Raw genomic sequence first — 61,292 nt, forward strand, 5'->3', positions numbered from 1 at the left:
CTGGATCGGACAAAAGTCCCACCTAGTCCAGCATCCTGTTCTCAGAGTGGTCAACTGGATGCCCATAGGAAGCCCTGCAAGCAGTACTCTCCCTGCCTGCAGTTTCTAGCAACTGGTGTTGCTAGAACATAGGCATTATGTTATGCTAGAACATAGGCATTATGGTTAAAAACATAAGACGAGCCAAAGGCCTCTGAAACAGTCCTGAAATTTGAAATACTCTTTGGTTGTGATAGGGTACAAAGAGACAGGGGGCAGAAGAAGGAGGCCTGACGCTCAGTCATAAGAGCATTTGCTTTGCATGCAGAAGGCCCCAGATTCAATCCCCAGCACCTTTAGCTAGAGCTTGGCAAGAGCCCTGTCTGAAACCCTGGAGACCTGCTGCCAGCAGATTTCGTTGGAGATGACCTATTATTAACATGAATAATACATGAACTGCCTTTTATACAAGTCTCAAGGCAATTTACAAGCATACAATAAAAACAACTAAAGATGGGTTTAAAAACACCCAAGACTTTTAAAGAAAACACTAGCCAGTTTGTCAAAACAAAAATGTTCCTGGAAAGTACAGGTAATTGGGCTTCTGTCACATCTCAGTAGGGATGCTGTTCCGCAGAGCAGAAGCAGAGACAGTGAAGGCCCTGCTTCCGATTTACTGTGAGACAGGCTTCTGATATGTTAAGACATTTGAAGGAGAAACTTTCCTGCAGAATGCAGTGATCTACTGGGCCTCCTGGTCCCATGTTGCATGGGTCTTTATATGTTAGTACCCTTGAACCTGGCCCAGTAGGAGATTGGCAGCCATTATAGATCTTAGTAGCCACAAAATACGTAGTCTACCTCTATTGATTTCACTGGTGGCTGGATGAGGCTGTGGGAGTTGTAGTCCAAAACATCCGGAGGGCACCCTAGATTGGTGGAGGCTGCTCTAAGCGCTTGGTTGGGTCTCTCTTAAGTTGTCTTGTCCCAGCTGAGGTCAAGTCTGGGCAGGAAGACAGCTCAGCTCCAGCCGATGCAATAATTTCCCTCCCTTGCTGGCGACATGGAGGAGAATTGCTTTGGCATGTGTCAGCTGAGGAAAGGAGGCTGGGCTGTGTGTGTGTTATTGTAATGAATTTTATGAATTATCCAGGTTACACCTGGCAGGAGGAAAGGGACTGCTATCCAGCTCCGAACAATAGTCTGGGATACTGCTGTTATACTCCCTGTCTGAACTTTAACCTTCCTTGTTCTGTCATCCTGGAAGAGACTTCCTTGTCTGTCTCCTAGTCCTGTTTAGAGGATCCCCCCCCCGCCATTCAATTTTGCTTCATTGTGTGTTTGAGATTCTATGAATTTGCCCCTAAGGGATTTATCCAATCTTAGGTCTACTGAAGAGTAGACCTGCTGAAATTAATTGCTAACCCACTCATTTCAGTGGGTCTATTCTGAGTGGAACTTAGTTGGATACAACCCATTTTCTTCCTCTAACACTAGAACTTGTGATCAGCCAATGAACCTGAAAATTGGAAGATTCAGGATAGTTAAAAGAAAGTACTTCTTTGTGCAGTGTATGGTTAAACGATGAAACTCATTCTCACAGGAGGCAGTCATGGCCACTAGCTTGGATGGCTTTAATAGAGGGTTAGGCAACTCTATGGAGGAGATGGCTGAGGGCTACCACACACGAGGGTTATGCTCTGCCTCCACAGCAGGAGGCAGCAATGCTTCTGAGTACCAGTTTCTGGAAACCAGAGGAGGAGAGCATGCTATTGTGATCAGATCCTCCTCAAGAATTTCTAACAGGTATCTGGTTGGATGTGTCATTGGCCTGATCTGAAGGAAAGGAGAAGGTGGTCTCTGGACCAGATTTAGAGGCAGATGATCCAGGTGAATGCAGGGGTCTCAAGAAAGCTTTTTCACTGTACCCACACTGAAGCTCTGGGAATTCTGGAATGACAGGTGCCCAGTGTGCATTGACAGGCAGGTGTGCCAGGGAAAGGAAGCCCATATGGTAGAAGAAAGAGAGAATCTGCCCAGGTGGCACCGAGCCATCATAATCACCCAGACCAAATGGTGACGGAGTTTGGAACGAACGGTGAGTAATCCCTTCCCATTCTCATTTAGATGCGGAAGCTTTTGCTGGAGCAAAGCCTCCTCTGTGCCAACCTGGCTGCTTCACCAGACAAGCAATTTATTGAAAAATCATCCTGATTTGCTTGCACAAAGTGTACACAGGGGTTAGGTTATTTCTGGCCTGTACGGAGCATTTGTTCTGAATTGTTGGTGAGGTTATGCCACAGTGAGCATGCATCTTGCATTCATCTTGGTCTGCAGTAAATGGTTAAACTATGGAACTCGCTTCCACAAGAAGCAGTGACGGCCAGTCAGCTGGCAACTGGTCATTGGCAGTTTGTGGACTTTGCTTTTGGCCACATGGTTTGCTTTCAAACTGTGCAGGCAAACTGATATAACTGTGATGCTTAGTGATTGACAGGTCCTGCCAACCTGCTGAAGGGTTAGAAGAAATTCCAATCTGACCCACTGACCAGATAGAGTTTCCCACCCCTGGAATATTATAGAGTTTGAATCGAGCTGTCACCTTAGACTATCCTGGGACAAGCTGCGATACTGCTTGCCTTAAATATGCCTTGGTGAGGACAAAAAGGACCAAAATAAAATGAAAAGCGGTTCGTGAAAATAAAAAACCGCTTTTCCCTTTGTAGGAAAAACAGGCAGGGTCAGCAAGATCAATGGCAAAACCATTTTGAATAGATTTTTCTCCTCACATTCCCTCTTGGGGGCTGGCTGCTCTCACCAGTTATGAAGCCAAGGAAAATGGACCCACACCTGCTTCCTTTGAGCAGTGTGAGGAAATGACTTGGCCTTCCAAATCGTGGATGTTGGTGTTTTTGTGTGAGGTGAGTGGAAATCACCTGTGATGCTTCTGATAGGACGCTACCTTCATGTTAAGGAAAACCCTCAGTCATCTCTTCCCCTTTCCCTACCCCACACCAAATCTTGCTGCTATTTAAAATTATAACCAGCATTAGCGGAAGAGTTTGGGAGAAGAGATCTTTCTAAACTTTTGCTTTAGCGAACCAAACTCCATTCTAATTAGGTGATACAATTTCTTCAGATGAAACCCAGCTCTGAGGGGGATATAAGGTTTTACAGTGCCCCTTGTGAGATGGTGTGTTTTGTATATCTCGTTGCCTAGCGACGCCAAAACCACACTGATGTGAGAGACTGTTTTATGAGCGGGCCTCGCTGTTCTTGGACGGCCGACAGTAAGCAGAGTTATTTCAACCACGCTGGAGCCTCTTTTCCTTCTTTTTTTAAAAAAACAAAAAATAAAACAAAAAAACACACACGTACCACCGAGCAAGTGTGAAAGAGATTAGATTCCTATTCCTCACAGGGCTTGGCCAAGTCCCATGTTGTCAGAGGCCTACTAGCCCTTGGGCAGACCCTAGATTGTTCTACAGCCAGGTGTCCCAAAATGGCATGTGAAAGTACATTGACATTACTTCAGTTTAGCAAGCACCACCTTTTAACATTTCAAAACCTCTGTTTGACTCCTGGGTGTAGGAAGGTCACCATTTAAATTTCTTACAGTAGTTGAATTTTCTAATGTTGTGTCATTCTGGGGTGGGAATGCGGGGCCTCAAGTCTGGGGAGCCAGAGGCAACCCTCCAAGCCCTCCCTATCTGGCCCTCAGGACTCTCCCAGGCCACACATCTCATTGTCCCTGTTCTACACCATCTTTTAGACCTCATCTGCAGTATCATACAACTTTAAAGAGCCATAGAATCATTGAACGGTAGAGTTGGAAGGGAACCTGAGGGGTCATCTACTCCAAACCCCTCATGCCTTTCCCCCCAAAATTATAGAAACTGTAATTTGTCAAGGGCGCCGACCATTGTTAGATCCCTATTCCCCTCATAGAGCAACAATTGTCAGAGTTATTGAAATATACTCGGAGTCAAGAGTGGATTTCAAGCTCTTTATTCAGCTCATAGTGGTGAGGAGGAATGGAAGTTCCCCCAGAATGTCTGCCTTATATACATTATTTACACAATGGGCCCCACGTGATTGGCTAATTCTGGGATTCTCCTGTAGGCCAATCAGGTTGCGGATTCTCTTCCACCTGGAGCTGGATTGGGTGGCTCCTGTGGACCAATCAAACTGCTGCATTCTGGATCCTATTGTTCTAGGACCAATCAGACTGCTGCATTCTGAATCCTATTCAACTCAGTACATAACAGTTATTTAACAGTCAATCTCTCTTCCTAGGGAACTCTGGAAATTGCAGCTCTGAGAGGGGAATTGCAGTCTCCTAACAAATCATCATTCCCATGATTCTTTGGGGAAAGCCATGACTTTTTAAAGTGGCATGATATTGCTTTAAATATATAGTGAAGTTTAAGCCTCAATGTTTTTGCCTGGTTGGGAATGTGTTCTTGAAAGCCAGTAATGCCTCTCACATGCCTGGATGGAGGATTGAGAAGGGTGGCTGAGTGTCTGTCAAAACTAATCTGCAAAGATTAAAATTTGTATTCATTATTTCACCCACTTTTGCTTTTCCGGCTCCATCCAGATATGGCAACTCCAAGTGAGCACCTCAGGGTGCCATTTTAATTTCCCACAATGCCTCGGGCTGATGTTACATCGAGTATGGGACTGGCCCAATACATTTTGTTGCCTGAGGCTCAGTGGCCCAATAAATGGTATGTCAGTTTCCAAAGCCAGCAGAGTTATTTTAGGCAAAAAAGAACATAAAAAGATGTTCCTCTCTCTGGTGATAAAAATGCAACCATAATAAATTAAATAACACAGCCTCCCTGGCCATGTCAGTGCTGGGCAGCTGGAACCTGACAAGCTTCCATTTTAATTTCCCACAATGCACCAGGCAAGTGCCTCAAGCAGCTGATTTTGTTCTACAGCTCACCAGAGGGCATATTACCAAAGGACCTCTCAAGGGAAAGGTTGTAGCTCAGTGGTAGAGCATCTGCTTTGCATGCAGAAGGTCCCAGGTTCAATCCTCAGCATCTCCAAGTAGGGCTAGGAATGTATACTATCTGAAATCCTGGAGAGCTGTAGCAAGTCAGGGTCAATTGAGCTAGATGGACCAAGAAGATGCTGTGAAGAAAGCAATACCCACCTCTGTGCCTAGAAGAACTTGAAATTGTTTGAACAGGCCCAGCTTTTTCGTTCTGGCGTAATGGCTGCAGAATCGCTCCAGGTATGTGATTTCTTTTACTGAGATGAAACCTGTTTGGGGAATCTGGGAGAATTCCAGGAGGTTTTCAGTTAAGCTACCAAGAGAGGAGTTAGGCCAGACCTCTGCATTGGGAGCCTGGTTTCTGGTACTGCCCACCCCATGCGGTCACCAAAGTCCATCCAAGCTAAAAAGTGGAGGGTTATGTGTGTGTTTGTGTGTGTAGTGTTAGAGGAAGAGGTGGAGGGAATTCCCACTTTCTTAAAAGCAAAGGAATGCAGGCATGGAAAATCCCTCTAACGGCAACAAATTGGAGCTGAAACCACATGAAAAGAAAACAGTTTGTGCTGTTTTAGTAGGCTGCACAGGTTGGAAAATATACATTAAAAAGTTATTCTTAGAGAACTGGTTCCCAGCGGTTGTTCAGCTAGTAGCAAGTCCAGACCCGAGGGCCCCAGGACTCAGGAGGGGCCCCTCACTAGTTCAACCTGCCGCCCACTCTCATACCCTCCAACATTTCTCCAATGAAAATAGGGGCATCCCATTCTATAATGATAATTTTACTGGCCAGCTTCCAACCTAATAAAAACATAAAACATTTTTTTTAAACTTCCCTATACAGGATTGCCTTCAGACGGCTTGGGGGGGTGAGATAACTCCATACCCTCCAACATTTCTCCAATGAAAATAGGGACATCCTAAGGAAAAGTGGAACATTGCAGGATCAAATCAGAAATTGGGAAAATCAAATCCCTGGAAACTAGGGACACTTGGAGGGTCTGTACTCTCCACTGGGCCATTCTGAAGCAAGGGTGGGAAGCATGTGGCCCTCCAGATGTCAGTGATCTACAAGCCCCCATAATCTCTGCCAAACATGGCGTATGGTCATTGATGATGGGAGAAGTATTTCAGTAACATCTGGAGGCAGTGGCGTAGCGTGGGGGTGCAGGGGGGGCCGGCCGCAACATCTGGGGGTTAGGGTTAGGGGGCGCAAATCCACGGGTTAGGGGGCGCAAATTACTTGCCTTGCCCCGGGTGCTGACAACCCACGCTACGCCACTGTCTGGAGGGCAGGAGCTTCCGTACTCCTTCTGGTCCCCATATAAGAACTTAAGAAAAATAAGCAGAGCTTGCAGGATCAGGCCAATGGCCCACCTAGACCAGCATCCTTTTCCTCACAGATGCCTGTGGCAGACCCGCAAGCAGGACCCAAGCACAAGAGCACTCTCTCGTCCTGTGGCTTCCAGCAACTGGTATTCAGAAGCACGGAAGGAGAGCAGAGCCATCATTGATAGCCTTATCTTTCATGAGTTTGTCCAAGCCATCTAAGTTGGTGGCCATATAATCCTATCAGCCAACGGTCCCTAGCAGAGAGAGAGGTTTTCTGCCTCCCCTACTTCCTGCCTCCACCTTCTCTGCTTCTTTGCTTTCCTGGCCTCTTCTTCCTTTCCTCCAACCTATCCAACTTCCTCCATTTTGCAGATCTCTGCCTCCTCCAACAGCCTCCCCGTGTTGAGAGACCACGGAGGCGTCATTTCGCAGACACCTCGGAGCAAGCTTTGCAGGCTTCCTGTCAGAGGCACGGACAGACGTCTTTGTGGCCCATTGTCACAAAGCCGAGGCAGACGGTGGTTTTGCCGGCAGTGTTGCCCAGATGGTTTTGTGGAGACAGCACAGCTGGCCGCAGTTAATCAGGACCACACTGCAGGTAGATGAAAACCAGAGGAAGCTTTGTCAGGCTTGGCTCTGTCACGAGTCCTGCAGAGACATTGTGGAGAGCCTGTTTGGAGGAGGAGTTGGAAGAAACACGGGAGCTGGAGAATTCTGACACAGGGGAAAGTCCTAGTGGGCTGAAGTATGAAGATCCGGGAGGAGTCTGGCAAAAACACTTAAGGGGCAAAGGATGGCGGGGAGGGGTTTGGCTAATGGAGAGGGTGTGACCTAAGGAGAGTAGTGAAAGCCACATAGAGAGGCCTACGTCTGGCCCTCAGACTTGACATTCCCCATCCCTGGAGTGGACAATACTGGCCTAGGTGGGCAAACTGACTGACTCACTCAATATAGGATAACTGCATATGTTCCTAAGGAGGGAAAGCTTTTCCTCACTTCCCTTCTATTACCCCACACTAAAACACACACACAATTTCTCAAGAGGAAAAAAGTTCCCCATCTCCTATAATGTTCCACTTTGCCTCCCTTCCTTCCACCCCTCTAAAATTGCCGCTGGTCTCTTCCCACTTGACTTAGAAGCCGCTAGGCCCAATGTGCCTAGGAGTTGCTATGCAACCCCCATGTGCTCTGGGTTCTTGGCACAGGACAAGGCCCTGACCTGTGTTGTTGAAGCAAGGCTCTCTGTGCATGGGAATGGGAGCTGCCCGAGCCAGCCAGAGTCGTTTGCCAGATTTATGACACCTTTGCAAAGAGCTTGTACAATCCTGGCATGAAGCGGGGTGGGGAGCAGGCTCGGTGCTGAGGGGCTGGTGTCCATTCCTGGCACTTCCCTCAGGCGTCTCTGGATTTGCTGCTTCCCGACAAGGGCAAAGGGACTTGTTAATTGCTACAGGCACTGATAGCGATCACACTGTACTCATTGCAGCCTACTGGTCTGGCGCTTTCCCCGGTGGCTGATCTCACGGCCTGGTTTGTAGGACAAGGAAGGAGCGCTTCAGAGAAGGAAGGAATTTTCTGGAGCCTGAAGTGTCTGAGTGCTTTCCTCCCCCTTCCTTTGAACTCTGCCAGTGGCTTGCTGTAAGACCTTGGGCAGGGTGCTATATTTCTATCTAAAGATTCTAATCTAAGCTGTCCTATAACAAAAATTATATTTGGTGGAATGTAGAGATGAGCAAATTGGTCCACTTTTTCATGCCTAAGTTCCGTTCCCCACATTTCCATATCAGTTTGCAATTGTTCGATTTATTAGATTGTTTTCAAGGATAATGTGCATTTTTATGCACACTTTACCATAGTATGTACATTTTTGTGCTGCAGAACTGCACTGCAGAATTTGGAGAAGCACGCATTTCTAAGGATGGCTGTGTTTCAGTTCCGTCTCTGGTTTGAAGGTTGCCGGATCAATCTGTGGCATCTCCAGGCAGAGCTAGGAAACACTCGCTATCTCTGAAAGTCTGACAAGCTGCTGCCAGTCAGTGTAGATAGTACTGAACAATTGTGGCAACAGGAAAAGAAAAGAAAATAGTGTGTGGTCATGACTGTAAGGAATGTGTGTGTGTGCTCAGCCTCCACAACTGGTGGCAGTAATGCTTCTGAATACCAGGTGCAGAAAACATGGGAGGGGAGAGTGCTATTGTGTTTGGATTCTACATAAAGGCTTCCCACTGAGGCATCTGATTGTCCACTGTGAGAACAGGATGCTGGACTAGGTGAGTCATTGTTATGTTCTTATGCTCTTGCCGATCAGAAGGTCGGCGGTTCGAATCCCCGTGACGGGGTGAGCTCCCGTTGCTCAGTCCCTGCTCCTACCAACCTAGCAGTTCGAAAGCACGTCATGTGCAAGTAGATAAATAGGGACCGCTCCGGCGGGAAGGTAAACAGCATTTCCGTGTGCTGCTCTGGTTCGCCAGAAGTGGCTTAGTCATGCTGGCCACATGACCCGGAAGCTGTCTGCGGACAAACGACGGCTCCCTTGGCCTATAGAGTGACATGAGTGCGCAACCCCAGAGTCGGTCATGACTGGACCTAATGGTCAGGGTTCCCTTTACCTTTACCTTAATAATAATAAATAATAAATTTTATTTATACCCTGCCCTCCCCAGCTAAGGCCGGGCTGAGGGCAGCTAACAACCAATAATAAAAACAAGTTGAATGAATACAACTTAAAAACAAGATTAAAATACAACATTAAAACCTTAAAACATTAAAATGCAGCTTCATCACAGGAGGAGAAAGGAAACTGAGCCTTTTAACTGTGCAAACTTTAATTTCCAGTATGTGCTTTAAACCCTCCCACAAAATAGTTGTAGTATGGATGCACCCTGCTCTATGAGGAGCTGGCTTCAGGCACCAGGCCCATTGGCAGACCAACTCTGCGATACAAAGATGTCTGCAAATGTGACATGAAAGCTGACAACATTAACCCCCACTCTGTGGGAATCCCTTGCCTGGAGACAGACAGACAGGACGTTTAACCATAACAATGATCAGAGGAAGAAGGACCACAGAAATAAGAAACGGCATAGTACACCTGCATCAGCACAACAGGGACACCTTCATCTGCCCTGCCTGCAACAAAACATATCTCCCCTGTATCAGTGTCTACAGCCACAGCAGGCGCTGTAACTCTCCAATGGTTTGACTTCACCCCCTCTAGGTCTACTCCTCCATTGTCTCCCGAGACAGATGGATGCCAACCAGGATGCACCCCAAAATCCTTTAAAAAACCCAGACCCAGGAAATGCTGGGGATCAAACCTAGGACACTTCCTGTACACAAAGGATATTCTCTGCCGTTGAGTTGTGAATCCTTCCTGCAAAACACTTAAGTATCAGCCGAGTCAATCAGCCACAAATTGGCCATCATTTCCAGTAAATGCAACCTCAGCGTCTCACACGTTGACTCCGAGACAGACAGACTGACTAACCCACCCCAACCACAAGCTGCAGCAGCTGTGTGGCAGGCTCTGAAAGGGAAGAAAGAACATCTGCCCTTGGTTTTCTTTGGGGTGGTTGTGTGTGTGTGTGTGTGTGCTTCTCCTGGCTTTTTTTCGCATGTGTGTGCATGTGGTTTCAGCAGAATGGTGCAGGCAGATGGGGCTGGAAGCCGCCTGCCCACAAAGTGATGAGGAAGATGGCTGGCTGCCAAGGTCAACACAACCCTCAATCTGACTCTGACAATGTCATCCTTTAGACTGACTGATGACATTACAAGCACATGATCTTGGGTCAGATTACCAGAGATCTATCTCAGCTTCTCTCCCATAACCTGGTGCCCTCCAGATGTTTTGGACTACAATTCCCCTCATGCAGTAGTGGTTGGTGCGTGTTGGGAATGGTAGGGCGGAAGGCAGAGAGCCCAAAGACAGTGACAGGCAGAGGCAAGTGAGGGTGGATTCAAATATGGGGAATATAGCATCAGTTTTCCTGATTATAATGCTGTTGGTTCAGTTAACATCAGTGCACACCGTGGCAAATCTTGGCCAGTGAACCAGCATTCATTGAACCTCAGCAAAATTGAACCTTGACTGCGGTCCAATGAATTGGCCAGAATTTGCCACAGTTTGCGCTGACCATGTTGATTGGAGCAATGGATTAACAAATGCTAGCCCTTCTGTTCCTTTCACTGTGGAATTAAGGAACTGTGGCTTTTTGACCAATATGTTGGCATGTCACCCTAAATTTCATTCACACCAGTGGTTTTGGTGTGGCACAACAATGACCATCACTGGGCAATGTCGCTACCTCCTCCCCCTGCTTTACATGTAGAAGGTTCCAGGTTCCATTTCCGGCATCTCCAGGTTGGGCTGGCTGTGGCCCCTGTCTGATTACCCAGGGAGCTGCTTCCAGTCAGTGTAGACAATATTGAGCTAGATGGACCAATGCCATTTCCTATGTAGCAGTAAGGGAGGACTGTTGCCTTCATGCCCTGCCTGTGGGACACCTGACTGACCACTGTGGGAAACAGGATGCTTGATTAGACAGACTGTTGGCTTGATCCTGCAGGACTCTTCATGATGTTCTGTCTCTCCTTCTTCTCAGGGTTGTCCCTTCAGTCACAAGCACCAGCTAATCTCCTCCTGTGCTTCCTATGGAATCCTGCCAGCCCACTGCAAGAGAAGAAGGGGTCTGGCCTAGGCCATCACCTGGCAGATGTTTGCATTTCTGGACTCAAGGTACAGAGGAAAAGGGTTGCTGAGGAAGGAGGCGGGAAGGGGAAGAGGGCCGCGGAAGAGACAAGAGCCGGGAGGGACTTTCGTTTCCTGACTGGAGAACTTTGGCTGACACACCAGCTGTGAGTAACACACACAGACTCAGTGACACCGGCCTGGTGGCCTATTTATAGCTTGCCGGCAAATGATCCCCCTGTTTAATCGCCTAGCGAGCAAGGCTATGGTCAATGTCGCTGGAACAGACAGGAAAAGAAGGCCCTCCAAGAAGCTGTCCTTTGTTCACTTAAGGCAAGGCCATCTGAACAGGATCCTTGTTAGAGTGGGGGTGGCCCCCAGCGGGTGAAGAGCACCTGATTTGTAAAATGAGACATGCCAGATGCCCTTGAAAGATCAACCTTGTCTCTTATCCCCACCCCTCAATGAACGAAAGCTTGGTGGGACGCGAAATGTTATTTGCACGTGCTCAGAGGTACCAGTGGCACCTTTGTAGAATGAGAGGGGTTGAATTGCTCTCCAAGCTAGGATGCCCTTGAAAGTTCATCTCTTACTTCTATCCCCCCAATGCACAAGAGCAGCTCACAGGTACCTTGGTGATATGGGAAATGTTTTTTGCACATGACACAAGGTCTTCATTTGTAAAATAACAGACCTTGGGTTGTTCTCCAATTGAGACATACTGAGATGCTGTTGAAGGATCATTTCTCATTCCTATTTCTCCCACAGTGTACAGGAATTATTAGAAGAGAGTTAGTAATATGGGGAAATGTCCTTTGCACATGCTCAGAGGCACTAGCAGTGCCCCATTTGTAAAATAGGAGGTGTTGTGTCGTTCTCCGGCTTGCCATTTAGGCTGGGGTTGATCTACGGTATGAAGGAAAGGCTCTCTGCACATCTCAGAGGTATTCCCCAGCGCATTCCTCCTGCTGAGATGCTGAGATGGACTCAGACATCTGTTGGGAAGGTTATGCCTCAGAACAAGTAAATTAATTCTGCACCCAGGGAATCAAAATTCTGCAACCTAAAGGTGGAGAAAAAAAATTCTGCAACCTGTATACATTTTTGCAAAACTGAACTGAGGTAGTATACATTAGTTATTCTGCAGAGTTTTACTATTCTGCACCCTGGTTCCAGTAATGAAGGATATGGTGGTAGACTCCCTATGACTCACCTGATTTCACAATGCCACCCTTTCTTTAAAAAAAAACCCCACAGTACTGTGCACGAAACCCTGACAATCAGCAGGTCATGGTGACTTGCAAAGTGAGTTACAGGCAACATGAAAAGAGGTGCATAAAATTATGCATGGCCTAGAGAAAGTGGAAAGATAAAAGTTTTCCCCCACTCCCTCTCTCATATAACACTAAAACTTGGGGCTGATGAATGAACCTCCCTTTTGGGAGTTTCAGGACAGACGAAAGGAAGGAGTTTTTCACACAGCTGCCTAGCTGAACTTCACTTCCACAAGAGGTAGTGATGGCCACCAACAGGGATGGCTTTAAAAGAGGATTAGACAAATTCTTGAAGGCTAAGGCTGTCCATAGCTGCTAACTCAGATCGGGGTGCTTTTCCTCCACAATCAGAGGCGGTATTCTCCTGAATACCAGTTGCTAGAAACTTCAAGAGCAGAGAGTGCTCTTGTGCTCAGGTCCTGCTTGCTGATTCCCCATTGGGGGATCTGGTTGGCCCCTGTGAGAACAGGCCGCTGGACTGGATCTGGTCCAGCAGACTCTTCTTATGTCCTCATGCTTAGGAAGTGAATCCAGAGAGTCAGATTTTCTACAATGCCCAATCCCTTCCTGAGGACTTGCTCAGCTGGCAAGGATGTCAGAGAGTGGCAACTGAGCAGCCTTCCCCAACCTGGAGCCCTCCATTTGTTTTGGACTACGGCTCCCATCCGCCCTTCCCCTAACTATGCTGGCTGGGACTGGTGGGAATTGTGGTCCAAAACATCTGGAGGGCACCAGGTTGACTAAGGATGGAAAATGAAGCATCCAAGCAGGTGTCTGTTACTCAGGGTTTCCGGAGAAAAGCTTGCGGACTTGAATGCCCAAGTCATAGGGGAAAGAGGATAGACTGGAGCCAACTGTCTGGATGGAAATTTTTGAATAATCAGCACCTGGAGTTTGGCTAGTTCAGCTTTTCCCATCCTCTTCTGTCTGTGTTCCTTAACCCTGTGCAGGCCAACTCCTTCTTTCAGATGTCTGCCTCCTATAATACAAAGGTCAGGCTATGCCACAATAGAAGAATCTGATTTTTTATTAAAAAAAAACACCAAACTCACAAGCAACAGGAGGGCAGTGATGGCCACCAACTTGGATGGCTTTCAAAGAGGACTGGACAAATTCATGGAGGATAAAGCTATCAATGGCTACCAGCTATAATGACACTGCTCTGCCTCCACAGGCAGAGGCAGTAGTGCTTCTGAATACAGTGGTACCTCAGGTTAATAACTTAATTCGTTCTGGAGGTCTGTTCTTAATCTGAAACTGTTCTTAACCTGAAGCACCACTTTAGCTAATGGGGCCTGCTGCTGCTGCTGCTGTGCTGCCGCCGCCGCACAATTTCTGTTCTTATCCTGAAGCAAAGTACTTAACCCGAGGTAATATTTCTGGTTTAGCAGAGTCTGTAACCTGAAGCGTATGTAACCCGAGGTACCACTGTACCAGTTTCTTTAAGCCACAGGAGAGGAGAGTGCTCTTGTGCTTGGGTCCTGCTTATGGGTTTTCCTCAGGCATCTGGTTAGCCACTATGAGAACAGGATGCTGGATCAGATGGGCCATTGGCCTGATCCAGCAGGCTCTTCATACGTTCACATGAGAGCAGCTGCCAGTCAGTGGATAGTGTACTGAACTAGGCAGACCAATTGTCTGATTTAGAGTACAGTGGTACCTCGATTTAAGAACAGTCCGGTTTAAGAACGGCTTGGTTCACAAACTCCGCAAAACTCGAAATAGTGTCCCGGTTTGAGAACTTTACCTTGGTCTAAGAACAGAATCCGAACGGTTGAAGGGCACCGGCGGCGGGAGGCCTCATTAGGGAAAGCGCGCCTTGGTTTAGGAACAGTTTTGGTTTAAGAATGGACTTCCGGAACGGATTAAGTTCGTAAACCGAGGTGCCACTGTATAGGAAGCTGCTATATTCAATGTTCCTGTTTAGTTAACTTTAGATGTCTAACGATATCTAAAAGATCCTTTCATCCCTTATGTCAGAGCTTGCCAAAGTGTGTGTCGCGACATGTTAGTGTGTCGGCTGCAGTGCATAGGACTCCCTGCTCTCCTCCCGGGGCTGGAAAGGGGTTAGTTTAAACTCTGGTTTGCTAGTAAAACTGAATTACTGTGCCGCAAAATGATGCATGTCTAAAAAGTGTGTCACCAACATGAAAAGTCTGGAAAGCTGTGCCTTATATATTCAACCGAGGAGGAAGAAGGAAAAGCACACACACAGAATTTGGGTGGAGTAGGCTGGTGAAAGTTTTGTGTCAAAACCAGGTGTGCATGAAGGAAATGGGTGTGTACCCCTCTTCAAACAGACCTACCTAAAATGTTATTAATTCTTTACATTAATATCCCATCTTCCCACCAAGTTGTTCAAAGTGTTGCACATGTTTCTTCTTCCTTCCCAACCCTGTGAGGGCAGCTTCAGCTGAGAGTGAGCAACTGGCCCAATGTCACCCAGTAAGCTTCTCTTGACTGAATGGGGATTTGAACCCTGGTCTCCCAGGTCTTAGTCAACACTCTAACCACTGCACCAAACAGGCTTTGTTTTATGCATGGTCTTATCATTGACATTTCTATTGTTAAATTGCTTGGAGATGGTTCCTAGGAAGCATCAAGAATTCCTAGGAATTCATCAACAAAAGAAACAAATAGACTTTTTTTTGCCGGCAAGGGGAGTCAAAGTTATTTGCTTTCCGTTCTTTCTTTGAGTTGTCATGTATTTGGGAATCAGTGAAAGCAAGATCAAGTAATATAGGGCAATATAGGGAATGGTGAATCTGTCAATATTAGTCATTTTTCCAACTTTAAGTTCAGTTCTCCACATTATCACATCAGGTGTTTTGTTTTTTTTAAAAAATTAAAACATCCTCATCAGCATACTCATTTCTGTATGCAATATATTCCCCTAATAATAATGCATTATTGTAGGATATTTTCACAAGTATATTCGGATTTATGCACACCTTAATATAATGCATTTTTATACACATCTCTTGGTTGGAGAACCAAAATGCAAAATGAAGAGAAGCATGTATTTCAAATGAGGGACGCAGGTGGCACTGTGGTCTAAACCACATAGCCTTGGGCTTGCCGATCAGAAGGTCGGCAGTTCGAATCCCTGCGACGGGGTGAGCTCCCGTTGCTCGGTCCCTGCTCCTGCCAACCTTGCAGTTCGAAAGCACTTCAAAGTGTAAGTAGATAAATAGGTACCGCTCTGGTGGGAAGGTAAACGGCGTTTCCGTGCGCTGCTCTGGTTCGCCAGAAGCGGCTGAGTCATGCTGGCCACATGACCCGGAAGCTGTACGCCGGCTCGCTTGGCCAATAAAGCGAGATGAGCCAGAGTCAGTCACGACTGGACCTAACGGTTAGGTCCTTTATGTATTAGGTCCTTTACCTTTATGTATTTCAAATGATGGCTGCGTTTCACTTTGTATATTTTTTAAAAAGGTAAAAATTAGGGAGGTTTGCCTTTCAATGCAAACTGAATCAAATTTTGTCCGCATCCCTAGCTCTCTCTGCCCACTGCTCCTTTTGCTGGTTGGCCCCTGTGAGAACAGGATGCTGGATAAGATGGGCCATGGGCCTGATCCAGCAGGCTCTTCTTATGTTCTTACACACACTGACCAGGATCAAGTGGGATGATTTGCAGAGATACCAGCCCAATCCAGGGTGCAAAGGGAGGCTGAACTGAAAGCAGCACTTCTGTGTCGAAGACACAGGCGAGCAAGGGAGAAATTCCAGAGATTTTTCACGTGCAAACGGATACTTCCTTTGAGAGTCTCTAGACTAAATAACGCTTCTTGTGTCTGGAACTGACGGCTTCTCCTCTCACTAATAAACTCCTACAGCTGTGTGAAGAAGGCAGTAAAAAGAAAAAAGAAAGACAGAGGAGGGTGCCTGGAAATGTTGCAGTATCTTCTGTCTCGTCCCAGGCCCATGACTATGAGGGAAGGGTCCGAGCTCAGCGGCAGAACATCTGCGCTTTGCATGCAGAAGATTGTGGAATCTCCAAGTAGGGCTGGGAGAAACCACTTTCTGAAACTCTGGAGAACTGCTGCCAGTTAGTGTAGACAATACTGAGCTAGATGGACCAATGGTCTATGTCTTAAAGGAAAGGCTGTAGCTCAGTGGTAAAGCACCTGGTTGGCATGCAGAAGGCCCCAGGTTCCACCCTCAGCATCTCCAGGTAGGACTGTGAGAGATTCATTTCTGAAACTCTGGAGAGCTGCTGCCAGTCATTGTAGACAATACTGAGCTAAATGGCCAATGGTTTGACTTACTATAAGGCGACTTCCTATGCCTCTCTGAACTTTAACATTTATTGAATATTAGTATTAGGTGCTGGACACAGTAAGTTGTATTCAACTTACTTGGAGGACAGATCTTGAAATGAACAGATCCAAGTTAGTCATGTCCATTCATTTTAGTTGGTCTACTCTGATTACAACCAATGCTGGATGCAACCTAGTCTCATGCTTTGTATTTAACAGCCCATCAAAGCAAAGTGAGGTGCAGATGCAGGGTTCTATTAAGAGTGGCAAAGTTGGGCCACAATCCCCTGGGAATGTTTCCAGCCTTGCTGTTTTCCAGCATCTGTGTTTTGAAGCTAGACTGCTTTTGCACATGCAGGCTCCACTGATAGATTGTGGCACCCAGTAGCCATTGATTTACACATATATACAACCTGATATATGGGTGAGAGTGGAAGTGCTCTGGAACAAATCCCAAATGGGCAGCAGAGCCATGAAACCTGGTGTCCAATTTCCCTCCCATGACACTTGTCCCTATCATTTAAAAAAATGCACCGAGAGTTGCTTCCTGTGTCTGATCTCTAAGGTAAAGTTAAAGGGACCCTTGACCAGTAGGTCCAGTCATGGCTGACTCTGGGGTTGCGGCGCTCATCTTGCTTTATTGGCCAAGGGAGCCGGCGGACAGCTTCCAGGTCATGTGGCCAGCATGACTAAGCCGCTTCTGGCGAACCAGAGCAGCGCACGGAAATGCCGTTTACCTTCCCGCCGGAGTGGTACCTATTAATCTACTTGCACTTTGAGGTGCTTTCGGACTGCTAGGTTGGCAGGAGATCTCTACCAGGCACCTAAAAGCAGTGGTGACTGGTGCCCATTGAGACTGTTAGGGCAGAAGGCAGAGATCCCAAAGCCAATGAGTGGCTGAGCCACAGCCAATATTAGCCAAAGCCAACTACCGTATTTTTCGCTCTATAAGACGCACCAGACCACAAGACTTTGAACCACAAAGTTTTTGGAGGAGGAAAACAAGAAAAAAAATATTCTGAATCTCAGAAGCCAGAACAGCAAGAGGGATCGCTGCACAGTGAAAGCAGCAATCCCTCTTGCTGTTCTGGCTTCTGGGATAGCTGCGCAGCCTGCATTCGCTCCATAAGACGCACACACATTTCCCCTTACTTTTTAGGAGGGAAAAAGTGAATCTTATAGAGCAAAAAATACGGTAGTTCTAGTTTTGTCCTCATCCTCCTCTCTGCTGAGTTCTTTAGTGCAGCAACACTGAGACTAAGGAGGAGTCGGAGTCTGATATGGCCACTCTCTGGACTGGTTATCGATGAGATGGCAGGGCAGCTGGAGGGCTGGCTGAGGGCACTAACTAAGGTTGGTGGGGCAGTGGCGCTTTTGCCCTAACTGGACCAGCCTCCCTTGCCTAAAAGGTTGCTTATCAGCACATTGTGAAGCACATTGTAAACTCTTGTCTCATGAAGAGTTTTCCGCAAGTCATTGATCAGAGTGCCATTCTAGTAGCTGCCAACAGAGGGCAATGGTGTGCACATGATACTGAGCACCCAAATCTGTCATATGCCGAGTCAGGCCATTGGTCCTTCTGAGCCGACTCAGCGCTATCTCCTCTTCCCAGCAGCATCTCTCTTGACTCTCAGGCTCCCATCAGCCCCAGCCAGCATTGCGAATGATCTGGCACAATGGGAGTTGTAGTTCAGCTGTATCTGGAGGGCCACAGTTGTCTTCCATGGGGAATGTGCCCTTTCTGATGATGTTGGACTCTTATCAACCCGACCCAACATGGCCAGTGGTCAAGGAATATGCGAGTTGTTATTACCACAACACCTGGGGATGGGCACAGGTTTGCCACGTGAAATCTACATCCGAAACATGTGCTTTACCACTGAGCTGCAACACTTCCTTGAAATGGGTTGAAGGGGGGCTGGAGTTGTGGAACCGGGAGAGAGACATTTTAGGATTCAGATTTTGTGGCTCTGGGCTGATGCTGCTAGGAACATGGTGCTTGCTTCAGCATCCCCTGCCATATCTGCTTGACCTGGATCAGGGATAGAGGGGAGCTCAGTTGCAGAGCACCAGCTTTTCAGGCAGAAGGTCCCAGGTTCAGTCCCGGCATTAGGTAGTCTTCTTGTCTCTGAAGCACTGGAGAGCTTCCACCAGTCAGTGTAGGCAACACTGAGCCAGGTGGACCAGTGGTCTTATTCAGTATAAGTCATGTTCCTATGTACCTGTGAAAAGCCATCGTGCATCTCAAAAGAAAGCTCGCCCTGGAGACCGCAGAGCAGCTGGTGGCAAGGATCCTCTGATGTGCAAAGCAAAACTGGAGACCACTAACCAGAGAGCGAGCATGAACAGGGTCTCTCCTTCAATGGAGCATTGAACACGCTACAGGAAGGGATTTGGGGTAAGGCATTTCCTCCTGGGCAAGGCGCCTGGCTGCCTTTTGAGGGGCAGAGGATCTCCAGGGTCCCCTTAGCAAAGGATGCCAGTCTCTGTTTTGAAGGGAAAAGAGACATGGAGGGGGCAGAACAGGGGCTAGGTCAATTCTCTCTCTCGATCTCACACGTGTCCATAAAGACCCCCCTCCTTTTTTAGCTTCCTAGTATCAAAAGGTGTGACCATGGCCAAGTTTAGATGCAGTCTAGACACATTCAGTGTATTTATAACCTCGGTGCAAGGAGGGGGTGTGATACGGGAGGTGAATGGCCAGCATTCAGAAAAGGAGCTTTTTTTAGCTTTGGGGTGGTGAACTTAAAGGGTCTCGCTCAGAGTCTGCTGACTCCACTGGGAATCTCGGGAGCCAGCGGGAAGTGAAAGGAGTCCGCTGTTGTCCAGGAATGGCCTGTTATCACAAAAACAGAGGTTGTCTTAGTGCAGAACGTACGCATCTAGGGGAAGTCTGGCTAGCAGTTATCGATGTTGTCTAATGGCTTCCTAGTTGGGCTACTGCAGGGCATTATCCATGGGGCTGCCTTTGAAGGTGGACTCAAATTACATCCAGGACAAAATTTATTTATTCCATTTCTATCCCACCTTTTCCTGCAATTTGCTCAATGTGGCATACATGGTTCTCCCCCTCCTCAGTCCTTACAACAACCCTGTGAGGTAGCTTAGCCTGAGAGGCAGTGACTGGCCTCTATATCACCCAGTGAGATTCACTGCTGAGTAGAGATTATATAACCTTGGCCTCCCGGGTCTTAGTCCATAGACATACCCATAAAACCCAATTTATAACTGCAATCCTGTACATTGCTTCCTGGCAGTAAGCTCTATCAAACTTGCTGCTCATACTTCCCGCTGCAATGGTTCAGCTTATAGAAACATGCAGAGCTTTTTACAAAAGGCCTCAAGGCAACTGCAATGCAACCTGAAAGCTTTTTATTTAGAAATGTAAGTCACCTTGCAAAGGTTTAAACTGCTAGCAGGGACCCCTTCAAAGGACAGAGGATTAAAAGAGGATTACTCACATTCATGGAGGAGAGGGCTATTAGCCATTAGTGTGATGACTGTTCTCTGCCTCCGCAGTTGGAGGCAGCAGTGCTTATGAATACTGGTAGCTGGAAACCACAGGAGAGGAGAGGGCTCTTGTGCTCGGGTCCTGCTTGTGGACTTCCCACAGGCATCTGCTTGGCCACCGTGAGAAGCGGATGCTGGACTAGAGGGGCCAACAGCTTGATTCAAGAGGCTCATTATGGTCCTACGTTCAGATGCATCCAACCTTTGCTTGATTATTTTCAAACGTAGGACAAGCATTGGTTACAGCTCATGGCTTTTCTGGACAGAGCTGAACTTTTCTGCAGCACAGGATTGGACAGCATGCTATGCCAAACCAAGTTGGACTCTACACACATATAAAAACATTTTGAAAAATATATTTAATTTGCCATAGCTCACCATCGCCATCTAGTGACACATTTGTATATTGCACTTTACAACACACTTAAAACGTTCTATTTGCAGCTGTATAGCTGAGCCCCTTGGCTCAGCCAAATGACTGAGAAGGAACAAAGTGGCCTCAATCTCCTCTCTGGGAGCCTGTACCTTTGATCTTTCACACTAAGCCAGCATGGTTTGGGTTAGTAGTACCAGTGGCTGGCCCAAAGTCATCTAGAGAGCTTTATGACTTATTGGGGATTTGAACCCTGGTCCCAGGCCTCTGCACCACACCAGCTCTCACTGTGAGTGTGATGTAAACTGTGCCCCACTGGCGAGTCTTTTGTGTATTCCTCTGGTCTTTTAAGACAACACAAGCTAGCAAGGAGTTTTAAGAATCCACCCTTTGCTCCAGTTGTTCAAAGCCAAACGCATAACCAACTTGGCCACTGAACAATCTGCCCTTACTCTCTATCTCCTGTTGACATTCTCTTGGACTCTGGAGTATTAGTCATAGCCTGATGAAAAAGCAAAATCAAACCACCACCTTTGTTTCCCCGACTTAAGGCTTGCATTTTGCAATTTTGGACATCCTTGCAAAGGGAGTCAGGTTGATAAATAGAGCTGTTGCAAGGCTGTCGGTAACTATGACGCCCACCTTTTGTAAAATGGCACATTGACTTGGGAGGTTGTAACTAAGTTGAGAATGCGGGACGACCCGCCCCATGCATTTTCTCGCTGCCAGGATCAGGCTCCTTGTGTACAGAACATTTGAGTTTCTAGGAAAATATTTATGTGGTGTGTTTTTTTTTTTGGGTACACAAAGCAACAGCAACAACCCTACTCCATCTCATAATAAATCCAAGACAGAGAAAGGCTACATGCACACCATTCATTTAAAACCATGGCTTTCCCAAAGAATCCAGGGAACTGTAGTTTGTTAAGTGTGCTAGAAATTGTTGCTCTGGGAGGGGTAACCTGCAGTTTCCAAGATTCATTGGGTGAAGCTACACAGTGATTGGGGGGCGGGGTAGGCCCTGGCTGAGAAAAAGCATTTTAAGTTGAGAAGGGACCTTGATGATCATCTAGTCAACCACTGCTCATTGCAGGGACCTGCAGCTATGGCACCCCTGATCAAGGGCTGACTTTGGTAATATTCCACCCTGTCCGAGGCCAACATTTGATGCCCTCTTTCCAGCCCCTTGTGATGCCGGCTTAAGCACAGGATAAGCATTTCCAGGGTTTGGGAAGGCGCCATCCTTGGCACCATGCCTAGTGCCCCCATATCCGCTGCCCTATATCTGCCTCTGCCCTGACAGATGACTGCCCAGGCTCTGCTTCCAAACGCCCTTGGTGGAGGAGAGCACAGCCCCTCTAGAGGCAGACAGTTCCACTGTCAAATTGCCTGCAAATTGCCACCCTTTGGTCCTGCCCTCTGGAGCAGCAGCGACCGCCTCTGTGCCAGCTTCTGTGCAGGAGCTCTTTAGATATTTTGCTGCCTGCCATGAACAGGGCTTGCCTGCCCACAAGGCGGACTGAAACGGCCACCACAGGTACGGAAGCCCAAGAGGCAAAACAACTTCAGACATCCCATCTGCCCCGCTGCCTCCATTACTAGTGGAGAAGCAGCAGTGGTTTCTGGCGACACTCTATAAGACCTCACTGGAACCCGCCATAATTGCTGCCACTTCACAGGCACCGCCACACAACCCGGGTAAAAGAGGTTTCTGTCGGTGGGGCAGTGCGGTGGCAGCAGAGAGGGGTGAGACCTTCCCATTTTGCCTCAGGTGGCAAAATGGGATGCGCTGCCCCTGGTCACGAGCCCCGTGGATACATTTTGGAGGAGCTGGTTGAATTCAGATGAGGGGAGGGAGGAGCTGGCGTCTGATGACTCCATTGACGGACCAGCAGGCTGTGTCAAGTGGTGTCTGGGCTTAAGGAACATATGACTAGTCCTGCTGGATCAGGTCAATGGCACTTCTTGTCCAGCATCCTGTTCTCGTAGTGGCCAACCAGATGCCCCAATGGGAAACCTGCAAGCAAGACCTGAGCATAAGAGCAAACTCCCCTCCTGCAGTTTCTAGCAACTCGCATTCAGAAGCATTACTGCCTCCAGCTGTGGAGGCAGAGCAACATGACTAGTAGCCAGTGATAGCCCATGAAGCTGCCCCATTCTCATTTAAAGCCATCCAGGTTGGTGGGAGTCATTGCTTCCTGTGGGAGTGAGTTCCATAGTTTAACAATGCACTGCACGAAGAAGGACTTTCTTTTATCGGACATGAATCTTACAACATTCAGCTTCATTGGATGGCTACAAGCTCTAGTGTTACCAGAAAGGAGAGACAGAGAGGTCTCTGAGTTGTCTGGCGATGATGCCACAGGTGCTGAGTGAGGTCCAGGGAAAGGGCCCAGCAGGTTGTATACTGGGGAGGGGCACAGTGGGCTGTTAGAGAAGGAGCCCATCCTCCTGATGCCTGACACTCACATTCTGCCTCTTACACTCCAGCTGTCTCCATCGCCACTCACCTCTGTTGGCGAATCCCCAAACACACCCAGCCTCCACAAGGAGAACACATGAAACGAAAGTTTAGTTCTTTATTGGCAAAGCACTCAGATGCATTGGCTCCTAGGGTGCAAGAATCACTTGCACCACTCCTGCTAAATAGCTAGCTGAGCATCTCCTCCTTCAGACTTGCACTCTGTCCCAAATGTTGGAGCAACAGTGTGCCAAACCTCCTCCGGCGCATTTGAGCCACCTCTTGCAACATGGTGCTCACAAGCAACTGGCAACTTCTCCTGAACTGCATCTCCAGCTGCTCCTGTCGCTTTAAGCCATTCTTTGTCCTTGGAGACAGTGGAGGAGGGCCAGTCTCTCTCTCTGGGACTGTCTCTTCCGCCTCTGCACCTTCTTGAACCTCTTCCCCCACCTCTGACTGCCCAGACTCTTGCTCTTCCCCCTCTCTCATGGGTGGCACAGAATCCCACAAATCACGGCCCCCTTCCCCTGAATCATCCTCCTGCCCCCTTGCCTCCTCTGCCCCCCCTTTGGAGTCTTGCCAGTCCCTAACATCAGAGGCGCCTGAGGGTAACTCAACCCTGGAGTCTCCTCCATACACCCTAGAGGTGGCAGGTGCCAATTGGGACTGGTAGGGCAGAAGGCAGGGAGATCACCAGTAGGTGGCAGCAGCTGGTTCTGGTTTCATTTCCATCTTCCTCCTCCCAGCTGACTTCTATAAGGCGCAACACTGAGACGGAGGAAGCTGACAGGCTGTGGCACCCCCTAGACTGCTTGTAAATAAGAAGGCAGGCAAGCGGAGGCTGGCCGAGGCTGGTGGGGCAGTGGCATGGTAGCAGGGTGGCCCATGGCTCCTTTGTGCACTTCAAACCCTCTGATGCCTCACGCCAAGCCTAAGGCCCAAACACAACTCTCCCTTTTTTGCAGGCCATGAGTTAAACATGCCACCCTGCTTCCCCGCAGCCCGCAGCCCCTTCCACGGCCCCTGCTCAGGCATCTCGGGGTGTTAGCGGCAAGCTGACAGGAATCTGTTTCCTCAGCGCTTGGGCCTCCCCGGCCTGGTCCCAGCAGTCGCGTGAAGACTTCATGAGGCCCAGGAGGCAAGGTGTGTTTGAGTGGTTGCCTGGGCAACAGCCAAACACTCCCTGCATAGCATAAATGGTGGGATAACTTTGCGCTGAGAGCAGGGGGGAGTGATCGTCGACAGTTGCCCATCGAGCCTCAAAGTCCTGGGTTTAAAGCATCTTTTATCCCTTCAATCTATCCAGGGGCCGGCCTTTAAACTATGCCTGAAACCTTGGGCCTTCAGCTGCTGCCAGTCAGTGTAGAGACTACTGAGCTGTTGTGGCAGCAGAAAAAGAGGGGAAATGCTGTAAGGTCCTGGCTGTTGGGCATGTGTGTTGCGGACACACTAAAGTCTGGTGCTGGCCCTGCATTGTGGCTGCGGAAACTGTTTCAGAATGCAAGGTTTTGTAAATATAGGCTGCCTTTAAACAATCAGTCAAGGAGGGGGCCAAGCTGTACAGTGGTACCTCTGGTTAAGAACTTAATTTGTTCCGGAGGTCTGTTCTTAACCTGAAACTGTTCTTAACCTGAGGTACCACTTTACCACTGCTGCTGCGCAGCCGGCACAGGATTTCTGTTCTCATCCTGAAGTAAAGTTCTTAACCCAAGGTACTATTTCTGGGTTAGCGGAGTCTGTAACCTGAAGCGTCTGTAACCTGAGGTACCACTGTATCTGGAAGGAACCTCCTCTGTCACTTCTATCACCCACCATATGTCTGCATCAGTATGAATTTTGGAATAAGCAGGCTCAAACTCTCAATGTGTGATGCTGCCTCAATGTGTGATGCTGCCTCTGAGGCGGAGGCTTTTCCTCATCATCTTGCTACCTAGCTGCTGCCCCAGACACCCTGTTTGTTGAGCATTCATCCTGATTTGCTTGCACAAAGCTGATGTGGGCATTTGACTATGCCTTGTCTTTATCGATTGTTAATCAGAATATTTTACAGGGTAGTTATGCAACTATGAGCATTCACCCTGGTTTACTTGTAAGGTGTTTGTACGTATTCCCGTTCATTCACCCCACACTTTTCAATGTATTTCTGCATCCTCTAACCCCCAGATATATGACAACCCTGCAAGCAAATCAGGATGAATGCTCAATGAAGACTGGATAGTAATTACAGTGGTACAGTGGTACAGAGGGCCTTCTCGGTAGTGGCGCCCGCCCTGCGGAACGCCCTCCCATCAGATGTCAAAGAGATAAACAATTACCTGACATTCAGAAGACATCTTAAGGCAGCCCTGTTCAGGGAAGTTTTTAATATGTAACGCTGTACTGTTTTTAACACTTGATTGGGAGCCGCCCAGAGTGGCTGGGGAAACTCAGCCAGATGGGCGGGGTATAAATTATTATTATTATTATTATTATTATTATTATTATTATTATTTATTACCTCGGGTTAAGAACTTAATTTGTTCCAGAGGTCTGTTCTTAACCTGAAACTTCTTAACCTGAAGCACCACTTTAGCTAATGGGGCCTCCCGCTGCTGCCGCGCCGCCGGAGCACGATTTCTGTTCTCATCCTGAAGCAAAGTTCTTAACCCGAGGTACTATTTCTGGTTAGCGGAGTCTGTAACCTGAAGCGTATGTAACCCGAGGTACCAGTGTATTTCCAAATCTGAGCCTATGCATATAAATTAGCATATGCCAATTTTATGCAAATCTGTGTCCTTTTTTGTGTGTGGTGCATTTTCCTCCCCCATTTTCCCCCCAGAAGCAGGCAGGCTAATCCCAATAACTGCCCAAACAGTTTTGATTGCTGACGCCAGTCCAGGGCACCATATACAGGAGGTGAAAAAGTAAGAGCTAGGTACTGTTTTTTTGCTCCGTGGGGCAGGCAGTGAGAATAATAGCTGCAGATCTCTGAATATCCCCACCGTCTATCTGCAAAATTCTGGAGTTTATTGCTGTTAAAATGGATTTCAGAAAACCGTCCCTCCCAATCTGGGCCAGCTCAACAGTCCTGCTGCCCCAGAAGGGTGTACTCCAGCCTTCTCGGCCCCTTGACATGCACACCCCATCTCCTCCCTTTTTCGCTCCCCACTTGCAAAATACTTCATCCAGAGCAGCACATTCCTGAATGAGTGCCATATCGCTGGCTCGTGGAGTAACTCTACATCACACCATGTTGCAGAGGGGAAAAAACGCATCAGCCCCACAGATGGGTGTGCGTGCATGGGTGGGACCAGCAGGCCGAACTTTCCAAAAGCCTGCCTCCCCACTCCACCCTTGACCACCAAGCCCCTCTTTGGCCCTGAAAAGTTTGTGTTGTGGACAGCAACAGTAGATCCTGTACTATCTCTCCAAGGATGCGAAATCGGGGCGGCAGACTGTAGGCTTTGGCTGCCCCCTGGTGGCTGCTGAAGTGTGAGCAATTTTTTGCCAACCTTTCAACCTCTACTTCCTGACCGACTGCCGCTCTTGTTTCGCTGAACAGCAAAACATGCACATTTGCCGCATATAAATCCAGCCTGCATTCTCCAAACATACGTGCGTTCCAGGCAGCTGCTATAAATTGTTCCCAATCTGAAGCTGGTCTGCTCATGTGAAGGGAGAATCTTCCCATTCCTTGGTTTATAAGAGTGCCGCAGCTGTTATAACCAGTCAGGCCTGTGCGGAGCTTGTCTCAGGCCTGGGGCAGGATAGAATAAAGTCTTGTTAGAATAAAGTTATAAACTCAAACAATAAAGCAGGCAGTGAGTCCCTGGCAGCCCACACCCTGTGATCAGCTTAGCTCTCTGAGATGCCCAGGGCAAGTGTACCCCGCTGCCTCCACACCTGCACAGGTCTGTTGTGGTTAACATGTGGAACTCACTGCCACAAGATGGCGACCAACACAGATATCTTTTAAAAGGGATAAGTTAGATTCTTGGAGAATATCAGAGGCGGCTAGTCCTGATAAGACATGGAACTGTTTTATTGCACTTTTTAATTATGTATGGTTTTTGTAATGGATTTTATAGCTGTGACCTCTTAGAAGCCATTTGGACATGTAAGTGGTAAATAATAATAATAATAATAATAATAATAATAATAATAATAATAATAATATTCTACTGATTTATATCCTTCCTTTCCCCCCGACCAGGGCTAAATAGATACTCTCTGTGGCACAAATGGGTCAGGATTCCAGGGGGTTGAACTAGATGACCCTTGAGGGTCTCTTCTAACTCTACAATTCTATAATTCAATGTGGCTTACACAAATTAAAACACCGATAACATGATGATGAGCCTAGCTGTTGGATCATTTTCTCTAGATCCCCAAACTCCACAAACTTCGTCAAGTGGAATCATTCCTTGCATACATTTTGGAAGGGCCAGGGTCCTCCGGGTGTTTTGGACTGGACCTCCTGTAGCTGCAGGTCAGTGCCAGGGCGTCTGCTTTGCATGCGAAGGTCCAAGGCTCAGTCCCACAACACATGCACACACTTTAGCTGTCCTCTGCAATGCAGCCTCTGAAAGAGGAAGGGGAATGATTAAATGCACCTCAGGGCTTTCCCCCTTCTTTACAGGAAGGGTCGTAGCTCATTGGTAGAGCATCTGCTTTGCAGGTAGAAGCCAGGTTCGATCCGCAGTGGCATCCTGGAAAAGGTGGGGAATGTACCCTGCTTGAAAGCCTGGAGGGCACCTGCCAGTCCGTGTAAACAATACTGAGCTAGAGGGGCCAACGGTCTGACTCAGTATAAGGCAGCAATCTGTTTCCGTTATATATAATGTATTGAACAGGGTGCATTGGCTGCAGATGCAGCTGGAGGCGATCTGGTTTCGTGGTCACTTGGAGCCACTTGCTGCCTGCCCTGGCTCCCGTTTCCCCCTCCCCTCCAGCAGCCTGAGATGGGTCATCATCCATTTGTCCTCATTCTTCTTTGGTCCGCTGGCTGCTTGCCTGCACGGTAGGATGAGTGTTGCCTGGTTACTGTGCGCCAGACCATGTCAAGAAGATTCTCACATTCAGACCATCGTGACTGCAATACCAAATCAGAAGCAGGCTTTAAAGTGGGTCAAGGAGATCCATTTGGGGGTTCCAAATAATTGGCCTCGCACAGGGTGTCATATTATGAAAGATTACAAAAGTCCACCCCTGTCATGTGCTAGATGCATCAATGGTCTGACTCAATATGCAGCACCCTCCTATATTCCTGTGCCTTAAGAGAATATGCAGGAGTTCCCAGGTTCAATCCTAAACAGGGGAAAGGCTTCCTGTCTGAGATCCTGGACAGCTGCTGCCAGTCAGTATTGACAATGCTGAGCTAGGAGGATCAGTTATTTGACTCGGTGTAAGGCACTTCCTGCGTTCCTAATCAATTCCTGACAATGCACAAACATGCAAAATTATCCTCCTGGGGTTCCTCCCCTTCTCTCCCCCCCCACATCCCCTTTTCTCCATTACATGCCTTTTGTGAATTCTAAGACCGCCCATCAATACGATGTTCCCTGGGGCATCTTACAGGCCCCCCACTTGGCCTCCTCCACCAAGTCACCTTCTCAGACTGAGCTGCAGCAGATCCAATTTCCCTTCTCCAACTTGTTAAAAGGTTATTTGGCAGGCCTGCGGGCTGAGCAAACCAGTTCTGTCCCCAGAGCTGCACGTCGGCTATAAATAATCCTTTGGCAATGCGACGTGCCAGTTGCTTAAGGCTTAGCATTTGCTCCTGATAGGACGTCCCCGTCCCCTGAGCTGATGTGGGAGGCCTGTAGGTGAAAGGAGGGAGACACAGAAAGCACTCTTGAACCACTTTGGACCATTCTACCCCCGAGGGATCCTGGAAACTCTATTTCATCAAGGGTGCTGGGAATTATAGCCCTGTGAGGGGGGGTCTCCAAGCAACTTTCAGCACCTGAATCAAACTACAGTTCCCAGCAGTCTCTGGGGGAAGCCGTGACTGTTAACATGGCATGTGTTGTAACATGGTTTTTAGCCCATCATCAATTTTAATTGTTTTCGGAATGATTAATATAAACGTTTTGTTTATTGATAATGCCATTGTTCCCCCTCCCTCTCCAAATCAAGTCTCTCTGGCTTCTGAAATTTCAGCAGGCACTACAAATCTGCTTTCAAGAAATCTTTTTCAGTTGTAAAGACTAGAAATTTGTTTAGTTTTGTTTTCAATGGGGATTCTCAGGTAGTGGAATTCTGGGCTTTTTAATTTGCTCCAGGACAGAGATCTGTGGCAATTCAATAATTCAAAAGGATTGTTGCTGGAGTATAACATCTGATTGTACAAATCAAGTTCCACAGTTGGAGTTGTTGACTGTCACTTCACAGACCTGTTGGTACTTTTCGTTTTTGGGTTTTTTTGCCTTCAGTTCAGTATTAGATAATTTCCCGCTCTATTCATCCCACAATCTGATCTTTTTAACTTACTTATATCCTGCTATTCTAAGCATAAAAACACCACTCAGAATGTCTTGTGATGAAGAACATTACAGTTTCATACAATGATCTGTACAGTTTTAATTTATACAGTTAAACAGGTATTACAGGCTGTAATGTCATTGAGTTCCCCATTTCACTTCATTGGGCTGCTTCTTACGTGGGTGCGTAAAGCTTAGCGAGCAAAATGACATCATAGCATGTGAGTGGTATTTCTAGATCAGGGAAAATAGAACCTTTTGTTGGACACCCGTCAGCTCCAGCCAGCATGCCCAATGGTCAGGGATGATGGCAGTTGTGGCCAAGTGATGCCTGGAGAGTCACAGGTGCCCTGGCCCTGACCTAAACGAACCAGGTCCCACACCTCTTACTTGCCCTAGACACAACAAGAACTCACTGTCCAGGGAAATTTCTAAATTTGCAAATTTGGAATGCAAAAATGTTGGGCTTGCATTGCCTTGCGGGTAGAGTGCGAAGGCCTGGTATTGTAATAGTTTTAAACTCAAGGTTTGGGGGAAATGTGCTTGTTGGAACAGGGTTATTGACTTGTCTTTGTGTTTTGTGCATTTTGTGTTCTCATTTTGTATTTTTGTGTTGTGAACTGTTCTGTGATCTCTGGATGAAGGGCAGTGGTATACGAATTTAATAAATAAAATGATCAAGGAAAGATGTTGCAACAGGGAGAAAGGTAAAGGTTGATCACCAGGACAGAGGATTGTTTACCTTCTGCTGGGCGCTCAAAACCCATATAAATCACATGGTTGTTGGGCCACTATGTCTTCAAACAAGACGGGGAATGTCTTATCAAGTGTAAACTCTGATGAACTTCCCAGGAGCAAAAGGTCAATACTGCAATTGCATGAAGCAACCGGTTTACACACAAACACACATGGAATAATTAACAGAAGCTATTATTTTAAGCGATATATACAGCAAACTGCTTTCTACCAACTCAGACCACTGACCGATCTCAGTCAGTATTCCCTACACTGACTGGCAGTAACTCTCCAAGGTTTCAGAGACAGGGTGTCTTTCTCAGCCCTACCTGGAGATGCCATCAGGGACTGAATCAGGGACCCTCTGCATGCCAGACACGTGCTTTTTCTTGGAGAGCTGCTACCGCTTGGCCATTGACAACAGCTAGATGGATCAATAATGCAGCCTCGTCCCAGTTCTGAGAGATGCCTATTGTTTTTTTATAAGCAGGCTTCTGGCTGCTGCTGTTTTCTTATCGACCAATTTCCTAGTGCATCGCCTCACGGCTTTTTCTTTGGATTGCAAAAGGTTGCAGGTCTTGTTTGTCTATGATCTGTCTCTTTCCATCTGCTGCTTTGAGGGTAAAGTTGAGCGGAAGGCTGGAGGGATGCGGAAAATGAAATAAAACAAAGCAAATCAGGAAGGAAAGTCACGCGGCATGCAGGGGTCACCCACCCCCTCCTGCAGGCAGAAGAAGAAGGCTGTGTTATGATGGGTGTTATGGGGTGGGGTTAGATTCAGACAGTTCTCATTGCCTCCCCTAGGCTTGAAAAAGCATCTTATTCTTCTTTGAATCAATCATTTCTATTGATTCCCCCCCATACCACTGTCGAATAGGAACATAGGAAGCTGCCTTATAACAGAGTCAGGCCATTGGTCTATCTAGGTCAATACTATCTACTACCCTGACCAGCAGCAGCTCTCCAGGGTTTCAGAAAGGGGTCTCTCTCTCTCTCTCTCCCCCAGAGATGCCAAGGAATTATGGGAAGAGCACAGCTCACTTGTAGAGCATCTGCTTTGCATGCAGAAGGTCTCAGGTTCAATCCCCAATTGCATCTCCAGGTAGGTTTGGGAAGAAACCCCAGCCTGAAATCCTGTAGAGCTGCTGCCAGTCAGTGCCGGCCCATCTAGCTCAGTATTGTCTACACTGGCCGGCAGCAGCTCTCCAGGGTCTCAAGCAGGGGTTGTCTCTCCAAGCCCTCCCTGGACAGTCCACTGGGGATTGAACCTAGGACCTTCTGCATGCAAAGCATCTAATGCATCCAATCCCTTAGACCACAGGCTTCTTTCTCCCTCAGCCTCTCCCTTTTCAAATGTAACCCCTTCCAAAATTATCCCAGCATGTCCTGGGACTGACAGCTGCCTCTTCTGCAAGGCTCCTATGAGAAGGAGGGGGGCATGTTTGCTCAGCTTCTCACAAAACAGATCCAACTTCAGAAGGCCGCCCTCTGGAATCAGAGTCCATGCGCTTGTCGCTTTTGGGAAATACACAGAGGGAGGTTTTGAAGGAGAGTTTCCCAGACAGCAGCAACAATTAAAAAAGTAGGGCTTTGTTCAGCACTGGGGTGGGGAAACTCTTCCAGCCAGAGCATTAACACTCCAGCAGACCTTGCTCTCCCATTAGATTTTTTTTTGGGGGGTATCACAGAAACATAGGAAGCTACCATATCCCAAGTCTTGGCTCAGTCTTGTCAACACTGGCTGGCAGCAGCGCTCGCTCTGCTTATAGGCAGGATCTTTTCCAAGCCTTACCTGGAGTTGCCAGAGACTGAAACTGGGAGCTTCTGCATGTGAAAGAGGTGCTCTACCACTGAGCTATGGCACTTCCCCCAAGTAAAGCTCTCTCCAGTTGGCCATGAGCCAAGATAAAACTGACCCCTGGGCTATTGCTTTCCTATACCCACCAATCCTCGCCCCCAGTCTGGGGAGGGGGGCATTTCTATGGCAACGCACCTCTACTAAAGACTAACTCTTTAGTCATGCAGAGAGATGCTTAACAGACTTGGCTAGGGTCATGAACTGAACAAGGAGACTGGCTCCACCACAGGCTTGGAGGAGGCCCAGAATAGCATCCAAAGCAATCTCTGCCCCAATTGTTATTGTTGCTGTTTGTTTTACAGAATTCTATCCCACCCATTTCTCCTGAGAGACTCAAAGTGGCTAACAAACAACAATAAAATGAAAGAAAACAGCTGCAATGTCCTTAACTCTCCCTAGATGTACATTCAAATTTATCACTGCCTATTTTTGTCTAGTTCTCTCTTAAAGCCATCTAGGTTGGTAGCCAGCACTGCATCTTGTGGGAGCGAGTGCCGTAGTGTTGTATATTTTCTTCTCCTCTTGTGCTCTTAAATTACATTGTTTTGATTCAGTGCTGTTTTTCAATACGGTAACTTATTAATGTGATTTATAAATATGATTATAACTGATTGTTGTGCTTTTTAACTGTATCAGTTTCTAATTTATGTTGTGAGGTGCCTTTGGAGAAGGGTGGAAAATAAATAATACTTTTTTAAAAACCGGTAATGCCTCAAGTCCTGCTTAGAGTACATCCATTGAAGAGAATGAACCCTAAGTGAGTTATGACCATTAACTTCAGTGGGTCTAAATCGAACTAGCAATTGGCAATTGGATATCACTCAATGGGCCTGCATTTGAATCAAACTTAGTTAGTTACAACCCTTTGTTGTGTTTTTCCTCCATCGGACTCTGCAGAGTCGCAGACAGATCCTGTGCTAAACCATGAGAGATAGAGGGTGCTTCTTACCCGCCTAGGACCGCAACCTTCAAATCTCTTACAAACCCCGTCATCGCCCCACCCACCCTTCTCAGAATGCGCCAATCCTCTGCGCCCCCTCACTTCGCGCTCCATTCATAAAATTAACATTGAAGTAAACTGTGCGCTGGCCCCACCTCCCTTTCTTAAGTCATCGTGGGCTGAACTCTATTGCGCCGGCCGCCGCGCCCCCTTGCCTGCGTCTCGGGGAGCCTATCGCCGCCTCCGGAACGGGACGACGTCAGAGCCGGCGCCACGCCTACTTTTTTTTTTTAGTTTTAACCTCGCAGCCGGCCAGGCTGCCTCGCGGTTGGCTCGTTATGCACGTGGAGCTGGCTGCCGGCGTCGCGTGACCTGGCTGGCTGTGTTGGCGCAGGCCCAGTTCTGCCTGGCCGTCCTCGGCATTGGAAGCAGCAGTAGGAACTGCGGGGATTGTGGTGACCGGACGGGGCCGGGCCGGCAGGCAGGCAGGCGGTTAGGCAGGCATGGCCGGACCCACGCAGGAGAAGAGCACGCTGCTGCACCTCTTCGCTGGAGGGTGAGTCCTTCTCCCTCATTTCACTCATCCTTCTGGGCTCATCCTTAAAGCGTTAGCTTTTCTCTCCCCATTCATCCTTCTCCCCCATCCTCATTCATTATTCCCCCTCCCACACTTTATTCATTAATCTCCCCCATCCATCCCCTTCTTCCTCCATTCATCAATCTTTTGTAAACGGCTTTGAATTTATTTGTTTTTACGATCAAGCGGCGTTTTAATTTTTATGAAATAAAGAGAGGGAATAATTTATTTATTATTTATTTTTCTCTCACATGCACCCCTTCTCTCCATTCATCTCTTCTTTCTTGATTTCTTACCCTCCCTTTTGACCACTACCCTTCCTCTTCCTTTCTGAATTTCCATTTATTTGTTGTCTCAAATCTTCCTTCTGTCTTTATATATTACCCTGCTGTCTTTTATGTCATTATCCTCATCCTACTCATCTTCTCATCCTCCTTTTTCAAGGGGGGCGGGGTGGGGAGAAAATAATGCTGTTAATGGCTACTGCTCATGATGGCTATGCTGTGCTTCCATGGTCAGAGGCAGTAAAAAGCTAACGCTTCTGAATATCACTTGCCAGAAACCACAGAAGGGTGGAGGGCTCTTGTGCTCTTGTGTTCCTGTTTGCAGGCTTCCCATAATGGGCACCTGATTGACCACTGTGAAAATAGGATGATGGACTAGATGGGCCACTGGCCTAATCCAGCAAGGCTTTTCTTACGTTTTCCTCCATTCATACATTTGCACATTCTCCCCTTCTTTCTTCCTACCTTCACTTTTCTTTGCTTTTCTCTTCCGTGACTTCAAAATGGTACATCCATATACAGGCGCAGCCTACCTCTGATGTCCTGAAAATACCTGCTAAGGAGTGCCCAGCAGTGCACATTCTAATGGAAGCAAAATGCTTGGATAAATGAACCTTCCATCCAACCTAGTAGGCCTTGTTTATTTATAAGGAAACACAAACATACACATGTGCTCCCCACACACTTCATAACCCCTTGCTGGCATTCATATAGTGCTTTAGAATGTCAGTTGTGTTAGTACACATGTGGCATAGTGGTTAGGCCAGGGGTGCAGGAGCCTGCAGCCCTCCAGGTGCGTTTGGGTTCCATCTCCCATCATCCAGCACGTCCAATAGTCAGGGGTCATCTGGAAGCCTGCAGGTTCCCCTTTCTTGGGTTTGAGTGTCAGACTGGAAACAGGGAGATCTGGGTTCAAATCACCCAATTGAACCATGAACCTCACCAGGTGCCCGTGAGCCAGTTTGCCCTCCCATCAGCTTGATCTACCTCTCAGGATTATTGTAAAGGGTAAAATATGCACATGTGTCAATGAGAATCAGCACTGTGTTGAGCTCCTTGAAGGAAAGACAGGCTGCAAATGTAATAAAAATAATAATTCACTTACAGCAGCCCTGTGAGGTAGGCCAGTTTACTTATTCCCTCATGGCTAGTGCCTTAAATGGCTTTTCAGAAGGTTGGAAATAATTATGCAGGGTGTGCCATTTCATTGCATACATGTATAAATGCAGGACTCTGTCCTTTTTGTGAGCTTTCCAGAAGGTTGTGATTGGACACTGGGCTAGGCCCTTTTATTTTTGGTCCTTTACTTTCCCAGCAGAGCAAGATCAGACCTGTGCTCAGGCATGAACTCATTGTGTGGCTTTGAGCAAGCTGCTGGCTCTCTCAGCCACCACCACCCTGTCTGTAAAATGGGACTAACGTATCTCAGTGAACAGTAGAGCTTTTCAAGTGCTTTACAGATGAAAAGTGTACATTACAAGAGCAATGGTCTAAAGTGGTTTGGGCTACACCTGCACCTGCAGCCACAGCTCACTGGTGGAGTGTCTGCTTTGCATGCAGAAGCCTCCTGGTTCAATCCCCAGTCGGGGTAGGACTGGAAGAGAATTTGTGCCTGAAGCCCTGGAGAGCTGCTGCCAGTCAGTGCAGACAATTCAGAGCTAAATGGGACAGTTGTATTACTCTGTATAAGGCAGCTTCCTATGGACTACAACTCCCAATGTAGTTGTAGTCTAAGACTTCTGGGGGGCGCCAGGTTGGCAAAGTCTGCTTCTATTATTTCCCGAGGCAGGTTTATTGCATGCATTGCAAGGTTGGGGCAGACCCGTTCCTCTTGCCATCCTGGGCCTAATGGATACCTGAACAGGCATGACCAGATCTTAGGCAGGAATCTGGGGAGACTTTAGAATGTGTCTGTGGTTTGTTTGTTTGGAAGTACTGTACCATAGCCGCTTTTTTAATTGTCTTGAAAGTGAAAATAAAAGCATTTCTATTATTATTATTTTAAGTCCTTGTTCTATTCAGAAAGGACTTCCACGTTCTGAGGATGTGGGTTTCCCCGGCTTGCTTTTTATAGACAACTAATCTGGGAGCGCAGAGACACTAAATTGTGTGTGATCCGTCCCTCCCTCCCTCCAAAGTCTGCTTCATGCATCTGCTTATTTGTGGTTAGCAAAGTGTAGGGAAATCCTGCTCTCCCCTCCATCACTACTAAAAAAACACCCAACCCAGCTAGCTAGCTTACTCTTGGCTTTTGGCTCCCCCTTTTCATTTGTCATGCTTTAGGCAAATACTGCATTATAAATTGTTGCTTCCTGGCTGCAAGTCTCACGCTGCCTTGTCTGCTCTGCGCTGGTTCTTGGGCAAAGAGGGATGTTATACGGATATATCTGTCCAAGTGTTTCATCATACCAGGCCAGAGTAGAACTGAGGTAGCTTTGTGTTTTGTAAGCAAGAGTGCTGTCTGGGTATCTTTTTTGTGCAGCACGCTGTGTGTGTGGTGTTTTGATCCATGGTGACGGAGGAAGGACCCTGGATCTCAGATCTAGGTCTCTTCTTACATGGGAAGTAAACTCAGCTTTTAAAAATAGAACCGACTTCTAAGTAAGCAGAGCACATTCCCATGCATGTTTATGAGGAAGGGACGTAGCTCAGAAGGTCCCTGGTTTGATCCCCAGCATCTCCAGGTAGGGCTTGGAGATATCATGCCTGAAACCCTGGAGAGTGGCTGCCTGTCAGTGTAGGCAGTACTGTACTACGTTAGATGGGGCAATGGTCTGACTCTGAATAAGGGAACTTTCCTGTGTCTACACAGAAGGAAGTCTACTCTGGGGTCATTAGTGCTTTCTCCCATATAGATGCACATAGGATTCCATGCCAGCCTCAGTATCATTTGGGGTTGGATCTGTGTTGTGTTTTTAGAAAATGTGCCCTCTACAGTGGTACCTCGGGTTAAGTACTTAATTCGTTCCGGAGGTCTGTTCTTAACCTGAGGCACCACTTTAGCTAATGGGGCCTCCCGCTGCTGCTGTGCCGCCGGAGCACGATTTCTGTTCTCATCCTGAAGCAAAGTTCTTAACCCGAGGTAATATTTCTGGGTTAGCGGAGTCTGTAACCTGAAGTGTATGTAACCTGAAGCGTATGTAACCCGAGGTACCACTGTATATGGGGAGGGAATTGCAGACTGACTTGTAATCCCTGAACACTCACTCACTCTCTCTCTCTCTCTCTCTCTCTCTCTCTCTCTCTCTGTGTGTGTGTGTGTGTGTGTGTATAAATGTTTGTTTTCTCCTCTTGTGTGCAATGACTGTTTTCTTAAAATGGTAACTTTCTTCGTTATTACATCAGTGCCTCAAGAGTTTCAGTGCTGTTGCTTGCAGACTGGACCAAGACGGAGGGTTATTTCCCTGCATTGTATGCTTTGACTGGCTTTCTAATGACAGGTTATCTGTCTGTGTCATCAGAAACTGTTTTGTGAATTGCCAGCTTTCAGTACATACCGTAATTAGCACTTTCTGTAACTTCCTGTGTTTCATCTCCCTCTGACTTCGCTTTTTACGCTCCTCCCACCTGACCAGGTGTACACAGTCACATCCATACCATGCATTCAAAGCTGTGACGTCAACAAACATGGCCTTCTGAAATTCATAGAATCGTAGATTTGTACAGGACCTCAAGGGGCATCTAGTCCAACCCCTTGCAGTGCAGGAATCACAACTAAGTGATTCCTTATTCATGTTATTCTTTCATATACTGTGTGTGATGCTTTATGAAATGTGGAGCCAGTGCGGCATAGTGTTTAGTTTCTCAAACTTCTTCCTCCCTTGCCATTGTTAGCTATGGATGATGGGAATTGTAGTCCAACAACTTGGAAACCCAAGTTTGAGAAACCCCGGAGAGTGTTATACACTAAGACCTGGGGGAGACCAGGGTTCAAATCCCCACTTGGCCTTAGGTGTAACCTTCTGCCAGTCACTGTCTCTCAGTCTAGCCTACCTCACAGGTTTGTTGTGAGGAAAAAATAAGAAGGAGAATTATGTACTTACCCTTGATGTGGGATATAAATGTAATAAAATATACTGTTACTCAGAGTAGACCCACTGAATTGATGGACTTGTGCTAGCCATGTTCTTTAATTTCAGTGTGTCTACTCAGTGTAGGACAGACATTGGATGCAACCCCCAGAGGTTTGGATTTGGTTTCAGGGGACCCACAGGGACGAAGCCTTTGTAACAAAGACTCTTTTATTTTAGTTTAATCCAAGGCATCATTGCATCCAAGGAGGCTCCATTGAGTTGAGATTCCTGCATTGCAAGGACCCTCAGGTCCGTTCCAGCAGTGCAGTTCTATGATTCTGTGAGTTCGATAGACCTTACTTCCTGAGAAGTGTGCTTAGGATCACACTTTTGAAATACACGAGTCAGTTTTCTCAGTACTGTATCTGCATTCCTTTGCAAGCTTTTATTTTCCCACTCTCTCCCTCCTTTCCAAATCTGTATAAATAATTACTTAGGGCTTAGATTCTCTCCACCGCAAGATGATGGAATCCAGGATGAAAGGGACTTAATTAGCTTAAGGGCTTCCTGCCTACCTTTACTGTATATAAAGCTTTCCCTGCAAGGCGGAATGCCAGTATAGCAGCACTTTCTCCCTTGTGTGGTCTTGAGATTTGGACTTGCATGTGGAAACCCTTAATAGGGTGTGGTTGTTAAAACAATTAGGTCCCCTCCCCATTTGCTATTTTGCAGAATTCTGCCTGCATATATTTATAGATCTGTGTGTATTCAGTATGTATCTTCAGCGCCAGCATTTGAGGGAGTTGTATTGGGTCTGGACCCTGCCCCCCAAATTAAGCACTAGCTCCCGAATATGCAGCTTGGCTCACTGGCTGGCGTGAGTTGCCAAGATCTGTTTTGGAAGTGAATCGCCCCACCTCAGCAAGGGTGCTGCAGAGTTTGAAAGGTTCGAAAAAGGGCAACCAGAATGATCTAGGGGGTGGAGAAACTCCCTTACGAGAGGAAAGGTTGCAGCATTTGGGGCTTTTTAGTCTAGAGAAAAGGTAAGGCAAGAGGTGACAGGTGTCTAAAATGATATATGGTCTGGAGAAGGTGGATAGAGGGAAAGGTTTTCTCCCTCTCTCATAACCCTGGGATCCGTGGACATCCCATGAAGCTGAATGTTGAACGATTCAGGACAGGTGAGAGAAAGTCTTTGTTCATGCAGCACATAGTTAAACTATGGAACTCGCTCCTGCAGGACAAGCCAATGATGGCCGCCAGCTTGGATGGCTATAAAAGAGGATTAAACAAATCTGTGCTCTGAGAGCAGGCAGGGGTCTCCTAAGGTACTCCCAGCACCCTGAACAAACTACAGCTCCCATAAATTCTTTGTGGGGAAGCCATGACTGTTTAAAGTGGTGACATAGTGCTTTAAGTGTATGGCATGAATGTCACTCTGGTTTTTGTCCTTTGGGGTAGGCTTGGTCATAATTGCCTCAGTGCAGGGCCTTTTGTTGTGGTGGCTCCTCCTCTCAGAGGTCTGCATCTTTCCTTCATCACATTTATGGGTGAAGACTGTTCCGTTCCATCAAAGCATTTGCAAACCCTGTCTATCTTTATCTCTTTTGTGTTTGTTCAGTTATTTTGTGTGGACTTCATGCAGTGTTTTAAAAATATCAGACCATCATAATAATGCTTTCATGTTGAAAGGCAGTCTCTTAATGTTCTAAATCAGGCATAGGCAAACTCGACCCTCCAAATGTTTTGGGACTACAACTCCCATCATCCCTGACCACTGGTCCTGTTAGCTAGGGATGATGGGAGTTGTAGTCCCAAAACATCTGGAGGGTCAAGTTTGCCTATGCCTGTTCTAAGTAAATGCTGGAAAGTGTGCCCCTTCCCTGAAGTTGATTCCTTCCTTTCCTTAGCCATGGGAATCTGCTGAGGGAATAAAAAAAATAGTTCTCTAGGTGCCAACATTATATTAAGATGTCTAGGCAACCAGGCACATGGGATTTTCTAGCTCTGCAGTATAGTCAATAATTGCTGTTCCAAGCTAAATGGTTTCTCCTTCACTTAAGCAGAGAAGATCCTTGGGCAAAGTTCCTTAAAGCAGTGTTAGGAACTCAGATATATTAGCTAATCACCAAATGGCACCTTAAACCTAGGTTACAAGCGCCACAATAGAATGTTTAGGCACCATATTATTATAATTTTTTACAATGAGACTTATTATTATGCATTTCTATACCACTTTATATTTTAAAGAAAAAAATCTCAAAGCAGTTGACAACACACTAAAACATCAAATCAAACAATCCAGAATAAAATAAATTCAAACTTCAAGGAAAACATTTCAGATCCTTCTCTAAGTGACATTTTGCTTTCCCCATATATATCTACTTAATTTATATAGCTGCCCCATAGCAAAAGGACACTAGGAAACCAGTGTGGTGTAGTGGTTAGAGTGTCAGACTAGGACCTGGGAGATCAGGGTTCAAATCTCCACTCAGTCATGAAGCTCACTGGCTGACCTTGGGCCAGTCACAGCCCCTTAACCTACCCCACAGGGTCGAACTATGTACTCCTTGGAGGAAAAGGTGGTATATACATTCAATAAATAAGCTGTTCTGCTTACGAAAGCTGGAGGGGACAGCCAGATGGAGATGTCAGTTGCCAACCTGGCACCCAGAGACCTCCGTGTGGTTGCAATTGGATCCACACCTGTCACAAAATGCACCTGGCTAATTTCTGACATTGCCTTAAAGATAGGGTCTATTAATGGTGGATGGAGGGTATTGTTGTTCCGCCAATCTTTACACACACACACACACACACACACACACACACACACCAACCATCACTTGTACCTGACCCTTGGGCTAAGCCAGGCTTCCTCTTTTCTCCAGCCCACCACCCTCTTGCCCAGCAATGGTCCTTCTGATGCAAATGCTTCTTCCCTGCCATTTCTCCTTGGTGCCTAGCATTTAAAGGTAGACTGCCTCTGAGCCAGGGTGATCCATTCAGTTAGCATGACTGCTGGTTGTTATGGGACCTCTCCCCTCTCAAAATGCTGTCAAAAGCCAGCAGCCATTTGCAACAAGTTCCATGAGCTGCTTGTGCATTATTTGCGCAAAAAGCACTGGCTTGTGTCCTGCTAGGTTCTGCTCAGAGGTGGCCCACTGAAATGGACGGCTTGCCTCCCATGTTAGTCCCACATGGGTGAACTTAAGCTCGCTAATTTCAGTTGGACTACTCGTGAGTAGGAGTAATATTGGCTGCAGGCCATTGTCTTTGCTAAATTCCTGGCGTTGCCTGCATTATAGTGCTGGAGGGAGCTGGTGTTAGCAGTTTCCCTTTGCTTTAATATATATCTGGCAGCAAACAAAGCAGCAGGGGAAAAGTCAGCCCCCCCCCCTTCAAGTTGAGCTTGTGGGGCAAGAGGGAGACCTATCTGGGCCTCCCTTGGTCCAACTTAAACATTAATCAACCTGAGTGGCAAAGAGTTTGTTTTATTTTACTCTTTATTGTTTTATTGAATGTTTAAAATGGGGGGGGTCGGGTCAGCAGCCTCTTTTATCTTCTTGAGAGCCACATTCCTTCATGAGTGATGGACGGGGCCAGAATCAGTGGCCCCCTTTTTCATTTCCTTGGGTCACCCCCTGTCCTGCCGTCCTTAATTTTGCTCCCTCCTCTCTCTAGGTCACCCCCTTTTCTTTATTTCTGGCTCACCCCACTTCCTTTTTCTTTCTCCCATCCCATGCTCAGGAGATCATAGAATCAAAGAATTGTAGAGCTGGAAGGCACAGTGAGGGTCATCTAGTCCTATCTCCCTGCAATGTTGGAATCTCCACTAGTGCATCCATGACAGATGTCCATCCAACCTCTTCTCAAAAGTCTCCAATGAAGGAGAATCCACCGCATCTCCTAGGAGACTGTTCCACTGTCAAACAGCTCTTGCTGTCAGAAAGCTCTTCCTGATGTTTAGTCGCAATCTCCTTTCTTGTAACTTGAATCCATTGGTTCTGGTCCTACCCTCTGGAGCAGGACAAAACAAGCTTGCTCCATTTGACAGCCCTTTAGATACTTTAAGATGGCTATCATATCTTATCTCTGCCTCCTCTTTCCCAGGCTAAACATACCCAACTCCCTCAACCATCCCTCATAAGGCTGGGTTTCCTTGATGATCTCGAAACCAAGAGGTCAGAACTGATCGCTTGTGGATAGCTTCTGAAAGGAGGCCGAGGCCCACAGGGTAATAAAGGCATCCATCCTCTCCAACAACACCTGGGACGAATGGGAACATAGAAAGCCGCTTTACAGCAAGCTGGACCATTGGTCCATCTAGCTCAGCCTAGATGCCTACTGGTTGGCATCAGCTTTCCAGGGTTTCAGGCAGGGGACAATTCCCAGCCATACCTAGGAATGGAACCTGGGGGGGGGGGGGGTTGTGTGCAAAGCAGATGCTCTGCCACTGAGCTACAGCTGTTCCAATAATAATAATAATAATAATAATAATAATAATAATAATAATAATTTTATTATTTTATTTTATTAAATATTTTATTAAAATATATGAACAAAGGAAGCTGCCTTAAACTGATTAGGCCATTGGTCTGTGTAGCTCAGTATTGCTTACAGTGATTGTCAGTGACACGAGATGTCAGCTTGTGATGGATGTCTCCTCGTACCTGCTGCAAAAACCCTCTTTTTGACACGCCCCCCCTTTTGCTTTTCTGAAGTCCTTCGTTCCTCTGCACATCTGAGATGTTTGGCTCTTCCTTGGAATGATGCAAAATGTTTCCCTTGGATCCACAGCAGGCTGCTTTTCAGTAGCTTTCCTGGTTTTGGGAGCAAGAATGTGGAAAAAGGAACAACCCCGCCCCCAGTGCCTGCAGAATGGGTTGCTGCAAAGGATAATTAATTATTCTGCAGAGCCGGTTTGCACCGGCTGTTCCAGGCCTCCAGAGTTGCTCAATGTGCTTTGTTGAAATCCACAGTGACATCTGTGAACCGTTCATGCTGACGGTGCAGCTATTAATGCGGCGGCGCATGGGGTTGCAGGTGTACAGCAGAGGGAATGGCTTGCGCGCCCAGGAAAGCTCTTTGATTTAATACATTGGTTACTCCTTGGTTGAGTGAATGGTGTGAGTCTTGGTTGCCAAAATTGTTTATTTTATTTTTTTAATGGTCCTATTGGGTGACTGTTAGCTTAATCTAGAAGCATAGTAAGGTGCGTTATAGAGAGGCAAGCCATTGGGTCCATCTAACTCTGTATTCCCAACACTGCCTGGAGATGCATTTCTGGATTGAGGCTGTAAACTTTGGCATGCAGAGCTGACACTCTGTCACTGAGCTGTGGCTACGGGAGGCTTCGTCCAAAACATCTGGAGGGTACCAGGTTGTCAAGGACTGCTTCAAATTGGTCTTGTAGTTTATAATTCTCTTTCGCAAAGCACTTGAAAAGCTTTTGTGTGGTTGCTGAAGTCCGCTTGCCCCATTTTACAGATGGGGTAAATTGAGACTGAAAGCCAGCAGCTTGCCCAAAGCCACAATGAGCCACAACCCTTCTCCCCACCTCCCACAGTATGGAAACAGATTTGAGTGCATGAAAAGGTACTCACGGTTTATTGAACTATACCCACGCTTCTTGGAACTTACGTACAGGGGATTGGATTATCCTTAGGACCCCTTCCAACTCTACAGTTCTATGATTCTGTGACCAATTTTGCCCAGGATGCAAGCAGACCTCCAAGATGCTTGGGAGCTAAGTCTCTCCCAAACCTTACCACTTTTATTACCTCTACTTGTAGATGCCAGGGATAAAACCTGGCACTTGCTGAATGTACAGTTTATGCTGCTTCCATTGAACTATGAGGCTATCCATCTGCAATGCTCCCTTTCAATATATAAGCTAGGCATGGGGAGCAGTCTCTGTGGAGAAGGTTAAAAAGAGTTTGAGCCTGGCAGAAGAGGTAAACAGCTGGTGCTCTGAGGATGTCTGCCAAGTCTTGGAGAGAAGTCGGAATGTTTTGCAAAACATGTGATATCACTTGCAGGGGGCTCGTCGGAGGGCGTGTGGGTGTGCGTGCAATCAAAACATTCTTCGCACTAAACGGGGCGGCTGGAGGAGCATGCCATCGCGCCTGGTAACCTTGCGCCTTACTTTTAGAAGGAAGCCCACAGGAGGCCAACTTACTGGTTGACGCACCATGATACCGTCTCTGTGTGAGCGTGTGTGAATGAGCCGTTGCTGATTTTTGCTGGGGAAGGGTTTGACTTTCTTCCTCTATACATAAAAATGTAAGGCTGTCGTCACGCAGCCCCCACTGGAGGATTTGCAGAGCCGTATCACAAACCGGGAATTGCATGAAGAACAATCCAAGAGGTCAAGAAAAGAAAGCTTAGTGGTTGCATGGGGTGAGAAGGGGACACTCTAGGGAGTGAAGATTGGGGGTTGGCGAGTGGAGCGAGTCGGGACACAGCCCCTAGTATGGTGCATACAAATATACGGCCACAATTGTACTCGTCCTCCGGTCATGTTCACTTATGGAACTCGTCATCTGCTGTTGCTTCATCTGCCAAAGGTAGCCCTCACTTCCTTCTTGTTTAATATGCCTGATCTCATCTGCACTGGGATTTACCGTATCTGAGTACCGTGCTTTTGATTGACAGTGTTCCTGCGGAAAGAGGAAGGAAAACGAGTAATGCAATACCTGGAAATATTAGTGTGGGTGTTTACAGTAGATGGCTTGAATTGTACAGTAATCAGTGGGTGTTTTCAGTTTGTTTTGTTTTAAGTGTCGTCTGATACGCTTGTGTCCTGTCATATGTTTCTGTGTACATAATACATATATACAAAAAACAAGCCATTACAGATCCTACATCGCAGAATTTCAGAATGCTGATTTTTTAAAATATCTATTAAGATCCAGTTCAGCTAGTTTGTGGAAGGTGGGAAGCTTACAGCAGGAGCTTATTTGAACAGCTTAGCTTCATGGAGCCTCCGTTTACAGAGGAAGTCTATCTTTCAGGGTGCTTAGGATAAATAATGGGGAGACACCTGTTGCTTTCATGCCCTGTCTTGTGGGCTTTTGGGAGCCATCTGGCTTGCTGTCATTTGCTAACCTGCTGCTGGGCTCAGTTTGTTTTGCAATTTACTACTGCATTAATAAATACTGTAATGGAAGGGAAGGCTTAGGACAGACAAAAATTATAGCATTTCTGCAAAGCGTCCGTTCAAAACAATGGAATCCATTCCTATAAGAGGCAAGTGAGGGCCACCAGTTGGGATGGCTTTTTCAAAGAGGATTAGACAAGTTCATGGAAAAGGCTCTCAGTGACTGCTAGCCACAATGACTATGTTCTGCCTCTATCCTCTGGTCAGCACTGTATGTTTCTGGACAATGCTAGAAACTCAGGTATATAAGCTACATGCCAAATGGCTCCTTAAACCAGAGTTAGTCGCCAAAACAGAATACCTAGCTGCCATTTTGGGGCCAGACAGCTCTAAAATTGTTTTTCAGTACAACTGTTTGGTCCCTTAAATTCATTCTGATTGTGCAGATAAAATATACCGGATAGAATTCTACAGGATGTTTTGCTGGTGTGTGAAAATAGTCAAGAGCCAAGGATTCCCAGGCATGCACCTCCAGATGGTGGAGACGACAGGTGTCATCATCCTGGCTCCTGGGCATCTTCCCTTGGCCGCAAGTAGCTGATAGCCAGGTGCAAAATGCGCCTGGCTAATTTTGAACACTGCTTCTGGATACCAGTTTCTTGGGATTGCTAATGGGGAGAGCAACGTTGCGAACAGGTCCTGATTCTGAGCTTCCCATTGGGGCATCTGGGTGGCCACTGTGAGAACAGGATGTTGAACAAGATAGGCCTTTGGCCTGATTCAGCAGGGCTCTTTATGTTTCCTGCCTAACTGGAAACTTTTGTATGCAGTAAACCAGGTGTGGCGAACATGAGGCCCTCTGGATCGTGTGTTTATTATTTATTTAGACCAGCCTTTCTCAACCTTGGGTCCCCAGGTGCTGTTGGACTACAACTCCCATCATCCATAGCTACCGGGACCAGTGATCAGGAATGATGGGAGCTGTAGTCCAAAAGCATCTGGGGACCCAAGGTTGAGAAAGGCTGATCTGGACCTTTTGCACCCTGCTCTTCAGCCAAAAAGGCTCCTAGACACCATCAAAACAGTCTCTGTCCACAGGCTTACAATCTTTTTTTTTAAACAACCATGACACACAAGGGGAAAAGGACAGGGAGGGAAAAGTGGGGAAATCAAACTTGTGCACCAATTATTAAACTGTTGCTGAACTACAGCTCCTATCATCCCTCTCCAGAGTTAAAATTCAGCAACATATGGAGATCCAAATGTTCCCCAGACCTGCAATAAATGATTGGGGGGGGGGCAGGAACAAGAGCAAAGAGGGGTCTCAAAACCTTCACCTGCCAGCCAGTGACTTGGGGGGGGGGGTTCATCTGGCTGTCAGTCCCCTTCTCTCCCTCTTGGCTTTTCCGTATAATTTTCACATGACCCTCTCTTGGCCTCCTTTGGCAGCAGGCGTAGCTGCTAAGAAGCTCTATAAAAAGCCGGTGGAGAAAAAGCTTAGCCACCGATAGCATCTTTGTTCCTTTTCTAAAATTGTATAACTGGGGCACAGCGACGGCACCGTTGGAAGGAGTAGCCCATTTTAAACACTGCCTTCATGTTACCTGCTTTTTTTTGAAGGTGCTCCTGTGCCCGCCCAGGACCCCATACCATGGCCTGACATCCATTGGATGCCAGCATGCAGTGATCACTGGATTAAATGGGGTGGCCAGGGGATCAGGCCACTCCTGTCACGCACACAAGGTTTTAATTGTCTTTCTTGGCAGCCCAAGAATTGGGTTTTTTTGCTGCCGCTTAGCCAAGGTTCTAGTCTCTTTGTTGCACAGAGATGCTTTAGAACACGCAAGCCACGCATAGTGTTATTTCAGTAACCAGCGTTCATTCCTAGGTGGACATGTTTTCTGTGGGTGTTTGTTTTGTTTTGTTTGTTTGTGTTTTTGAGGTGCTCCGTTTTTAGAATCTTGAGACTCTCGGAACACATTCAGGCTGGTTGCAGTGAACTGTCCCTCCCTCTCCTCATCTCCCTGTGCTGATCCTCTTTTAGGTTCCATGGACATGTGAACAGCACAGGGCTTGTGTACCATGAGGGGGAGGAATGCAACCTGATTGCGTTGGCCGTGGCTGTATTTGCAGAGCTTGAAAGCCAATGTCAAACCTCTGGTTCTGTACACAGAGCAGAGAGAAGCTCAGATAACAGCTGGTCTTCAAAGGCCCCTGCTGTCTGTCATTCGGTGGACTCTGCTCTCCTTCTCTCACACATAGACCTGGTGCCCAGGTTACAGGTGTGACACAGTAGCCAGGGATTGGGAGCCTTCAGCTCTCCAGATGTTTCACTACGAGTCCCATTATCCTTCACCATTGGCCATGCTGTCTGTGACTGATGTACACTGTAGTCCACTTTTGCTGAACTACAACTCCCATCAGCCCCAGCAAGCATGACCAATGGCCAGGGATGGTGGGAGTTGTAGGCAAGGCCAAAGGCTTCCCACACCTGCTTTAGATGCAGGCCTTGCCCTCTCCATGCTTTTTGGAGGTAACCAAATCAGGTAGTTGATTTGTTCAAAATGGGGCTTCCCATTTGGGGCCTTGGCTCCGGGGAACATGCAAGAAGTTCCTTTTGGAGCATAAAGGGCAAAATGTTCTGCCCCTCTCCTGTGACCTGACCTTCATGGCTCCTGTCTTGTTTATCTGGAATGTGGCTCTTTTGATTGTGGAGTGATTTCTGAAGCTGCTTTGCCAGCGGTGCTTGAGTGCCATGGCTCAGGGCAGAGTCACAGGGGCAAGAAAAGCAAGTGGTGCTCTAGTTTGGGAATGGGGAACCTGTTGAACTCCAGCTCCCAGCAGCCCCAGCCAACACAGTCAACAATCAGGGATGATGGAAGCTGCAGTCCATCAACATCTGGAGGGCCACAGGGTCCCCACTTGTGGCATGGACTGCACTGAGCTGGATGGACCAGTGGTCTGGGTTGGTATACAAGGCAGCTTCCTAGGGCAAGTGGCTGTGATTTGTATTCAGTTGTATAAAGTGCAACTAAATAAATTATTGCTCTTATCTCTTAAAGAGTTAGTTTAGAAGGGACAGTTTCTTTTTTTCTGTGTCAAGGCCATGGATAAGCAGCTTTTGTTTGATAGCGTAAGCCTCAAAGGCTTATTATATGTATGTGGTTTTTTAAAATCTGGGTTTTCAAAAGTTCAGGGGACCTTTCTTCCTCACCCCTCACCAAGAGCGCATCCTCAAATCTATTGTGGAACCTCTTCTGCATTGCCAAGGATTCTGGAGGCACATTATTATTTATTTAACTGAATCTGTATACCACTTAATCGTAAAAACCTCTAACTGGTTTCTATAAAATTTAAAATTGCCAGTGCAATTATTTCATGGGAGTCCGAAGTTAAAAATAAATTGGCCTACCAAAAAAATCAGTATATAAAATGAATTGACAGTTGGTAATACGCATTTAGAAAATAAAACTGTGTATTAAACTTTAGGTGTTTGGAAAGGCTAAACGAAAACGGTTCTTAGGAGGTGTAAAAAAGTGTACAGTGGAAGTGCCTACATAACAGGCAGGGCGTTCCAGAGAATAGTTGCTGCCACGCTGAAAGACTGACCGTTAATGCGGCACATGTAAGCATGCCACTGTGGTGGATCACATGCTCAGGACTGAGGTCCGTGTGGTTTCTTCCCTTTCATCTGACGTCTTCTACGTTGTTGTTTTCCAGGTGTGGTGGGACAGTGGGCGCCATCTTCACCTGTCCGCTGGAAGTCATCAAGACGAGGCTCCAGTCTTCGAAACTGGCCTTCCGCACAGTCTACTACCCACAAGTCCAGCTGGGCACGATCAGTGGCGAAGGAGTGGTCCGTCAGACGTCTGTCTCCCCAGGCCTCATCCGGGTCCTGAAGTGAGTATAACGGGCTTGGCCATCTAGAAATGTTAAGCAGCTCCACACAGCTAAATGGGGTCCCCCTCCTTTCACTGCGTCCTTGCTCTCTGTTCTTAACCCCGGACTTTCCAGATATGTTTTGCTTCATCTTCTCTCTCCTCTCTCACCCCCCCCCCCGAAACTGCAGATCCATTTTGGAAAAGGAGGGGCCACGGTCGCTGTTTCGTGGGCTGGGGCCCAACCTGGTTGGAGTTGCACCATCAAGGTACGAATCTATTTATTGCATTCCTGCCATCTGTCCTACAAGGAGCTCAAAGTGGCACATATACTTCTCCTTTTTTTATCCTCACAACAACAACCCTGTGAGGTAGGTTAGGCTGAGTGAGTGACTGGCCCAAGGGAGCTTCATGGCTAAGTAGGGATTTGAACCCTGCTCTCCCAGGTCCTAGTCTGGCACTCAAGCCATACTGGTTCTCATCTTGCTTTTTAACCTTTCAGAAGCCTTTAATGTACTTGGCTTATAACTCTGGTTATATAACTCACCAGAGGCTTACCTGGTAGTGGCAACAGACAACTGCTTCAATTTCCCACAGTCCTTCATAGCATCATTGGCCCAGGAGCACTGTGGGAGAAGTCAGCTTCTCAACAGTCCTGCTGGCAGGTAAATCTACTGCTGAGGATTCTGGGACAGGTGTTGGTAGACCCTGGCACGGCACAGAGGGCACCTGCCCAAGGTTGCCGGGAGCCAAAACCAGGGCCTTTAAAAATATGCAGTGGATTATTTCACTTGCTTGATAGACATGTGTATTCTGCTCAGTCTTTGTGGGGTGTGGGGTGTGTGTGTGTGTGTGTGTGTTGGAAACCGTATTCAAGACACAGACGTAACCAACATTCACGCTGCTCAGAGAAGACCCACTGAAATTAAGGAAAATGACAAAGTTAGGTTTGTAAATTCTAAGGGGTCTACTGTGAGTAGGGTTAATGTCGGGTTCAACCTCTAAAGTGGTATATGTGCACAGCAGAGGGAATCTTGGAGAGGTTCTGTGCATATTGAGGGCATAAATTTGGAAAAACCTTCTGAATCCATGCCCTTTCCGAGGGTTTTATACTTAATTTATTAGATGTATATCCTGCCTTCATTCCATCATGGAATCTCACCATTCATGGGGTTCCCAGGCACAAACCAGACCCAGACCAGTGATTAACACATGTCTCCAGATTGTGTTGATCCTAGATATGAAATTCAGTATCTGCATGGTCTTGGCTCTCTTCTTTTTTTAAAAAAATAAAGCAAGGTTTCTAGTCCTCAAGGTTGCCAAGATAGGCTTGAAAGTGTACATGGAATGTGTGGTGAACATCTCAGCCAGAAGGGAGTCCTGAACAGGATCATCAGCAGTCAGGGTTGGCTGGGGTACTGCTTTACTATCTTGCATAGCTCCTGAAGCAGACGAGATTTTGCATAATAGGTGTGCATTTGCAGTGGCTTCTCAGTGTCTTAAAAATGACTTCCCAGTTTCTCATTTTTTTTCCTTCTTGTACATGCCCCATTCTGGCAACATCTTGCCGTCTTCCAGCTCGCTGGACAAGTTTGCACACTCTTTTATTCTCCAGTCTGGAGTAATGATTTAATTGGGGAAGGGAATTTCTCCCTTTCTCCTGCAAAGGCTGATGACTTAGTCCTGGCCAAAGGAGCCTTTCTCCTTGACAACAATACTGAGATCCCAGCTGAAAGATACATTTGTAGGTTTTGTTTCGTTTTTTAAAAAAGCCTTTCGGACGAGAATAGCAGCCTTGTTCTAAAGCTGGAGCGCTTTGCTAATGGCTCTGGCTCTGGGATCCTTCTTTGGGGCCAGAACTGGGGAGAAAGGATAGGAGAGGTGGCTGTCCCTCCACAGAAATAAAACGCTGACCTCCTTCTGTTTGCTTGCCAGGCCCTAAGGCACTATTGATAATCCAGTCACTATTTATCTAGGCCTAAACTACCTCCAGGACGCGGGTGGTGCTGTGGGTTAAACCACAGAGCCTAGGGCTTGCCGATCAGAAGGTTGGTGCTTCGAATCCCTGTGACAGGATGAGCTCCCATTGCTCGGTCCCTGCTCCTGCCAACCTTGCAGTTCAAAAGCCCGTCAAAGTGCAAGTAGATAAATAGGTACCGCTCCCGCGGGAAGGTAAACGGTGTTTCTGTGCGCTGCTCTGGTTCACCAGAAGCAGCTTAGTCATGCTGGCCACATGACCTGGGAGCTGTACGCCGGCTCCCTCGGCCAATAAAGTGAGATGAGCGCTGCAACCCCAGAGTCGGCCACGACTGGACCTAATGGTCAGGGGTCCCTTTACCTTTAAACTACCTCCAGGCCCAGCCCACTCATGAGGTGGGGTGAAGCCATTGCCTCAGGTGGCAGCCAAGGCGTACCCACAAGCTCCCTGCTACCTCCAGCGCCAACACTGAAATCTCGCAAGATCTTGAGAAGCATGCAGGATCTCCAGAGATTTCTGCAACATCTTGCCGGAAATCGGCACCAGTTCCGACGCCATTTCACCATCAGCGGGACAGGCAGCAGGGAAAGGCGGAACTTTCTGTTTCACCCTAAGTGGTGAAATGGGACATTCCACCCCTGCTTACCTTGCAAGGTTGTTGTGAGCACAAAATGGGATTGGAGGCTAAGAACTCTGTACACTGCCCTAGAGCTCCTTGGAGGAAAAATGAGATGTTAAGAAAATACATAAAGTATTAGCTTAGTTTGGATTATTCATGTGTGTGCTGTATAAGAAAAAAGTGGGGGGGGGCATATATTGCCACTTTTCTTTTAGCTAAGAAGGGCACAGCAAGTAATCAGAGCAGTGCAAGCCATCTTCCGGATCTGGCGAGTCCAGAACATCTCTGGCTGCAGGTGAAAAGCCTTTTTTCCCCACAACGTACAGCGTTTCTCAAAGCTACAGCTGACTGGTTTTATTTTTCTGAGCTGTTGTGGAAAATGCATCCTGTGGGGCTGTTGGGAGTTGTAGTCCCAAACCACAAAGCGAAGTCTGTGCTCAGATGATCAGACCAAGTGGAAAGTGTTTGAATAAAAATGATCATTCAAACATTCTGCCTATTTTTGTTTGCATCGTTATTATTATGAAGACAGGCTGCACAAAGTTTTTGTTTTTAATGGGGTTTAAAAAGGTCAGAGGCCATCGCTTTACAAGGACACCCACTCTCAGTCAACCTGACTTTGCCTCTTCAGTTCATGATTTGAACTCAGAGCCCTTTCCCCCACCCCTCCTCTTACCTCTCCCACAGGGCCGTCTATTTTGCCTGCTACTCCAAGGCCAAGCAGCAGTTCAATAACATCTTTGTGCCGAACAGCAACATCGTCCATGTCTGCTCAGCAGGTTCTGCAGGTTTGTAATCCTAATCAAAGGGGATGTAGTTTACCAGCCAGCGCTTTTTATCAGGATGCATTGAGTAAAAGCAACTGTGCCTCTATTGGGGCCAGCCAGGCTAAGGTGTTGGCAGCCTGGCAGCCTCAGGGTGTGGGTGGGAAGACCTGTTTTGGCCCAACAGGCTGGATCTTTATCTCCTCCCCCTCCCCGCAACAGGCTAACTTTGACAGGTGGGTGGGACTATCCACCTTGCAATCATCTGACGTCAGAATGCTAGCCGAGGCAGGTAGACTTGACTGGCAAGCAGCCTGGCTGCAAGTCCATTGTTGTCATTAAATTTATTACTCACTCTTCACCAGCAGATCCCAGGGCAGGTTACACATATTTAACATTTAAAACAGTTAAAATAGATGACAAATCACAGGTACAAGGTGGGCTCTGAAAACTCGTGTCTCGGGTGTCAAAAGCCAGGGTAAAGAAGTGGATCTTCAGCATTCGCTGGACGCTGTACAGCAATGAAGCCAGGCACACCTTTAAACCAGGAGTGAATAAACACAAGGCCAAATTCAAGATACAATTGTAGAGTTGGAAGGGACCACAAGGGTCATCTAGTCTATCCCACTACAGGAATCTTTTGCCTAACATGGGGCTCGAACCCACGACCTTGAAATCAACACGAGTCTCACGCTCTGCCACGGAGCCATGAGATCCTGCTTGGTGTTGGTGGGCTGTGTATTTCATTTCTTAAATTTATATCCCGCCCGTCCTCCCAAAGGAGCCCAGGGTGGTAGACACTTGTGTAATGAAAAAATGCAATTAAAAATAAAAGTGTATTTAAAAAAAATTAAAACCTTTGAAACAGATTTATGAACAGATGTAACCAAGTCATGTGTCTCGATCGGCCTTTCCAAACAGGAAAGGCGTGCTGAAATGAATGAGGTTAATTTCCCTAGTTATCACATCCAGGTTTGTTTATTTAAGGATTATAAATAAACTGCTTTAAAAAATAACTCTCTAAGCAGTGTACATTAAATATCGCACCAAGTTTGTCTTTGCCTAATTGAAGCCACGTTTCCTTAATTTTGCCTGGTGTGAGAGTAACTTAAGAGAAGTGAAGTCTTGTTTGAACATTATATGTATGTTTGAACGATGCATGATCAGTCCAGTGGCCCATCCATTCCAGCATCCTGTTCCCAACTAGATGTCTGTGGGAAGTCAGGAAGCAGAAACTGAGTGCAACAGCAGGGTTCTCCCCACATGTGATTCCCAGCTACTGACTTCCTCTTTGCGAAAACAACAGTGTGTGACAAAGGGAGCAACAAGAATCAAACAAGGAGGACTGCTCAGTTTCCTTCTGTCTCTCAAATAAGGGAGCTGCCTCCCTTCTGAGACCAGCTCACCTATGTGCATTTCCTTCCTTTCTGTCTTCCTTTTTTTTTTTTTGCATTGGATCAGAAGTGCCGATCTCCAGGCACAGAGCAGCTGTGTGTGTATTGCAGCCGCTCTCCAGTTACACAAGCTGCTATCCAGCTCAAGCCAGAGCAGAGCTTGAAATAAACCAAGTGTTACATGGGCCGCTTACATAACTTTGGAGACATGTGCATTTCTGCAGAAAGCTACCGGGAAATGTGGATATGCGTCTCCATTAATTTGATCTGCCCATTTTACCTGCTCAGTTGGTTTTTACATGTTTCTACCGTGTGTATGCAAATTTGCAGTGGCTGATGCAAATAATTGCCTGCCTTCCTGTTAACAGCTGAGTGCTGCGGCTCAGATGGGGAGCACTTGTTTTACATGCAGAAGGTCCCAGGTTCAATCCCTGGCATCTCCAGGTCAGAAAGGACTTTTTACCTGCGACCCTGGAGAGCCACTGCCAGTCAGTGTAGACAACTTTAAGGACCCAGTGGTCTGACCCTGTATAAGGCAGCTTCCCATTCAAATCAGTCATTTACGCAGAACCATGAGGACTAGAATCTTACTTTACTTTTTAGCAGGAGGGCCTTTAGCTCCACTGTGGAACACCTGCATTGCATGCAGAAGGTCCTACGTCCAACCCCCAGCACCTCCAGGTAAAGGCTGGGGTACAAGTCCACAGAGCCACTGCCAGCCCGTGTAAACAGTACTGAGCTAGATGGACTTAAGGGCCTGATTTGGTGTAAGGCACCTTCCTGTCAATCCCTGGGATCTGTTCCCCCCCCCAAAAAAGAGATCAGGTAACAGGTGATGGGAGAGATCACTTGTATGAGACTGTAGAAAAACACTAAAGTCAGAGTTGATAATGTTATACCAGGTGGGCCAATGAATAGAGGTGATCTAAGGTAGTATCACCCACCCTTTTCCTCTGCCCCAAAGCCACCTCTGTTGATCGCATCCAGAAGTGGACAGATGACTCAACAATGCCACCTAGAGCTCCTGCATAGATGGTACACACACTTTCATGCATAGACGGTCTCTGAATTTGTAAGGGCAGCTTGAGAGGTTCCACCTGTCCTGGACACAACTGCAGGAAATGCCAATGGGCTCTTTAAAAAAGTGGAAGGGTGGATTTAGATTTGTGTTTAGTGCTGAGCACACACACACAAAGACATTTGGATACCTACTTTTAGACTAGTTTTCAAAAACGCTTTTCAGTCAAACTGCCCCCAGCAGAGATGAAAGAAACAACATTAAATAAACTATTTTCCATACGAGGACTGCAGGAGGTTCTTTGTCTTTGAAAAATGGAAGCTGCTGTCAAGCTGTTGCTCCATCTAGCTCAGTGCTGTCTACACTGGCTTGCAGCACCTCTCCAGGGCTTCAGGCTTTCCGAGCCCTACCTGGAGATGTCAGGGACTGAACCTGGGATCTTTTTGCTTGCAAAGCAGAGGCTCTGCCACTGAGCTACTTGTAAGTGATGTTCCCTTGAATGTGCAAGAGGTGCTTCTTCTCAAGTTTATAGCTGTATATTACCTACAATTTTATTACGTGCAATGCGTAGAGTGCTTTGTGATTAAGCAGAATAAAAACCTTTCTAAATCTTTGTGGGAGTGGGGCTTATTGGTTTGTTTTGTTCTTACTATGTATTTTGTGTTTTTATCTTGTATTTTTATGCTGTGAACCACACTGAGATCTTTGGATGAAGGGCAGTATCCATATTTAATAAATACATGAAATACAGGAGGGGGGTGCACACATCTTGAAAACCAAAACAACGATATCTTTTCCTTGATGCTTCTTACCCATATGCAAACTTCTTGCAGGTTACAGTGTTGTTGTTAAGATTTGTATACCTCCCTTTATTTGTAGATAAAGCACACAAAATGCATAATAAAAATAAGAACAAAAACAAACCAATAATCCCTCCTCCCACGACACATTTAAAAGGGCATCGGATGTCAATCAGCCCACGGTCTGATCAAAGAGGACCATTTTCAACTGGCACCTAAAGGACAGGGAGAGATCTTTCCACTCATTGCTAACCAATCTGCTTTAACTGACAATGTGCCCGGGACCTTCTGCAAGCGCCCAAATGTGCCCTGTCACCAGGTTGCCTTTTCCCCAGCTGTCCTTTCCTTTTCTCAGTGCTTTGACAAGCTAGCCAATTTCCTTCTCCCTCATCTGTTTCGCAGCCTTTATCACAAACTCGCTGATGAACCCCATATGGATGGTGAAAACCAGGATGCAGCTGGAAAGGAGGTAATCCCAGAGGCTGAGCTGGTGAAACAGTACCTAAGGGACAGGAAGGTGTATTTGCAAAGGATGCTCTAGAGGGGGCTGTAGAGCCTCTTCCACTTGGGGGCTGCATCCTATTCTGGGCCACTGTCTCCCTCAGCTGTGTCACCTCCACCAAGCTGTGTGCCACTCCAGCAGGAGAAGGCTTCTTTCATCACCTCCTTGCTTAAAACGGTCTCAGCTGGTCTTTATGGGAACAACTGTTTAGAACAGGCTTCCTCAGACTTGGCCTTCCAGATGTTTTTGGCCTACAACTCCCATGATCCTATGATCCCTAGCTAGCAGGACCAGTGGTCATGGGTGATGGGAACTGTAGTCTCAAAACATCTGGAGGGTCGAGTTTGAGGAAGCCTGGTTTAGAAAATAGTGTCTGAATTTTGATTTTGGTTTTCCTCTTCCCTCCCTGTCCACTCTCCCTTGTGTGTTGTGTGTGTTTGTTTGTTTTTTAAGATTGTAAGCCTGCAAGTAAGGGGACTGTCTTGTTTCGACGGTGCATCAGCCACCCTGGGAACTGTTTTGATCAAAGAGTAGGGTGCAAATCCTCTAAATAAAGAAAGAAATATAAAGTGCCTTAAAAAATTGGAATAAATGGATGGTTATTCATTTTTCGGGATGGAGGGTGGTGGGAGAAATTCTGGGTTGCAGCTAATGCTAGTTCTACAAGAGTAAATTCATGACTGGCTTCGGTAGATCTACTCCTGGAGTAGAACAGCTATAGACCACCGGTCACGTATGTTGATTCAAGTAAGGTACTGATCGCTGTCTCTCTCCACCCCCACCCGCCTTTTTGCATTCCAGAGTCAGAGGTTCAAAGCAAATGAACGCACTGCAATGTGCTCGCTATGTCTACCAGACAGAAGGAGTCCGCGGCTTCTATCGGGGCCTGACTGCCTCCTACGCTGGGATCTCTGAGACCATCATCTGCTTTGCTATTTATGAGAGCCTGAAGAAGCACGTGAGCGAGGTCCGGTTGGCCCCTTCTCCCGCTGGCGGGACAGAGCGGAACTCCACAAGTTTCTTTGGATTGATGGTCGCTGCTGCTATTTCTAAAGGCTGTGCGTCATGCATTGCTTACCCACATGGTACGTGAGCTGCACCCTTTGCTGGGCTGGCTTCCTTCAGTTCAGCTTCCTGAAATTCCCCTAGCTATTTATTTATTCTCATTCATTCATAATCAAGTTGCTAGCCCTCATGGTTGGTTGTACAACAGGGATGAGAAATCTGGTCCAGGCCTGGTGCCTGGGGGGGGGTCCAAATCTGTCTGCAGGGCCATTTTCCCCAAACCATGCCCATCTGCCTGTCATTTGATGTCGCTCGTGACATCTGGCGGGTGGGAGGACGGGCAAGGTTGAATCCTGCATTTGCTGTGAACACCCAGAGAGTGGGTGGGCTGGCATCCAAACTGAGCAGGATTTAACCCTACAATTTAAGCAGGATTTAAACCACAGCAGGGAACAGGGACGTGCTGACAAAGCTGAGCAGGATTTAAGACCCCCCACACACACACTTATTCACTGATTGGGGGATGGGCCTTAAATTCTTTCTGGTTCGGCTGAATTTCTTGCAAACCCATCCTCATTTGGGAAGTGGTTTGCATGGAACCCCCTCCTAAAAGCAATGGCGGCCAACTCGGTTTTAGCATTGCCTTGAAAGATGCTTTGAAGACCCGTGTTCAGGACTTGAAAGCACCTTGCACCTGATGTCATTGTGGAATTGCCAGTTTTGATAAGGATCTAGCCCACGGAGCTAAAATGGTTCCCAACCCCTGCTGGGAGGTATGCTTGAAAAGAGGATAGGCGATACCTGGTTGTTTGGCAGGTGTGCCCTTGTCCCTTCTTGCAAACCAAAATTCTGCAAAACAGCCTATGCAAATGCAGAAAGTTCATATTGTAAAGTTATTTCTTGCAACAGGAAATGGGCATTGCAGGGGTTTGGTCTAGATGACCCTAGAGGTCCATTCCAACTCTACAAATCTATTATTCCAACACCTTTAATTTATCTGTCTTTCCTACCCTAGAGGTTATACGGACAAGACTACGGGAGGAAGGCACCAAGTACAAGACGTTTGTCCAGACGGCGCGGCTGGTGTTTCGGGAAGAGGGCTACTTGGCCTTCTACAGAGGACTCTTTGCTCAGCTCATGCGGCAGATCCCAAACACGGCTATTGTCCTGTCTACCTACGAGTTAATAGTGTACCTGTTAGAAGACCGAGTTAAGTAGCCGACCAAGACTTGAATCAAAAACGCACTCAGACAAACAAACAAAAAACTGTTAAAACTTCCACAGGCCAGTTTCTTCGCAAAGAGCCGTTTCAAACAGTCGGACAGGACTGGAGAGTTGGAAAAATCATGGATCATTTTGCTTGATAACGTGCTCTCTTTTAAAAAGTTTATTTTCTGCTCTCTTTTTCTTTATTTACTTCCTTAGGGGATTCATGCTTTCTGAAAGGTGTTGATGTTTAAATGTTAATAGTTAATTATTACCTTTTTTTAACTTAAAAGAGACGAGGTTCAGAAATTAAAAACGACAAAACTAAATTAAAATCACTATTTAATTTACATAACACACCTTGGGTCATTCATCTATTACCTTCACCCCAATGAAGCAAAAAACGTTGGATGGGATGTTTTGAAGAATAGTATTTTGTAATCTCAGAAGATAAGAGGTTTCACAAACATAGAAATTGGTGCCTAGTATGATTTCACACAGTGAGAGTCTTGAGGGTTGCTTTTAAAAAAAGAAAAAATCAAGTCTCTAGACCTGATGATTAATAAAATTAACTTTAAGCCGATATGGGGACCCCATGGCCCTCCAGGTATTGCTGGCCTAGACCAGGAACTCCAGGTCATCTCTGGCCATTGTAGTCCAACATCTTGAGCAGAGATGGGGAACCTGTGAGTGTTGCTGGAATACAGTTCCCATCATCCCTGACCATTGGGCTTGCTAGCTGAGGATTGATGGGATCTGGAATCCTAGAACATCTGGAGGAAACGTTTCATCACACCATAGTGTTTGTAATGGCTAGATGGAACCCTCCCATGTTCAGGGTTATTTTCATCATCACGCCCATCTAATAGCAAATTCAGCTGGACTGGATTATAGTCAAAACAGGGCTGGCTGGGAAACGAGACATTAATTTGCAAAAGTCCCCACCAAAAAATTGGAGGTGGAGGACTCAAAAGCGTAGAGAAATGGCTCACCGAGGACTGAGCGAGCTCAGTGGCCCACCAATCACTTAACATGTATAATATATACCCCTCTGGGTGTCGCAGAACTGAAAATCCCATCATCCTTGCTGGCCAGGGTTGATGGGAGTTGTCGCTCAGCAACTCTGGAAGAGCCAAAGGTTCCCCGCACCTAACTTTTTATTCAGTTATTCCAAACTGCATGGAATACCATATTTTTCGCTCTATAGGACACACTATTCCCCCCTCCAAAAATTAAGGGGAAATGTGTGTGCTTCCTATGGAGCGAATGCAGGCTCCTTGGCTTCAGTGATAGCAACGCGAAGCCTCCAAAACGCAGAGGGAGCGCTCCCTCTGCGCTCCAGAGTCTATGCGTTGCTTTCGCTGAAGCCTGGAGAGCGAGAGGGGTCGGTGAGCACCGACCCCTCTCGCTCTCCAGGCTTCAGGGATAGCCACCTGAAGCCTTTGGAGCGCAGCAGGAACTCGCGCTGCGCTCCAAAGGCTTCGCAACCTTGCCGTTGCTCCCGGACCTGTTCTGGGGTTGGGGGAAGCTTGGGCTTCCCCAGCCCCACGGCTAAAAACGAAGCCAAGACCGCGCGCAGCCTCTCCCGGCTGGAGATGTTGCGCGTGGCTAAAGAGGAAGCCAAGACAGCCAGCGGGATGGATCCTGCTAGCTGTCTTGGCTTCTTTGCTCTTTGGGGCTGGGGGGGGGGGATCAAGAAAAAAAACTAGGTGCGCCTTATGGAGTGAAAAATACAGTATATATTCTGTTTGGGGTTGGGGAGAATGCATAAAATCTTGCCTAAGAGCTTACAGCAGACTGTTGCCTCCATCCCCTTCTTGTGGGTTTTCTAGATGCCTCCCTTGGACGGCTTTGAAAGAAGATTGAATGACTTCATATGGAGGATATCAATGGCTACTCACCCTGGTGGCTGCGTTTCACCTCCACTGCCAGAGGCAGTAAATGCTTCTGCATACCAGTTGAGAACCACAGGTGGGAAGAGTTGTTAGATGGGGTGAGGTCCTGCTTGTGGGGCTTCTCCCAGTGGCCACCCAGATGTGCCACTGGGAACAAGGTGCTAAGACATGATGGGTCTCTGGGTGGGTGAACAGGTGTACATCCATAGAATCATTCTAGTCCAACCCCCTGCAATGCAGGAATCTCAACTAGATCATATTTGATCACCCAACCTCTGCTTAAAAACGTCCAAGGAAGGAGAGTCCACCACATCTTGTGGCAGTCTGTTCCACTGTCAAACAGCTCTTAGTGTCAGAAATTTCTTTCTGATGTCCAGTCAGAATCTCTTGTTACTTGAACCCATTAGTCCAGGTCCTAGCCACACAATCTGAATGAATTACAGTGGTACCTTGGGTTAAGTACTTAATTTGTTCTGGAGGTCTGTTCTTAACCTGAAACTGTTCTTAACCTGAAGCACCACTTTAGTTAATGGGGCCTCCTGCTGCCGCTGCGCCACCGCTGCACAATTTCTGTTCTCATGCTGAAGCAAAGTGCTTAACCCGAGGTAATATTTCTGGGTTAGCGGAGTCTGTAACCTGAAGCATATGTAACATGAAGCGTATGTAACCCGAGGTACCACTGTAGTCAATTGGGTGGGGGTCAGGTTGCAGCAGGGGCATCTAATTTTTCTTGACCCACCCACCCTCTATGCAGTTGCTCTACCTCATGCCTGATGTGCCAGCCCTTGAAAGCTTCCCCATGCAGAAATGCAGCCCCGTTTCAGTTCATTATAAGCAGGAAAAATAAAGTAAATATGTACAGTCATACCTCAGGTTGAATATGCTTCATGTTGAGCGCGTTCGAGTTGCGCTCCGTGGCAACCCGGAGGTAAAGGAGTGTGTTACTTCCAGGTCTCACTGCTCGCGCATGCGCAGACGCTCAAAATGACATCATGCGCAGAAGCGGCGAAAAGTGGCAAGCGCAGACGTGCCGTCACTAGTTACATTTGCTTCTGGATGTGAACAGGGCTCTGGAACGGATCCCGTTCGTATCCAGAGGTACCACTGTATACAAAACGGCCCAGCTAACTTTATCTCAGGGTAGACCCAATGAAATTTGTGAATTTGACAGGTTAGTCCTGTCCTAGCAACCTTTCAGCGAAGCCTTTTAAGCCAATGCTAGTCCTACTCAGAGTAGACCCACTAAAGTTAATGCACATGACTAACTTGGGTCCATTCATTTCAATGGGTCTCATCTGAGTAGGACTTAGATGGATGCAGCCCACAGCATTTCCTAACTCCTGAGTGTGCGGGGAGCCTGCAACCCCTATGAGTCATTCCCACGATCTA

General features: G+C 47.0%; 1 protein-coding gene across 2 annotated transcripts; it reads left to right on the plus strand.

Annotated features, from left to right (window-relative positions):
• The first annotated feature begins 10,927 nt into the window (after window positions 1–10,927).
• Window positions 10,928–58,365, plus strand: SLC25A33 (solute carrier family 25 member 33). 2 transcript variants are annotated; one of them, XM_053400876.1, is made up of 7 exons: window positions 10,928–11,045; window positions 48,565–48,744; window positions 48,914–48,991; window positions 52,007–52,107; window positions 55,698–55,764; window positions 56,599–56,882; window positions 57,818–58,365. In XM_053400876.1, the coding sequence occupies exons 1-7, from the start codon at window positions 11,023–11,025 to the stop codon at window positions 58,018–58,020; spliced, it is 936 nt and encodes a 311-aa protein (XP_053256851.1). In that variant the 5' UTR covers window positions 10,928–11,022; the 3' UTR covers window positions 58,021–58,365. The 2 variants fall into 2 exon arrangements, with proteins under 2 accessions (XP_053256851.1, XP_053256850.1); XM_053400875.1 differs by lacking the exon at window positions 10,928–11,045 and adding an exon at window positions 33,179–33,424.
• The last annotated feature ends 2,927 nt before the right edge of the window (window positions 58,366–61,292 follow it).

Source organism: Podarcis raffonei, chromosome 8 (genome assembly GCF_027172205.1).
Source record: "Podarcis raffonei isolate rPodRaf1 chromosome 8, rPodRaf1.pri, whole genome shotgun sequence".
In the NCBI taxonomy this organism is placed as follows: Eukaryota; Metazoa; Chordata; class Lepidosauria; order Squamata; family Lacertidae; genus Podarcis; species Podarcis raffonei.

Bases quoted from the DNA above. Each gene is read 5' to 3' on its own strand.
- SLC25A33 (XM_053400875.1), top strand. From the start codon at position 33,372: ATGGCCGGACCCACGCAGGAGAAGAGCACGCTGCTGCACCTCTTCGCT. The intron at 33,425-48,564 runs GTGAGTCCTTCT...GTTGTTTTCCAG, and splicing joins CTGCACCTCTTCGCTGGAGG to GTGTGGTGGGACAGTGGGCG. The intron at 56,883-57,817 runs GTACGTGAGCTG...TTCCTACCCTAG, and splicing joins ATGCATTGCTTACCCACATG to AGGTTATACGGACAAGACTA.